At 33.9% G+C, this 70,913-nt stretch overlaps 9 protein-coding genes and 1 long non-coding RNA gene across 11 annotated transcripts; 3 read left to right on the top strand and 7 right to left on the bottom strand.

The window, feature by feature from the left end:
- The first annotated feature begins 7,907 nt into the window (after positions 1-7,907).
- Positions 7,908-12,443, top strand: LOC133030603 (uncharacterized). Its single transcript, XM_061103398.1, has 6 exons — positions 7,908-8,393; positions 8,965-9,864; positions 10,276-10,637; positions 10,733-11,240; positions 11,555-12,069; positions 12,175-12,443. Exons 2-6 carry the CDS (start codon positions 8,965-8,967, stop codon positions 12,314-12,316), a joined length of 2,427 nt encoding a protein of 808 aa, XP_060959381.1. The 5' UTR covers positions 7,908-8,393; the 3' UTR covers positions 12,317-12,443.
- Positions 12,444-12,666: 223 nt separating this feature from the next.
- On the bottom strand, positions 12,667-13,832 carry LOC133030602 (uncharacterized). The gene is made up of 3 exons (XM_061103397.1): positions 13,602-13,832; positions 13,172-13,510; positions 12,667-12,750 (listed from the first exon to the last, which is right to left on the bottom strand). The coding sequence occupies exons 1-3, from the start codon at positions 13,830-13,832 to the stop codon at positions 12,667-12,669; spliced, it is 654 nt and encodes a 217-aa protein (XP_060959380.1).
- Positions 13,833-14,612: 780 nt separating this feature from the next.
- LOC115723991 (uncharacterized) lies at positions 14,613-16,339 on the bottom strand. Its single transcript, XM_061103396.1, has 2 exons — positions 15,982-16,339; positions 14,613-15,478 (listed from the first exon to the last, which is right to left on the bottom strand). The coding sequence occupies exons 1-2, from the start codon at positions 15,983-15,985 to the stop codon at positions 14,613-14,615; spliced, it is 870 nt and encodes a 289-aa protein (XP_060959379.1). The 5' UTR covers positions 15,986-16,339.
- A 14-nt stretch (positions 16,340-16,353) lies between these two features.
- Positions 16,354-19,153, top strand: LOC115699585 (transcription factor VOZ1). Its single transcript, XM_030627072.2, has 5 exons — positions 16,354-16,609; positions 16,928-17,176; positions 17,294-17,464; positions 17,594-18,107; positions 18,349-19,153. The coding sequence occupies exons 2-5, from the start codon at positions 16,952-16,954 to the stop codon at positions 18,777-18,779; spliced, it is 1,341 nt and encodes a 446-aa protein (XP_030482932.1). The 5' UTR covers positions 16,354-16,609; positions 16,928-16,951; the 3' UTR covers positions 18,780-19,153.
- Positions 19,154-24,225: 5,072 nt separating this feature from the next.
- Positions 24,226-29,363, bottom strand: LOC115699150 (acyl-coenzyme A oxidase 3, peroxisomal). Its single transcript, XM_030626398.2, has 13 exons — positions 28,488-29,363; positions 28,033-28,150; positions 27,832-27,939; positions 27,535-27,707; positions 27,350-27,449; positions 27,164-27,238; positions 26,930-27,060; positions 26,326-26,461; positions 26,129-26,248; positions 25,276-25,422; positions 25,080-25,184; positions 24,900-25,001; positions 24,226-24,756 (listed from the first exon to the last, which is right to left on the bottom strand). Exons 1-13 carry the CDS (start codon positions 28,943-28,945, stop codon positions 24,508-24,510), a joined length of 2,022 nt encoding a protein of 673 aa, XP_030482258.2. The 5' UTR covers positions 28,946-29,363; the 3' UTR covers positions 24,226-24,507.
- A 6,663-nt stretch (positions 29,364-36,026) lies between these two features.
- Positions 36,027-38,140, bottom strand: LOC115698903 (cyanidin 3-O-galactoside 2''-O-xylosyltransferase FGGT1). The gene is made up of 2 exons (XM_061102900.1): positions 37,939-38,140; positions 36,027-37,783 (listed from the first exon to the last, which is right to left on the bottom strand). Exon 2 carries the CDS (start codon positions 37,755-37,757, stop codon positions 36,369-36,371), a length of 1,389 nt encoding a protein of 462 aa, XP_060958883.1. The 5' UTR covers positions 37,758-37,783; positions 37,939-38,140; the 3' UTR covers positions 36,027-36,368.
- Positions 38,141-40,809: 2,669 nt separating this feature from the next.
- LOC115701349 (uncharacterized) lies at positions 40,810-42,497 on the top strand. 2 transcript variants are annotated; one of them, XR_009684147.1, is made up of 3 exons: positions 40,810-41,180; positions 41,463-41,860; positions 42,245-42,497. It is a non-coding gene; the product is annotated as an uncharacterized LOC115701349 (long non-coding RNA). The 2 variants fall into 2 exon arrangements; XR_004008534.2 differs by having other exon boundaries at positions 40,820-41,180; positions 41,785-41,860.
- Positions 42,498-49,304: 6,807 nt separating this feature from the next.
- On the bottom strand, positions 49,305-50,912 carry LOC133030601 (uncharacterized). Its single transcript, XM_061103395.1, has one exon. The coding sequence runs from the start codon at positions 50,910-50,912 to the stop codon at positions 49,305-49,307; it is 1,608 nt and encodes a 535-aa protein (XP_060959378.1).
- Positions 50,913-53,687: 2,775 nt separating this feature from the next.
- Positions 53,688-55,858, bottom strand: LOC115700927 (ras-related protein RABA1f). Its single transcript, XM_030628605.2, has 2 exons — positions 55,393-55,858; positions 53,688-54,509 (listed from the first exon to the last, which is right to left on the bottom strand). The coding sequence occupies exons 1-2, from the start codon at positions 55,611-55,613 to the stop codon at positions 54,080-54,082; spliced, it is 651 nt and encodes a 216-aa protein (XP_030484465.1). The 5' UTR covers positions 55,614-55,858; the 3' UTR covers positions 53,688-54,079.
- Positions 55,859-67,196: 11,338 nt separating this feature from the next.
- On the bottom strand, positions 67,197-69,212 carry LOC115701168 (ras-related protein RABA1f). Its single transcript, XM_030628880.2, has 2 exons — positions 68,782-69,212; positions 67,197-68,084 (listed from the first exon to the last, which is right to left on the bottom strand). Exons 1-2 carry the CDS (start codon positions 69,000-69,002, stop codon positions 67,655-67,657), a joined length of 651 nt encoding a protein of 216 aa, XP_030484740.1. The 5' UTR covers positions 69,003-69,212; the 3' UTR covers positions 67,197-67,654.
- Between the last annotated feature and the right edge of the window lie 1,701 nt (positions 69,213-70,913).

The raw sequence follows: 70,913 nt of genomic DNA, 5'->3' as shown, positions 1-70,913 counted from the left end.
TCCATTTTCTTTAGCAATAACATGGCATCTGAGACTGGAGATTTAGTGTGTTCTTTATCAAGAATTCTTGAAGTTGGTGAGAATGCAATATATTTGGGTCTTCCTAGTACTATGGGTCATAATAAAGATGTTTTTCTTATTTTTTTCAAAGAGCAGATTTGTAAGCGTATCAAGAGTTGGGATGGCGATGTCTTTCAAAAGCTAGTAAAGAAATTCTTCTAAAGATAGTGGTACAAGCCTTGCCAAATTAGGCTATGAGTGTTTTTTTATTGCCTTTAGGAATGTGTGACGACTTACAAAAATTGATGAGTAAGTTTTGGTAGAAAACTTCTTATTCCTAAGGTAATGATATTTACTAGATGAGTTGGGAAATGATGTATTGCTATATTATTTATTAAATAATATAATATTTAAGATTAAAATTGTGACATATTATATATAATATGATTGAGAGTTATATATATGTAATAATCACAATATAATATGATTGGGAGTTATATATATGTAATAGTTGTAACATAAGAGGTGGAGTTAGTCATATTTTGTAACTTCCACACGATCACTAATTAAGTGTGTAAAGAGTGGTTACACAACTTAATTTTTTGAAATTCAAAACTATAATTTAAATATAGTTGCTGGGGATTGAATTTTGTCATTTATAATGTGTATAGTTGATATAAAATAAAGTGGGAATGGTTTAGAATAGGTTGGAGCGTTATTTGCAAAAACTAAAAAATTTGGTAACTAGTAACTAGTTACTATTTTTTTCAGCATTAATAATAAAACAATTTTTTACTATACGGATGGATTTTAACAACTCCCGTAACCTCTAAATCACTCATTTAATCCCATTTACACCCCATTAAGAAATAGTAACATCCATTGGGTGTAGGATGTTTGAATTTCAAAGTATGCGATCCTAGACACTATAAATAGAGACTTTGGTTCACCCTTTGAGACATACTCTTCTCTTCTATCTTTCAAACACAAAGCTAGAGAGTTCTAAGGCCTGATAATTTCTAGAAGTATTTCCACAAAGCCCTAAGCATTTCATAGAGGGAGAAATAATCTACTTGGACAAAGATGTAGAAATCTTGTTCAAGCTTTTTGGTGATCTCATCTCCACTTTGGGTGTTTGTTCTTCTTTTCTTATTTTGTTCCATTCTCTAGTTTTATATTATTCTCTTGTTCTCCTCTAAACACTCTTATATATGTTATCATATATATATATATATATATATCTTGACTATATAGTATTATATATATTATATATACATACTATATACACATTCTATATACACTCTTTATATCTCTACTATATATCATCTATTTTATATATATATATTCTATATCATATATATACACTATTATATTTATATGCTTTTATATAGTTACTTCTATCTTTGAGTTTTGAGTTGTAACTATTTTCTTTTATTTGTATTTTGTACTTTGGGGTTGTAACTTTTTATTTAATATATTGTCCTTGTAATATTTTGCTTAGAGTTGTAATTGTCTTAGTCTTTTATTCATCTTATTTTATTCTTCCATTGTAATCTCTCTATTATTTCTAACAATCAAGAAGATTATTCTTTGTTTTCAATGGAAGGAGAAACAATCAAGATGATGAACCAAGACTTGGTGAGATTGGACCGCTTTGATGACACCAATTTCACTAAGTGGCAAGACAAGGTGAGGTTCCTCCTAACCACACTCAAGATTGCCTATATTCTTGAGTTCACCTTGGAACCCTTACCTGCACCTACCGACAAGGATACCGATGAGGTCAAGGCACAAAGGAAAAGAGAGAAGATGACAATCTTCTATGTAGAGGACACATCCTCAACTCACTCTCGGATAGGCTTTACAACCTATACACCGACACTAAAGATGCCAAAGAAATTTAGGATCACCTTGAAAAGAAATTTAATGCCGAGGAGGAAGGTACCAAGAAATTTTTAATTTCTCAATATTTTAATTTAAAATTTCTTGATGGTAAACCTCCTTTACCTCAAATTCATGAGTTGTAAGTAATTGTTAATAAATTGAAAGTGCTCGAAATTGAACTTCTTGAGGCATTCCAAGTTGGTGCAATAGTGGCGAAATTGCCACTATCTTGGAAAAATTATAGGAAGAGAATCCTTCATAAAAATGAGAATTACTCTTTGGAAGAAATCCAAAAACATATTCGAATCGAGGAGAAATCGATATGTAGGGATAAGCTTGTAGAGGGGTCTAATGGAAATACTTCCAAAGTAAATGCAACTTCCAAAGTTCCTAATAAGAACAAGGGTATGACCAAAAGAGGTAATACCTTGGGTTCAAAGTCTAAACTAAACCAATTTAAAGGTGGAAAAGGTCCATGTTTTGTATGTGGTAAACTTGGACACTATGCTAAAGATTGTAAGCATAGAAAAGACTTTAAGGGACCCAAAGTAAATGCTATCGAGGAGGATATCATTGCTACTCTTAGTGAGGTAAATTCCGTGCAAGGGAAAGTGAAGGAATAGTGGTACGATACATGTGCTACCGTTCATGTCACATATGACAAATCATTGTTCAAGACCTTTGAAGAATCAAAGGGTAACCATGAGATCCAAATAGGCAATGAGGTCAAATCAAAGGTACTAGGAAAATGTACCATTGATGTGTTTTTTACCTCCGGTAAGAAAGTCACATTGGTGAATGTGTCTTATGTGCCCGACATGAATATAAATTTGATTAGTGGTGACTTACTTGGAAAATCCAACATTAAGGCCGTTTATGAATCTGGTAAGCTCATACTTACCAAGTCTAATGTATTTTTGGGCAAGGAGTACTCTTGTGACAGAATGGTGAAATTGTGCACCAATGATGTAACTTTTAATGTTAGCAATAATAAAGCATCTAGTTCCACTTATATGATTGAATATAATTCTTTATTTTTGTAACATCTTAGATTAGCTCATATTGGTTTTTATACTATGATTGATTGTGATATAAGAAATTATGGTAAATGTGAAACTTGTGTAAAAGCAAAGATGATTAGAAAATATTGTGAGAAATTCAAAAATTTTAGAATTAATTCATAGTGATTTATGTGAATTAAATAGAATTCTAACTAGAGGTGGTAAAAGGTATTTTATTACTTTTATTGATGACTATAGTAGATATATTTATGTATATTTGTTAAAGCAAAAATATTATTTATTAAGTTCAAAATAATTGAAAAATCAAGACTTTATAATATTAAATTATTTTCTGGTTTGTATTTCATATAATCATTTTTTTAAAACAAAAAATTATAAAAAAAAAAGTCAAAATTTGAAATTTAATGTAGTTTTATGATTTAATTATTGCTACCTGCATTTTTGTAAGCATGGGACGTAGATGTTAATTAAAAAAGGCCAAAGAGTCATTCACTGCCCTACTCCCTCAATTGACGCTTCGGAAAGACAAAGGCATTAACCTCGCGGGAAAGGTCTCCGTGAAAGGAAGGCTCCCTGACTGCTGGCCACGTGAACGAAACCCATGAACCAACGACTCATTCTATTCTAGGAGCTGAGGCCATTTGCTCCTGCAAGGGATATGGATCCTCTCAGAAAGGCCAAGGTGATTTGAGGATACACCAGTCCAGGGTATGCTTTCGGCCTGGGAAAACTCAACCCACGCGTGTCAGGCTACGGACCCAGTGACCAGGCTTTTCATGTACGATGTCAGAAGTTGTCCCTCACGACATGCTATCATACAGAGCATGTGTGTCCTTGTGTACTGAGCTAAATAATCCAATGGGTAGGAATAAGGAAAATTCAAATAGGAATGATCCTGAGGTGACCCGCGTCCTAGGCCCAGCCTGTTCAGCCGGTACGATCTAACACCCGTAAAATGCCACATGAGAAATATTCCACCTACCAGTCCAACGGTAGGATTTCATCCCTACAGTGATCCATCCAAGACAGCCCATACAAAAGAGTTGGCCTATAAATACCCTAGAGAAAGCACAAGAGAGGGACCTTCTCCTTCGGATCGAAGACTTATTCTTCATCACCCCGTGCACAAATATTTCTGTAACCATACTATTAACTTCAGAATATTCCTACTAAGATTCCTCTTCTTTAAGAGGAACACAGTGGAAAGAAGTAAAAGTCTATTGTATTTGTATTTGTATAAACAATCATCAACCGACGTGCCTAATAAAATAGACTCGTAGATTAAGGATAGTTAACGCTTGAACCACGTAAAAAAAATTTGTGTGTCATTTCATTATTTACACCATCATTACTTTCTTAAGCTCTAAAAATACCTTGAAAGCTGCTTTTTCAAGTGTCAGTAGCGGAACGTTCTGTCAATCGGGGAAGGTTTTTGGTGACAACACCTGGAGATATCAGAAGTGAGAATGCTGACATGAGTAACGATAAATCCTGTGAAAAACATGATCGCCTGCCAGTGGAAGGCTTTCTGCGTTCAGGTCTGTGATCCATGGATCTCCGATCGGGAAACCGTATCCAAGCTCCGTGGCTAGTCTGCGCTCTTTGGACTTTTAAAACTTAGCGAACTGAAACATCTGAGTAGCTAAAGGAAGGGAAATCAACCGAGACCCCGTTAGTAGCGGCGAGCGAGAGCGGATTGGGGGTTTGAAGAAAAACAAACACGTCTTGTCAGCAAAGTGTTCACAAGACTTCTTATTATTTGAACAACTACAATAAATAGTTCACTTTCTTTTATTTTTTTATTTAACCGATTACTAATCCAGTATACGTATAGTAGGCCTCCTTCACCACTCCACTAGTGGCTCGGCACGGTAGCTTCCGCGCCCCGCTTACTTTGCTGCTAATCTGCTAGCCATCTACCAGTATTTCCTCTTCTGCTTCTGTTTTTGGGTTTGTTTTTCCTGTGATGTGTACTTCTGTCTTTGAAGATACAGAGAAGGCTAGTTTAGGAGTCTAATTTGCCATTGGAAGTGCTAAGGTTAGGAAAGCGGGTAAGCTCTCCGTGCAAGTGAGTTGGCCAGGAGGAAAGAAAAAATAGCTATCAGTTCAAGCAGGAGAGTCCGTCTTTCTTTGTTAAATGGCCGAATTAGTCACACCCATAGAAAGGATCAATCCCACATTCGGCTCAAGAGAAGCAAAGGAAAGATCAGAGTCGGCATTAGCCCCGTTGTTGGAGCATTTGGACCCTACGAAAGCAAGCCCCGAGCTGGTCCGTACCAACCAAGAAGATTGGCTTCATTTGCCATGTTGAGGGCTCAGAAGAAGCTCATGTTGGAAAGCATGGCTACATCCGCCCCTACCCCCGCACAGGTTGAAGTCTCTATCTACGATCAGATCTTTTCTGAACCCCCCTATGACCGCTATCAAAGATAAGCTTTTTCCTATACAACCTATAGTATAAAGAAAGTCTATTGTTGTGTTTTGGAATTAGGGGCTTCAAAGCTTCAACAAGTAGAAGCTTCCTGGCAAAGCTTCCGACCTTACGATGTTTATGACCAATTGGATTTTGACGTACCAGTAGGTACCAGAGGAGATTGCTATGATCGTTACTGTATCCGTATTGAAGAGATGCGACAAAGTCTCTGCATACGATGGTGCTCCTCTCTCTGATGCAACAGAATATCGTAGTATTGTTGGCGCCCTTCAGTACCTCCCTCTCACCAGACCTGACATTTGCTATGCCGTCAATCAAGTTTGTCAGTTCATGCACGCTCTCACCACCGTACATCTCCAGGCTGTAGCCCATTCTCAGACTTAAAGCCTCTACGAGTTGCAAGTGAATGCTGGTAATCCAATCAATTGTCTGAAGCTCTTGAGTCTCAGGGCCCCTTATCTCCTTCTCCAAATCTCAGAAGATCCACACTCCTATTGATCTATTTTTCTCCATACATGTCCTACCGAGACAGAATTTGTAACTTGCTATCCTCTTGCCTAGCGGGCCTAGATTTACCTCCGTGGAAAGGAGGATTCATTCGGATCGACATGAGTCGCTACCTAAAGATGAAGTCATAATATTACTATAGCTTCCTTGTCTAAGGTGTTACATCAAATACTGGAAGGGCTCACAGTAATTCCAGGTATACGGGAATAGCAGTAATAGGACATAAACAATAAAGGCCTTGTCACGAGCCGGATTCGAACCAGCACTTCCGGAGGAATTATCTCCTACTTCATACCATAACGATCGTGATTTGGTGACCAAGACCAGGAACCAATTCTAATTTGGATCTTGACATGTCGGTGGTTTTTGTTCCTATTGTGACAATTCTTGTTCCCCCACCTTTTTAGCGTTCTGGGGCTAATAGGAGACCTTGTGGATTGTGATAAATCCGTTTCTGTGGAAGCCGCATGGGCTATCTTTCTGGTTTTCCGCCCTTTCACCTTTCCAACTCCTTAAAGGCTTTGATTCTTAACCTAATTTCTTCGATTCGTCTCCCGCAGGAGAGAAGAGGAACAAGCACTCGTGAAGTGATCCTTTTCAAGAACATGCGTGGAAACAACCCTATTTCGAGATTTTCCATTTCCGCGCGGTTAGACGCCCAGAAGGCCTATGATATAGTGGTCGGCCTTTCGAATGCCTCCTTCCTTTTCTGAGAAGCCCTTTACGACTATAAAGGACAGAGGGATGAAGGAATTTGAGCGCTGATGTAGCTAACAGCCGCCTTCATAGTCGATTCATTAGGGTCGTCACCTTCTACCCAACCTATCGTCCACTTCGGTGACTCCAACCCCGGAAACATGATCTCTTCCACTAACCTCTTCACATGAACTTTCAGAGTCCCTGCTGCCGCCCAAGCAATGGAATGGGACTGAATCTGCTCTAAGGTAAATGTGAGGCTGTCTTTGAAGATACAGAGAAGGCTAGTTTAGGAGTCTAATTTTGTTGATTCATTCATTCATTCAAAGAATAAGAGTGTATGATAAGAAACTGCTGTTACTTGTTGCAGAAATTAAAGTAGCATTTTACAACCACCCAGTCAAGTGCAAAAAACACAGTAGAATCACGCAACGCACGCTGCTGGTGTGCTTCCTGCCCGCGAGGAAAGAAAGAAGAGCGACAAGGTTTAGTTCAGATTTGACTGTTTGCAGCATGGGAGCGGATTACCCAATAAATCCCTAGGAACAATGAAAAAAAAAGATATCTCGGTAACGAAAACTATAGGGGGCTGTATTGGCGAGATCCAACGGTGAACAGCTGCTGACTGACAAGGAACTGACAGAAGGGGGAAAAGAGGAGTGAAACCATTCGACGGATTTGGTAGGGCGGTGTTTACGTTCAACCAAACCATTCTGCTGTGGTGTCTTTGGACAATAAAAACGAGGGGCTTGAGTTGCTCAACCTTAGCCCGGTGCTCATGGTAGGCACCGGAGTAGATCTACACTAAAAAAAGACAAAGAACACCAGACATGAAAACAAATGTCTCCAGACACTTATTTAATTAATAAACCTTCTAAAACTCAAAAGAGTCGACGGACTCATTAAGAGATAGGGGGCCATCCACCGAAGATGGCAGCGGCTTATTCTGTACTTTCCCCTTTCCTAGCCCCCGTCCTAGATTTGCTAGTAGGCCTGCTCTGTTAGTGTCGGCCTTTTGGTACAAAAAAGAGGACGGTTGCCAAAAAACTCGATAAACAATTATTAATAAGAAAATACAACTACACGCGAAGCACATTTTATTTCTTAATAACTAGTATAAACAAATGTGATTATTTTACAAATTTTACACTTTCATGATGTTAGTATAGTTAATTAACTAATATATATATAAATATATATTTTGATATTTTCTTTAATAGGTGACACAAAATTATGCTGAAAAAAAAATTGACAGATATTTAGATTATTTTTTATATATAATACAATACTAAGAATAAATATTTAATCCTTTTCAAAAAAAATATATATTTAATAAATATATATTGAATAAAATATTGGGAAATTTGATAATCTATGCTTAAAAATTAAACATGGTGTTTAATTATCCCAAATAATAACACATAAAAAAAATATACCTATGTTTCAATTGTCTTCCAAAAATACCCCCATCATTTCAATTCCCCCCAATCTCTCTAACTTCCCTCTCTCTCCTGTCTCTCTTCCTTTCTCGGTTCAAACTCAGCCAACCCAACCACCGCACCATTGTCTCCCTCTCTCACCTCACCACCGCACCATTATCACCACCTCTCGACCCAGACGACAGACGAACCCAGCCGACCCACACGACCCACGAACCCAGTCGACCCACACCACCCACGAACCCAGTGGACTCACGAACCGTCGAACCCAACGCACGCCGTCCACCCACACGACCCACACGAACGGCGAACCCAACGCACGCAGTCGACCCAACGGACGCAGTCGACCCACACGACCCACACGAGACCCACTCCGAGGAGAAATCGTCCCAAGCACAATCCACGAACCAGGTATGGGCTAAACTTAACTTTTTTTTTGCAATTTATCATATACATTGTGCATCTGTGATATAACTGAAATGTATTTGTTTAAATTTATCAATTTTAGAGTTTGGGGAAGAAACTGAGTTTAGGGAGATAGATTTTGGGGTTTTTTTTATTTTGTGCGATATTGGGCGACGTGTAAGCGATATTTGTGCGATTAAGGATACAAAATAAGCACTGCATTTGGATTGTTGAATTTGTGCGATTTTTGTGCGATTATGTGCGATTTTGTGCGATAGTTGACTGCTGCATTTGGGTTGTTGAATTTGTGCGATTTTTGTCGATTTCTTGTGCGACTTTGTGCGATTTTATAGCTATTGTGTTTGCAATTATTATATTTGTGCGATTTTTTAGCGATTCCTTGTGCGATGGTGTGCGATTTATATTCAAATATGTTGCCAACCAGGATTATTTCCGGTGTGCGATTAATGTGCGATTTATGTGCGAGTTTGTGCGATGTTGTATGTTATTCATTGGCTGTTATGCGATTTCTATGCGACGTACGTGCGATTAATAATCTTCCTGTTTGTATTTGCAGATGGCTCCAGAACTCATTCTCCCCTTGGCTGAGCATTTTCCTGGGCGTATCACTTACCGAGGAAATGGGTACTTTGCTTCTATTAAAGCAAAGTTTGAAGCCTTTAACCTGACCGAGAGGGTGAAGGAAACTCTTTTTGGAGTTTTTTGGAATGCGAATGAACTGAAATTCTCCGGGGTGATTGTGCATCAACTACTGTTGAGGAAAATGAAAGTGACTGAGGTAAAGAATGATGAAGTGTGGTTTTACGTGGGTAAAACCGAGGCCAGATTTGGAAGATCTGAGTTTGGATTGATTACGGGACTGAAGATGAGCGGTGGCCCCTCGACTGAAGAATTGAATACACTATGTGAGTCTGATCGGATATTGCGGGACTACCTCAATAATGCCAAACGGGTCACTTTCAAAACCCTTTGGCTAGCTTTTGAGGCGTGCGATGTGGCCGACGACGTGTACAAGCTGGGGCTGTGTGCATTTGTTGAAGGAGTGCTTCTATCTAGGGCTGAGGGTGTTTATATATGGTCGGATATGCTGAAGTTAGTAGAAAACGAGGAGAAGTTCTTCGAATATCCGTGGGGCCTTCTTTCATATCAGAAGTTGTTGTCATCCACAGCCAAAAGTATGACTGACCTGAGGAAGAACTACCTTGATAAATCTACTAAGGATAAGAAGAAAGGGAAGAAGGAGAAAAAAATTACTCAACCAGAGGCGAAGTACAATGTCTACGGATATGCACCGGCGCTACAATACTGGGCCTTTGAGGTGATGCAAGATTTGGGGAAGAAGTACGGGCAGTGCAGAGGGACTAGATTCCCTCGAATGTTGAATTGGAGCACCCCCAACACAGTTACGAAACATGATGTCAAGCAACCTGATGTCGCTACCCTATTCGAGAAAAGGGTATGTCAATCTGACTTTCTTTGTTGTTTTGGTATTTCTTTTGCTAAATTGTGCTTTACAACGATTTTATGCGATTTTAATGCGATTTTTGTGCGATTTGAACATGTCTTTCATTTGCCTCTGTTTCATTTTGCGAGTTTATGCGATGTCAATGCGATTTTTGTGCGAGTTAGACCTATTTCATTTGCAACTGTTTTATTTTGCGAGTTTATGCGATTTTCGTGCGATTATTGTGCGATTTCACTATGCTGAATAGGATTCTGCTATTTTCTGCGATGTTATGCGACTTTGTTGCGATTTTTGGGCGAGTTTAATATGCTTTTTGTGTTTTAAACAAACCTGATCTTTTCTGCGATTTTATGCGACGTGTGTGCGATTTTTGTGCGATAATTAATATATATTTTTTTCCAGATGGTTGTTCTTCAAATTCTGTATCCTAGGAATTGGGAGGTGGACTATTGGAAGAGCAATTGTGAGGGTGAGGTCCCCACGGTGGAAATGGGGTTGGATGAGGTCGAAGAAACGCAAGTCGGGGCGCAAGATTCGACCGCATTCCAGACCCAAGCCGAACGGGTGGCGGATTATGTGAAAAAGTCCAAAATTATTCCACCATCCCCACCCAAAGAAGCACCAGACGCCTCCACATCTGCCACCGTGCCCCCAACGCCTGCCACTGTGCCCCCAAGCTCTGCTCCAGCCAATGACTCCAACTACCTCTTGTTGGCTAAGAGGTTGGAGAAGGTAGAAGCGCAACAAGTTGCGATTCTGACTGCGTTGCATCGAGATGAAGGCTGACTTCAAGAGAAGTCAGAAAGAGATGAAGAATCTTATCATGGATCAAATTGCGACCGTGATAAGTTTGTTACAGAAGCAGCCTTCGGAGCCGACACAACCATCGTGGCGGCACGACAATCGGACCCCACACATCCATCGGACACGGCGAGCCATTACGGACGGTACATCCATCACCGCCGACATATGATGATGATGATGATGTCTACCCAGAAGATTGGCAACCTGACGCATGTGACGTTCCTTCTACTCCTGCAAACGCCATTGTCATTTCGCTGGGTGATACTGAATCTCAGGATGTGGAAGAGTTGCAGGGGCCACCAGATGGAGTGGAGTTCTGTAGGCTTAGGCGAAAGCGCAAGCCGGTTTTCTTGAATGACTACACTGCTGGGAAGAAGAAACAACGACATGGGCCCGTGGTAGTAGACACCCTGAAACCGGCGGACGCCCGGCTGTTAAAATTTTTCCGTAAGTGGATCACTTATGCTAGGGACAATGGCCGTCCTAGGGATGTTCACACTGGCGAAGCCACTAGATCGTGGTTCGTGAAGTTGATGGTGCTGAACGAATGGCTCGAAGATGCTGTAAGTTATTTCTTAACAGAATTAATTTATTGTGTTTTTTATTGTTTGTGCGACTTATATGCGACTTACATGCGATTTATATGCGATTTATACTTACTCTATATGTAATTTGGTTTATGCGACTTTATGCGATTTATGTGCGATGTGCTTGCGATTATAAACTGATTTATGTTGGTTCGCGATTACTGTGCGATTTTTGTGCGATTGTTGTGCGATTATTTGAAACAATTTTGGTAATTTGCTGTGCGATTTCCTGCGATTCGTTGTGCGACTTTTATGCGACTTCTTTCTAACTGTTTTCATTTGGAACACAGCAAATTGATGCCATGGCGCACTTATTGAGAAGAAGACGGACCCTGTACCCAGAAGTCTACACCCGAAAAGGTGTAGTTTTGGACACATCTGCTCCACAGTTCTTTTCCATGTTTTGGAATATGTGTGAGGGTGACAGGAGCAAGATGAAATGGGATGAGAGCGTCATGAGTTACGTGCAGGGGATACCGCACAGATACTTGCCATGTTGGGAGAAGCAGGAGTACATATACTTTGTGTTGCACCTTCCCAAAGAGCGCCACTGGGTGGCAGTTGAGGTGGATATCGAGAACTGGGAGATCATTGTATATGATTCTGATATCGGTGCCACCGTTGAGGCAGCCATGGAGTCATATTTGAAGCCTTACAGCGAGCTCTTTGCAAATCTAATTCGAGATAGCGGTTATTTCCAATACAATAATTATGTACATCCGGTGGAGTTGGGCGATCTCAGTCAGCTCCTACCCCTCCATTATAGACGAGCTACCTCGGAGGTTGTACCACAAACGAACAGCAGGTGAATCTCTTTTTCTTTTGTATATTTTGAGTAATTTATTTAATTTTGCACTCCATTATGAATTACTTAACTTAATTGTTGCTAATATTTAGTTTTTTTTTTTAGTGGCAATTGTGGAATGTATGCCATGGAGCACATTGAGCACTTGATGCTGGATCGGTCGTTGGAGCATGTGCATGATGATAACATGCTCACCTTTAGACATAGGTGGTGTGTGGACCTATTTTACCAGAACTTAACGTGGTAGTTTTTTGTAGGTTTTTGCAATGTTAATCTTGTACACATAAACTCCCCTTTTGTAATTGTATTATAATCTCACCAAATTTATATATAACAAGTAAATTTAAAGCTATTTAAATTGTTGCTTGTATCAATTTATTTCTTTTTTAAATTTTTCATAAATCCTGTGAGAAGATGACTTCTTGATAAATTATTTCACTAGGAATCGCATTAAAATCGCACATTCATCGCGCATAATATCGCCAAAATACACAAACTAACAAATCTAGATTAGTTCACATCGCAGAAAAATCGCACCATAATCGCACAATGTCGCCAAAAATACAGAACCAAAGCAAACTCAAAAACAGGATCCTGTCAGTTAACATCGCACAAAAATCGCACCATAATCGCAAAAATATCGCCAGACAATACAGAAACGAGCAACCAAAAAACAAGATCCTGTCAGTTAACATCGCACAAAAATCGCACAATAATCGCAGGATATCGCCAAAAAATACAAAACAAACTACAAACTAGCTCCTGTCAGTTACAAATCGCACGGAATCGCATAATGTCGCCTAAAATCGGTAAACAAACCAAAAAATTATTAATCTAGGAGAAAAAAGCACAATATCCAACAACCGGCAATACAACACATATTCATTTAAAAATTGGAGAAATGGTTCAAACTCGAGCTTTGCATGTAGCTCGTTGTGCCCCGAACCGTGACATAGCGAACAATGACGAGGTTCCACTACCACGACCACTAGACGGTCGACGCTTCGTCGGTCTTCTACCCGCATTGCTCTTCCTAGGCCGACCTGCGGTTTTTTCTCCTTTGGTACCCCGATTCTTATGTTCTTGATATGTTCCGTAGTACCCACTCATCCTCCTCGCCAACAATATTAATTGTGGCATCGTAGGTTTTCTTCCACGTTTCTTTAGTGTAATATGGAGAGCAAAGTGTGTACACGCTCACATTCTGACTAACTGCTGCGGCACATGCATGTGGACAAGGGATTTTCAGCATTTGGAAAAGTCCGCAAGTGCATGTTCTCTCCACTAAGTTCACATCACCACCTCTCTCACCTTGAGGACTCGTACCAACGTTGAACAATTGGGCACCATTACGAAGGACACTCCTGAACATACCATCTTTGTGTTGATCCTTTAAATCATTTTCAAAAGTAGTAGCCAAAGGAGTAGCGCACTTACTAGCCTTTTCGAGACGAGAAGCAAACCAATTTTGAAGTGTGAATCGATGAAGTCAACCAAAATAGTTACCGGATATTTTACGAATTCTTCGTCACCTTGTTGAAGCTTTCGGCGGCGTTGCTTGTCATTATGTTGTACCGATCGCCCGGACAATAAGGACGAGCCCACTTTTCAAACCCTATTTGCTCGACGTATGTAGCAATGGCGGGGTCCATCTGTTTCAAGACCTCAAAATGCCTATCACATTCCGTCTTGTTCCATGCGTAAGCCGCAAGCCATATTTGCTTGTTGCATACATCGATCTTAAACTTGTGATTGACATTCATAGTAATATGCTTGAAGCATGCACGGTGGCATGCTTCGGGAAAACAACATCAACGGCATGTTCAATGCTTTGATGCCTATCCGATATGAACATAAGATTTTCAACCGACCAATGGCTTCCTTCAACTTTCGCAAGAAATACTTCCAAGAGTCATGATTCTCACTGTCAACAATTGCAAAGGCTACCGAAACAATTGGTTGTTTGCATCGTACGCAACGGCAACTAACAGTGTTCCTCCATACTTCGTCTTCAAGAATGTTCCGTCGATACTAATCACAGGACGACAATACTTAATTCCCTTCCTACAAGCATCGAGTGACCGAAACGATACTTGAACCGGTTATCCTCGCCGACAATGTCGGTAATAGTGCACAGGATTATTCGTTCCGGCATGTAGAAGTAACCATATAATTTCGTATAAGATTCTGCTGGAGTACCCCTCTTGTACATAACTGCCTTCTCTCTACATCTCCAAGCTTTCTCGTAACTCATCTTGATGCCATATTCATCAAACATATCCCTCTGTATGTCTTTTGCCTTGTAGTTAGATCCATCTGATGTGTACTTGTTCTTAATAATGTGACCAATGACCCACGGTGCTGCTTGTCGGTGATCAGAATGTCTAGAATCCAAGTTACATGTGTGTTCGTTGTGAAACACAGTAACCTCAAACATGTCACAAAGTGCCTTCTTCTTCCCCCTTAATCTCCATTTACAATTTTCATCCTTACAAGTAACGTAAAACACATCAGTGCCGGACTTACTTACCATCCACTCAAAATTATTTTTCAAAGGCATACCTACCAACTACATTCTTCAATTCTTCCTTGTTTTTGTACAACTTGCCAAGATATATCTCCCCTGAAGGCGTACCACTAAGAGATGTTGTATACACATTATTTTCCTCTATGTCTTCCCTTGTCCACACAAGAGGTTTGAATTTAGTAGAAACTTCAAATTCAGATACAGGAGCACTATTAGAAGGACCTGGCCGACTGCTACTAGTTCCTGGTGTTTGGCGATTCTCACTACGGGGGGGTCTTCTTTGTCGCTCTACTTGGTTGCTTGGAGTTAGTTCCATCCTCAGGGGAGGTACATCAGCAGCCACATCATCATCCACACCCAAATCAACCACATGATCATTGTTGTAAAAGGGAGCATCGAACTCATCTGAATGATGAAATTCGATACCCACTCTCTCATCATCTACATTAGTGCCAACTTGCTCGTCCAAACCAACCCCCAGATCAGTTTCTGGGACAAAGGTCCCAACAACACTTCTAGGGGTTACATTTCGGGGAGTCTGCTCCAAATTCACATTCTTCTTCACCTTAGTCACAAATAGTGGCAACAAGTTGTCCACACTCATTTTTGCCTTCATGCTCAAGAACACTCGTAGTTGACTATCTTTCACTAAAACCTCAGGTGGAAACTTAGTGCCTTTCATGTACATGTAAAGAACTTCTAACTTCAATTCAAACACCAAGGGGTCCACCTCCAACTCCTCATGCAAAACTTCATGCAACTTTTTCAGTGTACAGTCAATGTCCAATATCAATGTCTTACTTTTTGAGGAATCAAATACCCAGTTGAAACCCTCCAAAGTCCAAACGCCATCATACAGTACAGGCACAAATACAGATGAATCTGTCCCAAAGAAAAACAAACAAACTTACATTTAAAAATACCATACTATATCGCACACACTATCGCACAGTATCGCACAACATCGCCTTAAGCTAGCATAAAATAAACCAGTTATGATGTCGCACAATAATCGCACAACAAAGGAAAGAAATCGCATAAAGTCGCACAATATCTGGAAATCAACAAAATCGCATAACGACGCAAATTAAATCGCACACAAATCGCCAAACATTAATATCGCATATACAATCGTACAATAATCGTACAAAGTCGCCAAAATTAATCATGTCATCCCTAACCTCAGATTTCTCATGGCATCGCACAACACATCGCATGATGTCGCATAAAATCGCCAAAACCAAAAAAACCCAGAAAAACACAGACTGTTAGCCACAAACTCTACCTCCATTTCAAGGACACAAAAGTCACATATTACAACTAACAACGTTCAGATCCATGCAATTCAACAAAAAACTACACTATTTACTAAGAAAAACACTTACCCATTGCTTTGTTGAGTGAGGTGGAGGTTGAGGGTGATAATGGTGGAGGTTGCAGTCGGCCGGGACAGGGAGAGTTCACGGTGGCCGTCGGCGGCAGTGATGGAGAGAGAGAGCAAATGAGAAACAGAGAGAAAGTGAAAGAGAGAGAGAGTGCGTGAAGAGAGAGAGAGTGCGTGAAGAGAGAGAGACAGAGAGAGAGAGAGCGTGAAGAGGGAAAGAGGGAGAAAGAGTAGGCTGCCTTTGGGGTTTGAAGAGGGGTATTTTGGGGTGTCCACTTAAAGATTAGGATAGTTACAAAATTTTTAGGAGGGTGGTATAATTAAACACCACTTCTAACTTTTAAGCATAAAATGTCAAATTTCCCTATAACATAAAATATATTTGTTTGGAAAATATTAATAAAGTAAGCCGTAATCCAAAGAAATCCCTAACATTTACTTTGGAAAAAAAAATTGATTCTTGAGTCGTAGTAAACTATTTGTACGACATTTCTCCTCTTTGTAGGTTTCAAAGAGGAAGAACCCACAAAAAAAAAGTGTTTATGGTGCTGCAATTTGGCAAATTTCCTTTGGGTTCCACCTACGTCTTCATACGATCTCTGCCCTAAATTGAATCACTCCCTTCTCCGGTAAGAGTCAGTGGAACACTTTTAAATCAAACTTCAATTTACAGTTGTTCCTGTTTTCGCTGTTGTCTAATTATCCTATTATTCGCCGATCCCAAGTTATGTAAATCTTTTTTTTTTTTTTTTTTTTTTTTTTTTTTTTTGTGTATATTTGTTTATTCACGTGCTTTTATGAATTCCATTTAGACTGATTGCTTGGATTTTGTTTTTTCTTTCTTTTTCCTGATGAATTATGGGTTTAGTGCTCAATGCATGTTTTGTTTTCTGATATTGAACTTTGGGCGGTTAAATTGAATGGATTATTGCTTACTGGTTTTGCAGAGGTTTCCAAGGGTATTGGGATCAATGTTGAATGATTCTAAGAGTAAGTGTGAGAGTGTGTCTCATCAGAATTTGAAGGAAAAGACCAAGCACCGTGTCGATGATCTTCAGAGAATTTTTTCAAATCTCGAGTCCGCTAGGAAAGACAGTCGACCTGGGGACATAGCTGTTTTTGAGGAGCAGGTCCATCAGATGCTACGAGAATGGAAAGTTGAGCTCAGTGAGCCAACCCCAGCATCTTCTTTACTTGTATGTTCTGATAACTTAGTTCAATTACAATGTCAATTTTCTAATGATTGTTCTTTTAGGCTCTAATTTTTATTGGGTATTCAAGTTTTAATGTGGGTAGTGTATTGTATTGAGTAGGGCGGTAGCCTTGGATCGTTTTCTGAAGAGTTAGCTCGACTTCTGCAACAATACGATGTTGAGGACGATGCAACTAGTCCATTAAAAGAACTCCCACATCCTAAGCCTGAGCCTGATCCTGAGCTTAATCTTGAAAACTTTGATGTTGGAAATTTTTCGGCGTTTGAACTGGTAAAAGAAATACATATTCCTATCTTGAGTAGATGTTGTGCTATATTTGAGCTTGCTTATTATGATTATTATGTTATAACACCGCCGCAGTATGTAAATGGTGATTGATGGGTGCTTTTCTTTTTTCAGGACTACTTTGATAATAAGGAACCACAAGATCATGGTTTTCAAGGATTTCCTGAACTTAAAGGATCTGGTTTAGATTTTCACGAGACAGTGCCAAATGATTCAAATTTGATTACTGGACTGGAGCATCAACAGTTTGATATGTATCAAGACTTCAGTCAAGGGCTTATTGTTGGAGCCAATAGCATAAATCAGTGTGGACAAGATCCTTTACCCAATGTTCTTCCTGATATTTCCCCTCCACCCTCTGCATTCATGGGGCCAAAATGCGCTCTTTGGGACTGTTCTAGGCCTGCACAGGGATCGAAATGGTGCCAGGACTATTGCAGTAGTTGTCATTCAGTTTTAGCCTTAAATGAAGGTGTTCCAGGCATAGCTCCAGTTTTACGGCCTACTGGCATCGGAATGAAGGATAGTCCGCTGTTTTCTGCTCTTAGTTTGAAGATACAGGGAAAGGAGGTGGGAATCCCAGAGTGTGAAGGAGCTGCTAATACAAAATGCCCGTGGAATGCTCCTGGTAAGTCGATAACGTAGAGCATATTTTCTTTTTAATCCCCTCTTGCTAAACAGCCATTTTGGTACTTTATTTCGTGACAATCTCATGTGCATATCTATTTAAACCATGCTGCTTGATGCTGTGATGCTGTGATGCAGTTCACTCTTTCTGTTTCCTTTATTGTTATTGCTCTGATATAGTTTGCAGTCACATGGCCTCTTTTTCATTTTCTTCAACTAATTGCTCTCCTTCCATGTTGCAGAACTGTTTGATCTTTCTCTCCTACAGGGTGAAAAACTTAGAGAATGGCTCTTTTTTGATAAGCCTAGAAAGGCATTTGAAAGTGGAAATAGAAAACAGAGGGGATTGCCAGATTACAACGGGCGTGGTTGGCATGAATCAAGGAAGCAAGTCATGAAGGAATTTGGGGGACTGAAGAGGTCATATTACATGGATCCACAGCCTTCAACCTCTCATGAATGGCATCTATATGAATATGAGATCAACAACTACACTACATGTGCATTATATAGATTGGAGCTCAAACTTGTTGAAGGAAAGAGAAGTCCGAAAGGAAAAGGGTTGAATGATTCACTTGCGGATCTGCAGAAAAAGATGGGAAGGCTCACTGCTGAGGCTCCTATAGATGATGGAAATTCTTCAATGACCAAAATTAATACTACTCAAAAGTAATTTAGTAATTTATTTATACTCCTTAAACGATAAACAGTTCAAGAGGAAAATTGAAATATTTGTGTTTCCTTTTGAAAAGTCTCAGTCCTATATCAATTCATCTGCAGATGAGTTCTCATCACTAGAGAATTCATGTTTGGCTACTACAGCTGGGCTGTGTTTGGTTAGAGAATGGAAGATTTTTTAATGCCAAGCAAATCAGGTTAGAGCTTTGTCATCTCATCGTTGTGTAGTTGACACTATGTTGGACTTAGCTCTAATAAGATACTAGGGAATCTAGATGAGAGATGGAGAGAAATAGTACAGTAAGATCATAAGCAAAACAGCAGTTTTAATTGTAAATTGATTCTAAGTATGAACGGTTTATTCTGCTCTCTCCATTGTCTTTTTTATCATGTATTGGCATTGAATTTTGTTCTCTCTCTCTCGTAAACAAACAATTTTCTTGAATTCTTCAAGGTAGTCGATACACGGTCAACCTCTCGCTTCGTAGTGATGGAGCTTGATTGATGAATTTGGGAAGCCAGGAGGGGTTGCCGATTCCATAGACAGTTCTCTTCCAAGATCCATCCAATTGTCTTTGTCTTGCTTTTGGCAAGTAGTATGCTCTAAATATCAGTCCGACTGTCATGAAAGTCACTGTTGTTTTGATTCCTAAAGGACGTAAAATCTTGTGAATCCATTGAACAAAATTGAAGATGACAAACTCGGGTTCGAGGTCTCATAGGAGATGTTCAACTTGGGATTCTGTTCTATCCATGACTATCATGATGAATGGGAATAAGGAAGAAGACATTTCAATAGTGATCTCAGCCTCGGCAGGTATGCCGACATGAGGAACAGTGATTTGGAAGAACTGGCCTTTTTGGCTAGTTGTAGAGTGCGAGCAATGGAGTTGTGGCCAAAAGCAAACCAAGGGAACATTATGAAGGTCCCTCCATATCATACTTTCTTGTTGAGGAAATCTGTCAAAAACACACCCAAAAAAAGAAAGGAAAAAGCAAAAAGAAAAAAAATCCAAACTAGATGTGAATGTGATCAATAGAAGAAAGTGGAGGTAAAACTATTACTCTTGTGATCTTTATATATCCATGAAAGTAAAATATGGAGTAAAATAGATGGGAATTGAGGTAAAGAGGAGAGGAAGTTTGACATTGATGTATTTGAACACGTTTCAGAATTAAAATAATAAAATGAGCGAAATAGAAATAAAAGGGAATAAAGTATGAAACAAATAAATTTAATATTTTATTATATTGTTTACTAAATTAATTTGAGAACGAATCAAAATTATTTTATTTTGTTTGTATAATTAGAAAAGGTAATCCAAATAGTTTAGATGGGCCAAATAATCTTTCGAAAATTTACATAATATACTTATTTTTGTCATTTTTTTACATATATACTGTCAGGTAGTAATTTTTACATTTTTACTGTGTATATTATTTAAATTTTATTCGGCAGACTTTTCTCTTTTGGCAGGATATGGCAGTGGCAGTTTTTTTTTAAAACCTTTATATATATATATATATATTTTATAGTGACAAAAGCTGTCACTTTTAATTGAGTTTCAATTTTTTTTTAATATTTTTTAATATTATTTATTTTTTTCTTTACTTTTTTACTTAAAATTTATAATGATAAAGATAAAATTATATATAAAGTGTTGATTTGATTGATATTGTCACTTGTGACAAGTTTTTTATTTATATTAAATTAAAATTAAAGATGATAAAGATGAGAGTCAAAATGTGTCTTCGTTTTACTTTTTGATTATATTTATTATTTTCTATTTTTTCTCTCTCTATGTTATTCTTCTTCTTCTTCATGGGTCTCTTTCTTTTGTGTTTTTTTTTTTCAAAATTCATACACTTATCATCTTTTTTCTCACTATCTTCCTCTTTAAGTTCTCTTACTCTCTCCATTAACATATAAATTTTTTATTTTATTTCTTGTTCAGTTCTTCTTCTTCATTTTCTTCTCATTTTTTTAGTTTTTCTAATTTTTAGTCACACTTTTGGGGGGAAATAAAAGAGTGATTTTTTTATTTTGATTTTCCAGATCTGTTCTTGCAAATATAGCTACTGTTGCATTTGGTGTTGAGGCTGTGCAGAAGATGGTTAGTTTTTTTTAATCATTTTTTCTTTTCTTTTCTTTTTTTTATTTGTTTTAGTGTTGTTTTATGGTTGTTTTGCCATGATTTATTTATTTGACGTCAGTTTCATTGTTCTTACTCTATCTCGCCAGAATTAATGGTTGTTTTACAAGTGTTCTTATGTTGATGTAATGGTATTATACGTGCGTGTAGTAGATGGAGACTATAAATATATTTCTTCTTCCTTCTCTATAACTATTGTTGTATTTTTTTATTCTGATTCTTCTATAAATACATTTGACAAGCTCATTGGCAAAAAAAATTTGAAGGGTGTGATTATTTTTTTTTTTAAGTGGTTACATCTGTTTCATTGTTTTACATTTGTTTTTGTGTTGTTTTAGTAGTTTTTTTATTCTAATTTTTTAGAACTGGGTTGGTAAATATAGCTGCTATTATATCTAGTATAGAGGTTGTACAGAAGATGGTTAGTTTTTTTTTAATCCTTTTTTTCTTTTGTTTTTTTAATTTGTTTTAGTGTTGTTTTACAGTTTTGCTATGGTTATTTATTTGATGTCGATTTCTCTATTTTTGTTCTATCTTGCTGGAATTAATAGTTGTTTTCAAGTGTTCTCGTATTGCTGGGGTAGTTATATATATGGGTGTAGAAGATAGAGTACAATAGGGATGGCTCCCTATGAGATGTTGTATGGTAGGAAATGTCATTCTCCAATTTATTGGGATGAGACTGGAGGAAGGAAATATTTAGGTCCTAGTTAGTTCAGCAGACCATTGAGGCAATAAAGAAAATCAAGGCTCGGATGCTATTCTGATTCTAAGCACAGAGACATAGAGTTTCAAGTGGGATAACATGTTTTCCTACGAGTCTCACCAATGAAGGGTGTAAAGCGCTTTGGAAAGAGGGGAAGTTAAGCCCTGGGTTCATAAGGTCATTCAAGATACTTGATAAGGTCGGGCATGTAGCGTATCGGTTAATCTTAGCACCAACATTATCAGTTGTACATAATTAATGTATTTCATATTTTTATGTTGAGAAAATATGTGTCAGACCCGACTCATGTCTTGAGTTACAAAGCCCTAGAACTATAGTTAGAATTATCCTATGAGGCACAACCAGTTCAAATCCTCGATAGGAAGGAAAAGGTTCTTCAGAACAAGACCATAGTGTTGGTCAAAATACTCTGGAGAAATAGTAAGGTGGAGGAAGCCACCTGAGAATTAGAGTCCAACATGAGAGTTCAATATCCAGAATTATTTAGGTTAGTCTTCAAAGATTAAATACTTTTAACGGGGGGATAATTGTAATGACCGCATATTTAGGATATGGATTAGTAGGGTAGTTAGCATTAATTATTCGCATTTTATGGTTATATGTTAAGATCTTGTGTTGTGGGTCAAATTTTAAGAAATATGCAATAGAATTATAATTTTCCAATTCTGAGAATTTTATTAAACTCTAGGTGTATTGTTTATGCTATATGTGAAAATTAATATTTTTATAATTTTTGGTCAGTAATGATGGAAAATGCGACAGATGGTCGGTAGAGTCACATGGGTTAGTTTGGAATATCAAGTTTTAGGTGGGGTTATGATTGTGGACCATTTTATCCCTAAGCCTTAAGATTACTTAACAGTGAAGTAAGAGCAAAATTAGAAATTTACCATTTATTTGGATGTTGTCTTTTAGTGGGATATTGTAGAATAATCTCACATATTTTTATTTGTGGAGCTAGAATAAAAAAAATGAAATTAGGAGTTTATTTTATGAATAATTAGCAATTTTGTTCCCTAAACATTCGACAATACTGATTTTGGCCCCTAAAATATACGACTTGTTAAGAATCCTCCTTGACCTTTTACATTTAGAGAAATTTAGTGCTTCAGTTAGGTTCTGTCCTATTATTTATTAGAATCTCAATAATTTTAGCTTGATTTTTTAAGATACGTGTTTATAAATAAAATAAAATTTAAAAATATTTTTTAGAAATAATTTAAGTTTTTTTAAATAAAATTAATATTTTTATCTGATCTTTTAATAATTTTTATTATTTTAATCTGAATTATTAGAATATTATAATTGCTTTTAAAAAATAGAATATTATAATTTTTAAAATTATTTTTTTTAATAAAAGGGGATAATCTTGTATTGGTTAAAGTTCATGGGATAAAAATACTAATTTTTAACGGTAAAATAAGCGAAACCTAATAGAATGAGCATAATTATGTAAATGTTGTATTTTAAGGAGAATTTTAACAAGCTGTATATTTTAGGAGACAAAACCTGGTAGTGCCGAAAATTCAAGAAGCAAAAATGCTAATTATTAAAAAAAATTGATAAAGATATCAAATTAATTACAAAATATAATTTTGCTTAAAAAAACTTAAAGTATTTTTTTAAAAAATATTTTCAAATTTAATTTTATTTATAAACACGTATCTTAAAAAATTAAACTAAAATTATTGAGAACCTAATAAATAATTTAAATAAATTAAGATTTTTGAAGTTTAAAATCTAACTTATTTATATTTATAAATTCATATCTTACCAAATAAAAAAAAATAATTAAAAATTCAATAAAAACATAAAATTATTTTGAAAAAAAAAAAAGTTAGAAATTAAACTAAAAAAATATTATGTTTACTTAAACAAATTTATATTTTTTTGAAAAAAATAAGGCTCAAGTTTGTTCCCGTAAATTTTTTTTTTTCTACAATTAAATTTTTAATATATCTTTTTAATATCTAAATGAAATTTTTAATGAAAAATAAATATTTTTTAAATCGCTTAATTAATTTTAAAATTTTAATTTCTTTTTTTAATTTTCTTAATCATTTTACCTAAATTAATTTTTTAAAATTTACTAGAAAAATGTTGAATCTTTCTTATTTTTATTTTGAGAGTGTACAATTTGATAATTATTAAAGTTTAAGGGACAAAATTACTAATTTACAAAGATACGTCAATATTTAAACAGAATTGCTAATTATTCTCTTCATAATTAATAAAATACTGTAAATTTTAAAATTTATTTATTTTTATAAAAGGAAGCAAAGTTTTGTATTGGTCAATGTTCAAAAGATAAAAATACTAATTTTTGATGGTAAAAGAATAAAACTTAACAGAAAAGACATAATTATGTAACTGTTATATTTTAAAAAGAATTCTTAACAAGCCATATATTTTAAGAAGCAAAATTAAGTAGTGCCGAAAGGACAAAGATATTAATTAAATGTGTAATAAAAAGTGGTAGTTCAAAACATATCCCATACACATTCTGAATAATTTAGTAAAACTTCTTTAATATAAAGCCCTATCCATATGACCCAAATGTATGTAATAACTTGTAACTATTTTATTTTGCTGATGGAGAAAAAAGAAAATACAGAATTTATATTCTTATAATTAAATGAATTACATCCATTATACATTAGCTTAATTTTCCTGCTGGTAAACATTATTATCATTATTATCATTATTATTTGTTTTGAAGGGCTGACAAGCATTATTACAATACAAGTAAAGATATTCTAGCTTTCTTATGAAGCTAGATTAAAGTTATGCACGATTAGAACATATGTTCTTCAAATACAATGGAGAATTAATCTCCCTGAGCTTTATTGCTGAGTAGACGGCCATGAATTTGAATCAATCCAATCAAAAGCAATGGGGCTCAAAAATGCATCAGGGATACCGAAGGAACTCACCAAGTTGAGTGCATGGGGTCGCAATTCACTGCATAATTTTGTCACTTCCTTCCTCACCGCGGCAGCATTCTCAGTTGATAAGTATCCATATCGGAGGAAAGCTGCATCTTCTTCCAGGCAAATCAATGCATACATAGACCTTAACAGCCCCAAGACTTCCTGCATTGGATAAATTGAAGTTGACATGTTAAAATCATAATATCTCTTTCTTTTAATCAACAATATCTCAAGAAGCCCATATGATCTCCAATAGAGTAGCTTCCGACTCTATTGGAGGAAAATAAGCTAAACGACAGAGTTACCTTCAAGGAACCAACTGGTAAAGTAGCCTCAGCATCAAGAAAAGTTTGCAATATTGCACGATCTGAGAAGCCTCTACCAAGATCCTCTGCAAGCTGATAACTCTGTTCCAGGAAAGGGTAAGATCAGAAAGAGAGGCAGATCAAGATGTAGGGTAATTTTGGTGAATAGAAATGTCTTACCAGAATAAACGAATACTCTTTGCTTTGCCCCTGTTTCAGATGCTGCGACACCTCTAAAGCAAAACGATTCAGTAGACCTCGCTCTCTTAAGCAGAAGACATCCATCTGGTGTAGACAATAGTCGAAAAATATGTATTACAAGCCTCCATTAGGAATCTGACATCTAAATACAATGGTTACATAAACTATTTAGTACCTGGAATTGGCTACTCCTCAGAGTAGAGCTTGTGAGCTGAGATGGAATTACAGGGCAGGCCTTGTTCATGTGTTCTAATCCTAAACCTTTAAATGGTTTATTTTTTTTCTGTACAGCTAGATATTCTGCAAAGAGTGCCTTGCTGACCTGAATAAGAAACCAAAAAATGCTATATTAAGATTTAGGATAATAGAATAGTAACTTAATTATAGTTTATGAAGCAGTAGCATGGACATAGCAAAGTGAACAAAAACAGGTTACACGCTATGAGAATTTTCTGTACAAACTATTAATGTTCCTTTAAATAAATCCTTCTCTGTTGCTCTAAAATGTCTACATTATTCAGAAAAACATGAAAATTTTCATAATTTTCTAGCCGACTGGAATTTCATCTGCGTGCAGTTGTTTAAATACATTTATTTAATGGACATGATTCTTAAAATTGCATGCATAATTAATATAAGCATAATTTGAAAAGTAAATATTTAAATAAATAAATAAATATATATATATATATATATATATATATATATATATTAGAGAAAGTGGGGGGCATGGCCCCTGTGGTTGCATAACGTGCATCCGCCCCTGCATATGCCTATCTTAAATAAGAATGACAATTGAAATCTTAAAAGCATAGAAAAAAAAAATGAAGGATTTATATTAACTTCAAAAGAAACTTAAGAATAATTCATAATTGACCAGACCACAGATCTCTTTCCATTGGACGGACACATTTTCTGTTCTAAACTAAATTTAATTTTCATGTCAGACAAACTTCTTGTGATTCAACCAAGATATTCCAGTCCCTATTCAACAATAATCTAAAGAGAGCAAGAAACATTGATACTACCTGCTGCATGAGAACATTGTTGTCTCCCTCAAAGGTAGACTGCACATCGTATTCACTTTTCATGTGACCAACACGATTTTCAGTCTTCAGGCCTTGTCCTCCACAGGCTTCCCGACACTCCTAAACAAACATCAAATAGATTAAATATACATTAAACACAAATTATATAAAAATATTGACTTAAATTCCATTATGACCTGAAGAGTTCGCATATTATGCCAGGTAAGTGTAGCCTTGAATGCACTTGACACAACATGGATGGTTTTGTTTGACTCAGGAGTCCTCTTCACATAAATTAATTTCAGGTAATTTGCAGCAAAACTCATAGCGTATCTGCAGTGTACACAAACCCAAAAAATAAACTTACATTATGAAGAAAAAAGAAAGGACAAATACCACTTTGTTGGCTTATTCAATAAATTTATATATATAAATATATAAATATTGTGTTACTGACTAAAATTCAAAATTCTATAGGCGTCAATATTTAGCAATCACAGATGAGAGCATGAAATTTACTCAAGTAGGAAGGCACAAATATTTTAGTCACAATCTAGGCCTACGTGCTTAAGGAAAAAAGAAAGATCAGCGCCTAGATAGTCCCAATAATTGGGACTGGGAAGAAATAAATTTTAGGTTATCAAAGAAACTAGTACATTACTGGTTAATTTTTTTATTATCTTACTTCTAGTATGAATTGTTTGATCCTGAGTAAATTATCAGCTAATTTGAGCTTTTCAACTTATTCCCCACCACAGATGAGTCCATGAAACGTATATACAAGTATAAAGGAATACATACGTCTTTGCAAGGAGAGGCAAGAGCCGGCGCTGATGACTAGGGTAATCAAGCAACAGAACTTCAGGTCCATTTGGTGTAACAGAAAATGCCCGCCTCGTCAAGGAGTATCTTATGGCAATTGCTAAACTAATCTAATAGGTCAAAACATTATGTCAAATTATAAACAATGTGTTTTAAGAAAGTTAATAAAGATAAAATCAAAGTTTGAGGAATCATGCCTAAACATAATATTACCTTTGCTGAGTAAATTGCACTGATTGCTATTGTAACGCGACCAGATGTCAAAGGAGCCAAGAATGCTGCAAACCTCTGAATGCGATAAATGTTTTATACTCAAAACAAATATTGATGCAGCTAAATTGGAAAGAAGATATAAAAAATAATTCATATTTCAATATGGAAAACTGGCAACATAAGTACCTGATCTGGATCTTTTATTGCACTCAAATACTGACCATCCGGAGAAACATCAGCAACTGAATTCAACAAATTTTCTCTGGGGATCCGCACATTGTCAAACCTATGAATAAAATGCCCTTGTTATCCACGTTATTATTTTTATTTTTTAAACTTGGACTGTGTCTCAAAAGTACGCAATTTATTACCAGATTCTGCCATTATCAACGCCATTCAAACCAATTTTATGACCACAATCAGCAATTCTAATGTTGGGACAGACATTGCCATCATCATCTCTAATCTGTGCAATGAATGCATGGACCCCTTGATTGTTCCCATTTATATTCAGCTGCGAAAAGACTATCGTGTGTGTTGCATGCTGAACGAATAAACGTTCAACATATCAGAAATCAATTATATGAAGAGCAGAAAGAAGACAGAAAACAAGAATTAACTTTTTTTTTTGGTTAAATAAGAAGCAGAGGTCTAAAATTAATCCTTACATTAGCAGCGCCTCCAATCCAGTACTTCTGTGCCGATTCACAGGGAGTACTAATGACAAATTCTCCTGTATTTTTATCAAACTTGGTTACTGTTTCAATTCCTCGAACCTGAAAGTATAATAAAGAATCCATCAGTTAAAAGATACTCATCTTCAAAGCATGTTCTTTACTAAATCAAACGATTGAACAATCTTCACATACATTACTTCCATGCCCCAACTCAGACATTGCAAAGCAACCCTTAACAATGTAACTCTCAGTGTCCCTAAGCCACTTGTCATGATGGCGCTTCGTGCCAAAAAACTTGATAGCACCACCCCTGAAATCGATAAGATCAAAATATCATGATTAGTCAACGCTAACCTTTGATATTGCAAACATCTTAACTTTCAAGTCATTTTAACAAGCCTTTTCTTCTTGGCTCCAACCAAAACAGTAGAACATGGAATATTGCATTACATAAACAGTTTCTTCTCCAATAACAACCACGAGTATCTTATGGAAATTGCTAAGCTAATCTAATAAGTCAATATACTGTGCCCAAATCACAATTTTAATTCAGAAGAAAACATTTGCATGCACGGGCTTGCGGAAAAAAGTATTTAAGGAAACGACAAAGCCGAAATTATAAAGTAGAAATAGAAATTAAAGTTTACCATAAGAAGAAATGAACACCGAGCTTGACAGCGATAGAGTGATCATAAATCCCAATAACTTCGAAAAATGCGAACTTCCTCATTTCAGCGTCGACCCCATCCTCCGTAAGCCAGCCCCGAAAAACCCCGCAATCAGAAAGATAAGCAATTCGCTTCATCGTCATCTCTCTCTGCTGTTGCATTGACTGGTTATAGTCCGGCGCGATGAAGACTCGGCCAGCGGCGTTCCGGGGGTTGAAGAGGTTGCTCTGCCTCATCAACCCAAAGAGCCAGTCCCGGTCCTCAAGATTGTGAGCATCCAAGAGAGATCGCATCTCTTTGGCATCGAAATAATCGGAACGTTCTGATAGCTCCGGTGGCGAATAATTGAGACATGGATTGGCCTCGATAACATTACCGGAGGGTGGCTGAATAAGGTGCTTTGAAAGAACATGGGTTCGCCATGAAGCGCGGTCCATGGATTGTCGTTTTAGGGCTTTCGGAGGTCTGTGATTCGATTGGATAAGTAAGAAATGAGAAAATAGAATAGAAATGATGAAGAGAACGAGCTTTTTAAGTCGGCGCCAACAACCGTTCCGTGAGGAAAAATATTAAATTTACGCGCGCGAGTGAGGAAAGGCTGAAGGAGAGGAGAGCCGATACCACGTCACCCGAGCCAGCCATTAGCTTTGCTTTTATATTACATCTCAAAGGAAAACGCGCCAACTGACGCAAGTGTAGACTACTCGCTTTAATTATTTGCATTAATATATTATTGATTTTTATCCTTTTTCTTGCACGGAATGTTTTGCATACTAGACTTAGCCGCAAGTTTATTTTATGTAAAACCTCACTAATATTTTGAGGTATTCAACACTTCAAATGATATGAGCTTTTGGATTTATGAAAAAAAAAGTAACTTTTTGAAATTCAATGGTTGAAATTCAATGGTAGATCTATATTTATAAAAAAAAAATAAGGGTATATAACTTAACCCATTGAAATTTCTTTCTATTACTCTATGCTTCTTAATCTTATTTTAGTAAAGGTATTTTTCTTTCATGTGTACCCATTTTTTTTTTTTTTTTTGAGAAATTTCAATGTTATTATAACTGGCAATCGTTTACAATAATAGAGAAAATAGGATTTGGGATTTCAACCATCCAACAGACATCTTCATCCACCTCGAGAGCATACTTAGCTAAACCACGCAATTAGCTTGTCTCTTAACATGAGAGACAGTTACTCTTGAGAAAAAGGACAAAAGACAGCTAATATCAACTATTAAATCAGTAAAATTAGAGAGGTCCCGGGAAACTGAATTAATGGCCGAAGAAACACGCAATGCATCGGTCTCTATATGTGTAATCGGAAGTTGTAGTTGTAACACCCAATTGAGACTATGAAAGAGCGATTTAGCTTCCATTTCATCAAATTGGAAGTATCCTTGGACTGGTTTGGATAGAGCAGCTATAACATTACCATGATGGTCCCTTACTATCGCTCCACACCCCATGATTTTTAAGTCTGTGGTTACAGCAACATCAACATTTAATTTGAGACCACAACCTGGTGGTGGTGTCCATGGAAAAGCTTTGAAAATACGGTCTGAATGTTGATGATCTACATATACAGCAGTAGAAGTGCTAGCTCTTTGATCTGCAGGGGGCATCCTCGGATTAACATTAAGAACATGTATAGATTGTTGCTGAATTGGTGTAGCAGCAGTGGCTGTACTGGTGCAGGAAGAGTGAGGCCAGATTTTGGATCTGCTCCGAGCATATTTCTCCAAGTGCGTGCTGGCAAAAGTGGCAATGGTGAGACTTGATCTTGGGACACCCCCATGAGTTACCTTGTTGCGCTCATGCCAAATAGCCCACATGGTACATATAATCAATTCAAAGTCATGTTTTGAGTGAATTGAAGACAAGTGAATGAGATAATCACCATTGTGCATATTGTGAGCATGATTATGGTCTATTTTGAACTTAGTTTCCCTCCATACTTTCTTTGCCTTTGTGCAATTGAACATGGCATGACCAATTGACTCCCATGCATTACTACACAATGAACAAGTGGCACAATTTATTACTTTCCTTCGGCAAAGAGCAGTAGCCACAGGGAGAGCATTTTGCATTACTCTCCAAGAAAAGATCTTCACTTTTGATGGTAGACTTAGACCCCAAAAAGTTTTCCACCAATCTCTATGTGTGTTGGATCCACTTGATTCTCAGTTTTCTGCTAAGTTTTCAGCCAAGTGGAAACCAGAATTTACAGTATATAATCCAGTTGTGGTATGATGCCAAATATACCGATCATGACTAGGGAAAAAGCTTAGTGGAATTGCAACAATTTTATCCACATCAATTGGTTGAAAATATTGATTAAGCATAGGGAGATTCCATTCACGGTGGTCTGTAATGAATGATGAGACTGGGACATTGTTTGGACCTATATAACTGACAGGTTTAAAATTAAAATAACTTGGAATCCATTTATCCACACCAGCCAACACATTGTGTCCATTACCAATCTTAAAACGCAATCCTTCTTCTAATAATTGGCGGCCCCAATGGATACCTTGCCAAGTAAGTGAAGGAGAGTGGCCAAGACGAGCTTCCAAGAAGGTGTTGTTGGAGAAGTATCGATGCTTTAAGAGTCGGCTGAGCAAAGAATTAGGCATTTGAAAAATTCTCCAAGCCTGTTTGGCTAGTAGTGCTTGATTGAAGTGTACAAAAGATCGGAAACCCATTCCCCCTTCAAATTTCGACTTATAAAGCAATTTCCAACTTCTCCAATGGATTTTTGAACCATCTTTATTGGAGCCCCACCAAAAGTTAGCCATCATGGATTCCAATTGATTGCAAAAAGTAGCTGGTAAACGAAAATAACTCATTGCATATGTTGGAATGGACTGAACCACAGCTTTCAAAAGCACCTCCTTTCCACCTACTGAAAATAGTTTTTCATTCCATGCATGTAATCTTTGCCATATGCGTTCCTTGATATCACTAAACATTTCCTTTTTGTCTCGCTCCGAGAAAGTAGGGAGACCAAGGTAACGTTCATGACATTCACTTATTGGCATTCCAAGAATTTGATGGAAGAAATTTTTTGCTGCTTGAGTAGTGTTGGGGGAGAAAGACATGACTGACTTGGATGTGTTTAGCAGTTGGCCAGATGCTTTATGATAGATATCCAAGACCCTATTAATGGCGATTGCTGAATTGTTGGTAGCTTCACAAAAAAGGAGACTGTTATCTGCAAATAATAAATGGGAGACGGAAGGAGCATGGCGAGTTAACCTTAACCCCCTGAGATTTTGATTTGCTTCTTCATGTTGTAGTAGACGTGAGAGCCCTTCAGAACAAATCAAGAACAAATAAGGTGACAACGGGTCACCTTGGCGAAGACCTCTAGTAGGTTGCACATGCCCAACCTCTTCTCCATTTAGCATAAATGAGAAACAAGTAGTGCTCAGACAACTCATAATCAAAGAAATCCATTTCTGATGGAAGCCCATTTTTCGCATAACCTCTTGAATATAGAGCCACTCCACTCTATCGAACGCTTTGCTCATATCCAATTTGAGGGTCGAGTAGCTTCTGCTTTCCCTTATTTTATGCTTCAAATGATGTATCAACTCAAAAGCAACAAGGATATTATCGGTGATGAGTCGATTAGAGAGAAAAGCACTTTGTGTTTCAGAGATAACCACTGGAAGAACCTCTTTGAATCTGATAGCAAGGGTCTTGGAAATTATTTTGTAAATGACATTACATAGGCTTATTGGTCTGAAATCACTCATACCTCGAGTAACCTTAATCTTTGGGATTAATGTGATGAGTGATTGATTAAAAGATGCCATACTGTGTCCGTCATTTAGAACTCCCAAAGCAACCTTTGTGACTACATCTCCAACAATAGGCCAATATTGGTGATAGATCATAGCAGACATGCCATCACTCCCTGGGCTCTTATCCGGATTAATCGTTTTAAGAGCATTGAACACTTCACTACTTGTGAATGGCTGTGTAAGAGAATCATTCATAGCTGAAGTGCTTGTTGTTGGAATGGTGTCCAAAACATGAGAAATTTTTCTAATTAGATTATTAAAATTTAACGTAAAAATTTAAATTTTCTTAATACTATCCATAGATAAGTAATACCAATTAAAAGATATATATTATATTAATTTAAAAATAGCCTCATTCAAATTTTCTGAGTAAACCCAATAGGATGTACTAGTATATGGCCTCATTGCACTATAATTTTAGGATGTAGTATATATAGTGCGGTTTGTGGTTGTGATCACATATCTAATGTGATCCAATAAATTAACAAAAATCTACATTTTCTGCAAACACCCATAGGAAAAAATGTCAATAAAGATTTCATTGTTAAAATGAGTTAGGAATGAGAACAAAACTAGCTGAGGATCTAAAACATTAAAAGAAAATATTGTAGATAAATAGAAAATAATTATTCCAGCATGGGCATATAGAGGGAAGGTTCGTCACGCATGGGCTCTATAGAAGAAGAAGAATACAATGTTTTTACTTATGCATTATGGTCACACCTCGAAATTAGAAATAAAAGAATAATCAATAAAACTCACTTTGGATAGGATAGGATAGGGTAGGGATGGAGTAAAGACAACTTGTTCTCTTTTTCGATATAATCTAGTGTGTAAACTGTAAAAGTTAATGTTGTTTGCAAATTGTAGATAGATAATATTTTGTTATTTTTCTGTTAATTTATATTTATTTTTTTTTTGTTATTTTATAGTTATTTTTATGTTTTTGTTGTTAAGTTATTTTAAGGTTGTTTTAAGTTATTTTTTTTATTTTATTGAAACACAGTATTTTTGTAATTTTAAAATTTTAACACAATATTTTTATAAACTTAGTATAGTAAAAATGTAAAAATCTTCTTTTTTTTCTGTAAAATTTTCCCAATTTTCTAGTATAATTTTGTAAGTTTCCTTAAAGACAATTTTTCCATGTAATATATGTAACATTTAATTTTTAAGGAGAAGATTAAACAAACAACTTGTGTAATAAAATTCAAATAAGAAAAAGTAATAATGTTATACAAATAAGGTAAAAAGAAAACTATTGTTTGTCTGTATTTTTTTTATTTTTTCCGTTTCATAATAAATATTTGAAAATGTGAAATGCAAATAAGGTAAAGAGAAAACTGTTATAATATTATCTAATTCCATACATAAACTACATTTTAAGACACTTAATATGAAGTGGTTGATTTTATTTTTGGATACTTCATTGTCATTGGTTAAGTTTGAAAAATGTAGATAAAGATTGAGTTTATTGTTTTAAAAAAAAAGGCTTTTTTTTTTAGAGCACCATGGTAAAAGAAAGAAAATTGGAGTGAGGTGGTTGGATTTGTCAAAGTCCGACAGCTCAAGGAAGGTGATGAAGAACTAAATGCAGCCAAAGTCTCACTTGGAGTTCTTGGGGTTTTCTCACAGCATATGTCCTCGTTCTCTATGACGGCAATGCCGATCGGATCAAGATTCGGCTAAGGAATTCGGGTTGGCTCAGATCGGCAGTCATGGGATTTCTGTAGATGAGTTACGGTCGATGTTGTTTCGTGGTGGCGAGTGGAATGGGAATGGGAATCAGAATCAGGAAGAGGAGATGTTGTTGTGGGTTTCTTATTCTCCGTCTGAATGGACGGAATGGTTTGGGTGCCGATGGTGTCGGTGAATCCCGAAGCTCCCATCGCTGGTTGCCATCGCTGAAGCCCAAGCTCTGTGCAGTTGTCGGCAGTTTCATGGTGGTTTAGGTTTGTCGTCGATTGCCATCGCTGGTTGCGCACATGATTAGTGGCTGAAGTGGTAGTCCGTTTTTCTTGAGTGATGGCGACTTAGCTTATCAATTATTTTGTAACTTATTATTATTATTATTATTATTATTATTATTATTATTATTATTATTATTACTTAAATAAATATTTTTATATGATTTTATTTTAAATAAGCGTAATATAATTATTTTTTAATTTTTATTTTCCTCAAATTTTTTAAATTTATTTTTTTTTCCAAAATAAAATATTATTTATATACATTATTTTTGTAATGACTTCTTATAAAATTCTATTATTTCAGTAGTATAAGAATTATTGTAGTAATATTTTACTCATTTTTGAACTTTTTTATTTTTCTTATAATATTATTTCTTAACAATTTTATTTTTTCAAAACTATATTTTTTTCCATATTTTATTTTATTTTATTTTGTATATAAAGAAGAGTTATATTATGTTCTCATATTTTCTCAGTTTGTTAGTGTATTTTTGTTGTGTTATGTTTTTGTGTGTTATATATTTTTGGCTAATTATGATTTTTACCCCTGAACTTTGACATGTACCAAATCATGCCCCTGAACTTTTAAGGTCGTTAAAAATGCCCCCTGAACTATTGACATTGTTGGATTTAAGGACTTTTGTCTAATTTCATTCAATTTTATTATTTCAGTGATTGTTTATGTACTAAACCATGCTCCCCAGACTTAGCTACCAAATTATGTCCCTCGAACTTTGACATGTATTAAACTATGCCCCCTGAACTTTCATCCATGTTAGACTTTTTTACTAAAATTGGAAAAAAGTCCTTAAATCCAACAATCTCAATAGTTCAAGGGGCATTTTTAATGACCTTAAAAGTTCAGGGGGCATGATTTAGTACATGTCAAAGTTCAGGGGGCAAAAATCCTAATTAGTCTATATTTTTTAAGTGTATAAATTTTTGGAGACATTAAAGATTATTGGAGGATCAGTGAAGATCATTAGATAAGTTTTCTTCATATTTTAATTGCTATATAAGTATTTATATATTGAAATTTTTGTTTTTAAATTTGGTTTTTTTTTTAATAAGTTAATTTCTTACTTCATTTATCTTTTTTGGTTTTTTTGTAGGTTGTTAATTTGTCTATACTTCAAAACACGAAAAGTTCACATATTGCAGAAGATCTGAACTCACTGGTTACTTCTTAGTCATTCAAGCAGAAGCTTCAGTCTTAATGATAGTGCTGGGATTGGCTTTACACATTGTTCTTTCTTCTTGTTATGTGGAGTCTAATTATTTAGCTTTCGTTTCTGTTGTTCAAAAGTGCTCTTTCTTTTGACATGAGCTAGGTTTTTTTTAGATTTTTCTGCTACTTTGTTTTCCAATTTTCTTAAGGCATCCCTAGCAGGGCCGGCCTTAAGTTTTAGTGGGCCATAAAAAAAAAAAAAACATATTTTGGGCCCTTATTTAGAACAAAATATGGTATTTTTGAAAATCAGTAAAAAAAATTGTATAATTTTAAAAGGGAAATATTTTTTTTTGGGTCCCTGGGATAGGTGGGCCCTAGGCACAGGCCTAGCCCGCCTATGCCCAGGGCCGGGCCTGATTCCTAGTTTATGTTCGTTCCTCATGAATTAGTTGTGCATGCACTTAGGGTGGATGGTGAATTAGCTTAGATTGAGGATTATATATATTTTCTTATTGATTTGTATTAAATTGTTGGTTGTTGTTAATAAGAGTTTAATTTCAAAAAAAAAAAAAAAAAAAAAAAAAAACTTGTGCCATAAAATCAGAGCATGCAAGAACTTTCTCAATCTAAACATATACAAATACAAGAATTATATGATAAAACGCTTTAAAGAATATTAACTAAATTCTAATTTCTTACCAAAAAAAAAAAAAACTAAATTCTAATTAATATAAGAGAACTATAACCTTTATAATAATATATATATATATAGATTCTTTTTAAAGAACATCCATGGACTGCAATTTCAGCTGTAGAAAAATATAATAATACATATTAATATGATTATTCATAAAACTAAAGCGCATAGAGCACTACCATGCATGTGAAATAAACATATTCAAAAACTAATACATAGTCTTTAGCTTGTTATTAAAATCATCAATATAAGAAGACTCGAAACCTTTCCTATTAATCTTCTGTCGCAACTTGGCAAGGTTGGCCCTAATCCCTTTACCAATTTCATTGTCTTCTTCCATGACAGTAGTAATCGCTTTGCAGACACTCTCTCTAGTAAACAACCCTTCTTCTTCACTTTTCTCCACTTCAACACCAACCTTCAATGTGTTTCCCATTAGCCTCGCACTATGAAAATGATCAAATCTTTTGGGCAACAACACAAGCTCACACTTATTAACCAGTGCCTCCATTAGTGAAGCCCATCCACAATGAGTAACGAAGCACCCAATAGATGGGTGCTTCAAGATTTGTGGTTGCTGAATCCAACCCCCATGAACCACCCCTCTCCCTTCAATTCTCTCTTGAAAACCATACGGTAAAGCCTCTTGAATGGAGTCAATTTCTAAAGGGGCTCTCATTGCAACCAAAAATGGCAACCCAGAAAGCTCCAAACCTAGCAACAACTCTTGAAATTCATCTTTGGTTAATATTACCTCACTTCCAAAACCACAGTATATTACAGAGTTGGGCTTGAAATGACTTAAAAATCCAACCCATTTTTTATCTAAAGGATCGCTTGGTGGGTCAGGTATAAGTGGACCTGAAAGTAAAAGAGTCTTCTTAAACTCTTTTTCAAGGTAATCGCTAAACGGGCCTTCTATCTCCCTACAGGACCTGAACCCCAAAACATCACATTCCATTAGGCTTTTAAACAATCGATCGCAAAAGAGAATGTTGCCATCAGGCTTAACATTACTCACGAAAAGAGAGTCCCGTGCCTCATGAAAGTGGAGGTAAATCGATGAATCAGGGTACCCCGGTGGAGGTTTCATCAAGTCAGACTCAGTAACTTGTTTTCCCTTGAGCTTGTTGTAAGTAGTAGGGGATAAACCGTAACCAATTTGGGCAGCACCCACCACTGAATAATACATTGATTTGATGCCCAGGCGGCGACCCAACTTGGGAATCCAATAAGAAAAATCGAAAAGGATGAAGTGGGGCTTGAGTTTTCGTAGAAGAAGTTCGATGTCGTTTTCTGTTCTATCCATGGCGGTCATGAGGAGATGTACTGAAGAAAAAGGGACGTCGTTAGTGGTCTCTGCCCCAGAAGGAAGACCGTCCACGCGCGGAATGGTGATTGGATAAATGGTTATGAGATCTGGGTATCGATTCAACTGCGCCTCTACTTTGATTTTGGTTTTTGGTGGGATTATGAGAGAGATTGTGTGGCCTTTTTGAGCTAGTTTGTTCGAGAGGTATATGTATGGGGTAATGTGTCCGAAAGCAAACCAAGGGTACATTGCTATGTGCATAGAGGAAACTGACTTACTTTCCATTTTTGAAATTTGATATATATTTTCTCCTATGAAATGAACAACATTAATCAGCAAAACTCAGTGCTGAATCAAGTTGTAATTTGAAGTAACTAGAGAGAACCAAAGTAATCCAACATGATTTTCAATGGTACAATTATTTAGCAGCTGAAAGCACCGACAAAGAATACTAAACAATATTTACCTTTATGGGAGCTAATTCTGATCTAACGAAAGAGCAAGCTTTTGTAGGAAATTAGAGAAACGCAACCGCCGGAGTTTTACGGTGTCTTTACTGTTTTAATGGAGAAATTGTTTGGAAAATCACCGGCGGTGTGGTTTGAAGTTATGTAAATTATTGGTAGACGTATTTGTGTATTTTTAATATATATTGTATCAACATTTGTGTTGTTACTAGGATGCACACGTAGGGAGAAATGGACAGGGAGTGTTCCTCTCATTCTCATCCATTGTTAGAGAGTTTCACATTGTCATTGTGTGGAAAGATAATAGTTTATATAAGAGTAATAGACTACTCCTCCCATAGCCAATTGGTTTTAGGATGGAACATCATTCATCTTATCCCCACCAATTGGTTTTGGGATGGAACCTCATTCATCTTATTCCCAAATTCTAACATCCATCCGATTTATTGGAGCTGGAAATCCGTAATAAAAAATAAAATTTACAATAAAAATTTAAATATATAAAAATATTAAACTGCATAAAAATTAAAATACTACACATTAATTATTATTCAATAAATTAATTATTATCCAAAATAATACTTTAAATTCACAAAAGGAATACTAATATACTAAAAAAATACAAACATACATTATAAATTATAAAATATTATTAAAAATATAAAATAAAATACTAAACGGGTCATCGTCGGGACAGGAAGTGTGATCCCCGTCCCCGCCCGTTTAACATTCGAGAACAAAAAGTAATCATGTCCCCTTCCTGTTCCTTATTTAGACAGAGAATCTCCGTCCAATTAAAGGCAGGTCCTCGCGGGGCCCATCCCCATAGAGGAAATGTGCATCCCTAGTTGTCACATAAGCAAATTACATGCATAATCACTTAACTTTATTTGTTTCAATTTTTATTTCTATTTTTATATTCTTTAAGATATACTCACTTTTATAAATGATATTTTATTATACTCGTTAAGTTAATGTAAATTATATGTTAGACTTAAGTAGAGAGTGAGAGTATATTGGATAGCCCACTCAAAAAAAAATGAGTATATTTTAATAAAATATAATATAAAAGTATTTTTGATTAATAAATACAAAAAAAAAAAAAAGAGATATATTTTTCAACTTATTCCTAAAAAATAAGAAGCATTTTAAATTTGGTGTCAAATAACAAGAAAAAAAAAAAGTATTTTAGTGATATGTTTTAAGAGATACAGTGGATATCTAAGGTGCCTAATATTAAAGAAAAATGTTAAAGGGTACAAGTGGTGTCTAACACTTTCCTATGTGTCAATATAGCTATTGGTCCAACTAAGTATCGGGTCACATATAGTTTAATATAATAGTTTTTAGAGAGTATAGCTAACCAATCGCAATGCGACATGTCGAGAAAGTATTAGGCACCACTACTAGTGGCTAATAGCAATGCTCAATATTAAACATCAATTGACTAGGTGGTTCTTATTTTGGTTGCCACCTATTTTAAGGAAAATGGTTTTTTCCTCTTAAGGGCTTTGTTTTACTTCATAGAAAACAGGTATGAGTTGCTATTTTGGACATTAACATTTTGTCTCAAAATGCTTAATATCATTACTATTTGTCACATTTCAGGCTCTTTCTTTGATAGATCGGTCTTACTTTGTCTGCCTGTGCCGCCACCTCCTAACTTAGAACAAGTTTCTTAGGAAAAGAAAACAGAACAATTTCTTTTTGACATATAGAAAGGATCAGAGTTTTTTTTTTTTTTTTGAGAAAAAGGATCAGAATTTAATGAGAGAGATGTATACATGTATGAAAATTCAGCATCTTATATATCCAAAGTGGCATCTATGTTAATAAAACAAGGGTTATATAAATAGTATAATTTTAAAATGATAAATTTACCCTTTATTAAAAATTGGATAAAATAGTATTTTGAATTCAATTTTTTTATATTTTTTTAATACTACTAACTTGAATATAATTTCTAGTACGAATAAATGCATAATTTGTAACATTTATACTATTTGATAATATAATATGTATAGATTAAAATATAATATACAGTAAAGCATCTATCCAAGAATACACTTTTTTGATTTAAGCATTTATATATCACATTAGCATAACTTGGGACTTGAACCCAGGACTTCCAATACACACGCACCCCCTATGGCCACTTGAGCTAGCCTCAAGTGGTTATCCAAGAATACACTTAGGACTAAGCAAATTATATTCTAATTAAGAGGTTATAACTAAATAGAATTACACTAAGAAAAAAAAAATCAAAACACCAAAAAATATCAATGTAACAACGATAACATTAAACAATCCTTAATACTATATTATAATAAAATTATTTTTGAGTAAATATATTATTGATACATGTATTATAATTTGGAATAAAATTATTAATTCTACGTAAATAAATTTATAAAATATATGTATATATTTTATTAATATGTAATTATTCTTTTATAGAGGTATACGGGACATAGAAAATATATAACTAATTACAATTTAGAGGTTATACTTATTTATAATTGGTCTAAATTGGGACTTGATTTTTTTTTATAACAAATTAGAGGTTATTCTTGAATAAGGTATTCTTAAATAGAGGTTGCAATACCCTAAGATTAAGAAATTGGATTAGCATCCCTAATTATGTATTAATGAGAAATTATATTATTATATAATTAAATGTGTGAAACTATACTGATAAATTGTATTTTAAGACCCTGTTGGTGTACTAGGGGCATTTTCGTAGTTTTGACCAAAAAGGGTAAAATCATAATTTCTATGATATATCGTGCTTGTGGACTATATTAATATATAGTACATTTGTTCTGTCTATCTGTAGGTATTTTTTGATAAGTCGGTGCGATATAATCACAACCAAGTATTTTGGGCCAAACCGAGTTCGGGGCCCGAAATACATTTTTGGGGTTTAATTTGGCATTAATATGATAATTTTGAAATCTGAAATTATGTTTTATATATGGGTGTGATGAAATGATTAGTTTGCCCTTGGTTGCATAGATATGTTTATTATTGGCTATAGGGGTATTTTAGTAATTTGACACTATGATGTAATATTCAACAAAATCAATTTTTGTGTAAAATGAAATGTAATTTTCTGGTTTTGGATGCCCTAGCCGACCCTCTCCTTCTCCTTCTCATCTCTTTTAAAATTTTCTCATTTAATTGGAAGAAAATTGGTGAGGAAATTGAGTGGTTTTGCATAATTGGAGCTTGAGTAATTGTGGTAAGCTTCCAATTCATCCTTTGTGTATGCTTAATTTTTTATATTTAAGCTTTAAAAAAATGTTCGTGTGTTCTTGAGATGTTGGTGATGCATGTTGAGAATTTAAAGTTATATTTTGGTGAGTTTTGTGTGTTTGTGTTTTGTGTGATGAGTATGAATTGGTATTTTTGAGCTTTGATTACCGTTGTGATGGATGTTAACATTAGTATAGGTTGTCTTTATATTGAATTTGAGAATTATGCATGATTTGGATGGCAGGAATAGTTTTGGTTTGATTTTTAGGTAAAAACTCGAAGTGGGAAATAAGGCAGATCTTTGGGTTACAGGGCTCCTCGCTGCGGCCATGGTTGGGCTCGCCGTGGCAAAAGCAACCTGTTGTTGCTCCCCGCGACGAGGCCCTATTTTCTCCAAGAAATTTTTTGGGTTTTTATTTTCATTATAACTTTTGACTCGAAACTCCATTTGGGATGCTCTTTATATCGTTAGAAAGCTCGTTCCGAGATCTATATGCCTATCTATCTATCTATCTATCTATGAATGAAATGACAATTAAGTGATTATGTGAAGTTGATTTTTGGGATTAACCCTATTTGTGAAATCTTAGGAATTGTGACTAGGATTACCAGCGCTTGTTCAGGAATACCCGGGGGTTTAGAATCTCCACATACTTGAGATGTCAGGTAAGACAGTAGTTAGCACGTAGATATTACGATTGCGATTAAATGAAAAACTAAGATTATATTACCCTAAAGTGAGCGGTTATATGCCCTAGGGTTACTACTCTAGTGATTAAGCGATTTGAATGCAATGTTATGTTATATATGTTGAAATAAAGAATTATGCGGGTAAGGCATAATTAGGTTAGACGCGGTAATCAGAACCGAGATAAACCAATCTAAGGCCTTATTGTAAATAGACGTGTGAGAGCAACACGTAGGTTTTTGCTATATAGACAGTAGATGTGGTGGCATCAATATTAATCTGAATTGTAAATATGTATATTGCATATTATTATTATTGTTACTGTCTTGCTGGGCTTGGCTCACAGGTGCTCTACTGTTCAGGAAAGGGTAAAGTTGTTTGTGATCAGCCATGAGTTCGAGGGCTTGGCGGTGGATTGTACATGTTCGGGCCATACTAGACCATGCGGGTCGGGTCTACCAGCTACTGCATTTTGTATTCTCGGTTTTGTCGCTTAGGACGACATGTAAAACGACTTGTAAAATTTTGTAAAAAATTTTATGGGATCCCAAAACGTAAGAAATCTTTTTGGAATGATTTGGAAATTTTAAATAATTACAAGTTTAATTTTTATTCCGTAAGTATTTTAAAATTAAAATTTTTTCCCTCTTATTTCTTGTAATTCCAGTTTAGCGGGATTAGGTTTTGATTATTGGAAATCATAGCGTGCCTAATTGTTAAGATGTTACAGAGGTTCTACTGTATATATATATATTGTTATATGAATAATATATGTTAAGTGTATAGTACATAAAATGTGTAACCTATGTATTTAATTTACACTTTGTAACTTACATATTGTAATTTGAGAGGAGTTACAATTTATTGTCACTTGTAAATCTTTTTTTGATTACACAATTAGTGTAATAAAAGAATTGTTATACAAAATTGATGATGAGATTAAAAAGTATGAAATATAGTTGTTATAAAATGGATTAATACTCATTTATATAAGTAAAATGAAGTACAAAACGATTGGGTTTAATTTGGTTCAAAGGAGGTTACAAAACACAATTTTTATTGTGTTGAAACTGGAACAAACCACATGTCACCTTGAGGTGTAAAAATTAAAAAATGTTCTTTGAGCGAGGATTCGTTTCAGCTTTCATGTAACCACTAAATTTTCTTTAATCTATTTTACACCAATTTATGTGCCTATAACAACCATGAGGTATGATGTGTGTGAATTCTAAGTGTGATCACCTAAATACTATAAAAATGAGTCCAATATGTTCATTTGGGTAACTAAGTTTTCTATCAACAAGTATTTGTTAAAAACACAAGTCTTGTAATAATTCCCAAAACTATTTTCATGGAGTTCTCTTAGTGCTTAAAAATAGGAAAAATAAATTTTTAGGCAAAGGTGATAATATCTTGTTCAAATCTTAGTGATCCCAACTAATCTACACTAAAAGTTGTGAGTGAGTGTTTCTCTACTTATTCATATTATATATATATGTTTGTGTGTGTAAGAGAGACAGAGTGTGTGTTATATTACATGTGTTCAGGTTTTCTTTTTCTACCTTTATTATATATGTAGTGTAGAGAAACGCTAAAAGGTACCCGTGTGTAACGTCCTCGCTTCAAGCCTCCATTGGGCCCTTACACCCACGGAATGAATGGCTCTTATACACGAGTACGCCACTCTAGCTGCTTCCTGGATTGATGACTGGCCCTACAGACCAACACGAGTGTTTCTAGCGTGCTTTGTCCTCACTCGCACGCTTCCTGGGAAAACTTCCCAGGAGGTCACCCATCCTTGAAATTGCTCCAGGCCAAGCACGCTTAACTGTGGAGTTCTTTCGAGATGGGCTACCGAAAAACAAGATGCACCTTGTTGATATAGGTAGTACCAATCAATCCATTTAAGCTCTATTCAACTGTGTAGTCCCATACCTACACAGTCTCAGAATCATCCCACTTGACCTTCCCCAGGCGGTGTGGGATTGCACAGCTTACCCGGTGTTTCTCCTTACAGATCACGGGACTACTGACTGTCACAATCACCCCCCCTTACGGGGTCCGACGTCCTCGTCGACCACACTTCCGGCTGGGTCAAGGCTCTGATACCATTTTGTAACGCCCTTACTTACGTAAAATAAGATGCCATAAATAAACTGGCGTTAAGATACTAATGTTGCCTTTATTTAAAAAAAAAAAACACTTTTCAAAACATGGGTACCCAGTTGAAAATAAAGTATTACCACTTAGGGAAAAGTAATAGAAAATTTAAACGACAACATCCTCGATAAGTTTAATAAATTAAAAAAAAAAAAACTTTCAGCGGAAGATGGCCAAGACCACACGCAGTTACATGATCACACGAGATACACCCCATGCTGCCCAGACTCAACTTGTCACCGAAAGCTTACAGGCTTACTTATCTGCACATAGGGGGTAAATAAGGGGTGAGCTGCAAAGCCCAGTAAGGAAAAACACAATACTATGTACCAGCATTCACACATCATAGCACAAACATATACATTAAACATACAACAACCTAATCATAAGTATAAATAGAGGCAGCCACACAAATACTGAAATACCACACACTCACACTCACAATCACACTCCAGCTTCCATACAAATCTGGAGTGTCTTACGTTCTTAACCAGAACGCAGTACCAATAACCAGTGCACCCTTACGTACACTGCCTCACTTACCACATCACCATACATGTGTGGTTTCCAACCACTTCCAAGTACCTGGAACATGATTAAACAGCCATATACAATTCATCGATAAAGCACTATTTCACCGAAACTATCACATTCCACAGTTTCAATACAATTTATTCAAGCAGTCATACTAGATACTCAAACCATATAAAAAGCAAGTATAAAGTATAATTATTTTTCCTTACCTCAACTCCGCTGTAATTAACTCTTACGATACCTTCTAGGCCCTATAACAATTAGTGAAACCCTTAGTCCACCGATAAACTCAATGTATTTATTACTTACTGTACAGCAAGTTTAACCTAGAATTTGACATATAAAACGTTTGAATTAGAAGTCCTACTGTTCACAAAGTTTTTAGTTAATTGAAAGACCTTTCTAACGGTATAAAGATCATCAAAATCGGAGCTATAATCTAGGAGTTATGCATGTTTTCTCAAAACAGTTTCTTTAAAATTCTGGATCACGCCGATTTCTGAATACAGCCTAAAAATAAATGTTTTAAAAATAGTTACAATCTAGACAATACTTTCTTCATAAAAAATGTAGCTATTTTCCTAAGCTTTAAAACGAGATAAAGATTTTTTAAAATGGATCAAAATTGAGAGAGATATTGAATTTTTACTGAAGATACTTTTTCTGAAACAAAACTTAAAACGAAATACCATAACCGAGTAAAGATCCTAACTTTTGACTGGTAAGAACTCCGAACTAGGGAAAGGTTTCTTCAAAGAAAATATAAATTATTGAATTATCTTTCTAACAGTACAAGAATCGCTGTAAAATAATAGATATCGAGAGAGATATCACACTTTTACTAAGGTAATATCGGAAAGAAATTTAAAAAAAAAACTGTAAATCGACAGTCTGTAAAACATGAATTTTTGACATCGAAATACTCAGAATTAGGAAAGAGTTTCTTCATAAAAAATATAGATCATTAAATTATCTTTAAAACGGTACCTAGATCACTGAAAACGGACCTATGGGGAGAGAGATATGATAGTTTTATGAAAGTCTATTTCTCTGAAAACGAAAATAAAAACAAGTACGAATTTTACCTGAAGATTTCGAAGACACGGAACGATGATCGGTTGATTGCTAACCCCGAAGCTCTTAAGATTAAAACAATTGATTTGGTTCAATAGAGAGAATAAAAAAAAAAGAAATTGAGAGATGGTGAGAATAAAGGAATACGATACTATCTGGCTGCTAGGGTTCTAGAGTATATACGTATATAACATATCGTATAATAGGTTTAAATTTAAAAATAAATATCTAACTAATCAGATAAAATTATGCTGATTTAAATTTAAATTTTAAATTTTAAACTAACTAACTAATCTAATGCTTCACTATTTAATATATATATATATATATTTCATTTTTTTTTCTAGTCACACACGCACAACAACAACAACAACAACAACAACAACAACACCAATAATAATAATAATAATAAGTCACACAGGCACAACAACAACAACAACAACAATAATAATAATAATAATAATAATAATAATAATAATAATAATAATAATAATAACAATATAATTGTATCACACTTAATATACCAAATACCAATATATGTAGATAAACTGGATATTACATTCTACCCTCCTTAAAGGAAATTTCGTCCTCGAAATTAGAGTTACCAAAAAGTTCGGGGTACTGTTCTTTCATGTCTCCCTCCATTTCCCACGTTGCCTCCCTTTCTGAACGGTTGCTCCACAGAACTTTTACTAGAGGAATACTTTTGGACCTTAACTCCTTCGTTCCTCTCTCTATAATGCGAACTGGTCGCACTTCATAACTCAAGTCCTGCTTTAGCTCCATTCTTTCATAGTTCAGCACGTGTGATGGATCTGACACGTATTTTCGTAGCATAGAAATATGGAACACATTATGCGTCTCAGCTAATACTGGTGGCAATGCCAGTCGATAAGCTACCTCTCCCACTCTGTCCAATATCTCAAAAGGACCTATAAATCTTGGACTTAGCTTTCCTCGCTTTCCAAAACGCATAACCCCTTTCATAGGTGACACTCGAAGGAACACTTTATCACCCACTGCAAATTCCACATTCCGTCTCTTTGCGTCGGCATAACTTTTCTGGCGGCTTTGTGCAGTTACCATTCTATTTCGAATCTTTTCTACCGCTTCAGTGGCCTCTCTTACTAGGTCTGGGCCTAAGTATCGCTTTTCGCCAACCTCATCCCAGTGTAGTGGTGATCGACACTTCCTCCCATACAACATTTCATAGGGTGCCATCCCTATTGTAGATTGATAGCTATTGTTGTACGAGAACTCCATTAGTGGCAAATAGTTGCTCCAGTTACTTGGGAAATCCAACGCACAAGCTCGTAGCATGTCTTCTAGTATTTGAATAGTTCGTTCCGATTGTCCATCAGTTTGAGGATGGAATGCTGTACTCAACTTCAGTTTTGTGCCCAAAGCACTTTGCACACTTTCCCAAAACTTAGAAGTAAAAACTGAACCTCTATCAGATACAATGGTCTTTGGGACTCCGTGTAGCCTTACAATTTCTTTTACATACAGTTCAGCATATTGCTCAGCATTGTAATTAGTGCGCACAGGCAGAAAATGTGCTGATTTAGTGAGTCTGTCGATAATCACCCAGATGGAATCCTGTTGTTTGCTGTTCTTCGGTAACCCTGTCACAAAATCCATAGCAATATCTTCCCATTTCCACTCAGGAATATCAAGAGATTGCAACGGCCCCCGCAGGTCTCGGGTGTTCGGCCTTAACTTGCTGGCAGGTAAGACATTTTGCTACAAATTCTGCTATATCATTTTTCATACCCGGCCACCAATACCTACCTTTCAGATCGTTGTACATTTTGGTTGATCCTGGGTGTAAAGAATAGGGTGTAGTGTGCGCCTCTTGTAAGATTTTTGATTGCAACTCCGCTTTCTTAGGTACACACACCCTTGCCTTGTATAGTAGAATACCCTCTTCATTAACTGAGAAGTCCCCGGCTTTCCCATTTTGTAGTTCGACCCACTTCTTGATTAAAAACTCATCTTGGGCTTGTTCTTCTTTGATATTCTCTAATAAATTTGATTCAATTGTGAGGTTAGCTAGCTTTCCTGTTACTAACTCTATTCCAGATCTCTCGATTTCCTGTTGCAACGGCACTTTTAATGCCCTTAACATTGATAAGCTTGCATAGTTGCGTCTGCTAAGTGCATCCGCCACTACATTAGCCTTTCCAGGATGGTACAGTATCTCACAATCGTAATCTTTTACCAGTTCCAACCACCGCCTCTGTCTCATGTTGAGCTCTTCGCGTAAAGAAGTATTTTAGGCTTTTGTGATGCGTGTATATTTCACACTTCTCTCCATAGAGGTAGTGCCTCCGCATTTTCAATGCAAAGACCACCGTCGCCAACTCTAAGTCATGAGTTGGGTACCTTGTCTCATACTCCTTTAGCCGCCTAGAGGCATAGGCTACCACCTTCTCATTCGCATCAACACACACTCGAGCCCTTGCTTTGATGCGTCGCAATATACTACAAATTTGTCTTTGTTAGTTGGAACACACGGGACAGAGTCTTTGTTATGAGTTTATCTTTCAATGTCTGAAAGCTTTCCTCACATTTATCTGTCCATGCAAATTTTTGTTGCTTTCGAGTCAAATTCGTCAATGGTGTGGCTATTTTGAGAACCCTTCAACGAATCTCCTATAATATCCAGCTAGTCCGAGGAAACTCCGAACCTCACTTGCGGTTTTTGGTTTTGGCCGCCTCTTCTTTGCTTCAATTTTCGCAGGTCCACCTCTACCCCATCTTTGGACACTATATGGCCTAGAAACGCCACTTTCTCCAACCGTAACTCACACTTTTTGAATTTGGCGTACAATTGGTGCTCTTTGAGTCTACTTAGAGTTAGCCTTAAGTGCTCCTCATGCTCTTCCATTGTCCTTGAATAAATGAGTATGTCATCAATGAATACCACCACAAACTTGTCAAGATATTCCTTGAATACTCTATTCATTAAATCCATGAAGGCTGCTGGGGCATTGGTTAACCCAAATGACATCACTAGAAATTCATAATGCCCATACCGTGTTCGAAATGCCGTCTTTGCTATATCTTCCTCTCGGACTTTCAATTGGTGGTACCCAGATCTCAAGTCGATCTTTGAAAAGACGATCGCCCCTTGTAACTGATCAAACAAATCATCGATGCGAGGCAAGGGATACTTGTTCTTTATAGTCACTTTGTTCAGCTCTCGATAGTCTATACACATCCGCATACTACCGTCCTTCTTCTTGACGAACAACACTGGCGCACCCCAAGGTGAGTAACTTGGTCTAATGAACCCCTTGTCTAAAAGATCTTGTAGTTGAGCCTTCAATTCCTTCAATTCATTGGGAGCCATGCGGTATGGAGCCCTCGAGATGGGTGCTGTGACTGGCGCTAACTCAATCACAAATTCTATCTCTCTATCTGGGGGTAGCCCTGGTAGGTCTTCCGGAAAAACTTCTTGGAATTCACATACTATGTGGACATTCTCTGGCTTGAGGGTGGTTTCTCTTGACTTGTCTACTATGCTGGCCAAGTATGCTTGACATCCCGCACGTATCATCTTTTGTGCCTTCAGGGCTGTAACTAGCGGTAAGCTTGACTTGACTTTGATTCCTTCAAATATGAATGCCTCTCCGTATTCGGGGGTGAAAGTCACCGTCCTCTTCTGCGGTCTATTGTTGCTCCATGCCGTGATAGCCAATCCATACCCAAGATAAGATTGTAATCCCTCATCTCCAGCTCTATCAGATCTCCACTAAGTTCCTTGTCTGCAATCCTTATTGGCGCATCCCGCACTCCTCTAGATGATATCATAACCTCGCCCGAGGGCAACTCCGTCATGAACTTATAACTAAAGTTTACATACGGTAGTTCTAACTTATCTATCATCTTTAAAGCAATAAATGACTGCGTAGCTCCAGAATCAAATAAAACAGTACATAGTTTTCCAGAGATAGAAATCTGACCTGCAACCACAATGTTACTAGTCTCAGCCTCCCCTCTGGTTAGTGCAAATACTCGAGCTGGGACAAGTTTGTCATCCTTGAGTTGATCACCCTTTTGTGGACAGTCCTTCTTATAGTGGCCTGGTTGCCCACACTTGTAACAAGTCTTGCCTTTCAGTCGACATTCTCCCGGATGCTTACGACCACATGTTGGGCATAGGGGGTACTCCACATATGGCTTCTTCCCTTTGTAGTTATTGGACCCTATCTTGTTTCTCTTGTCGGCTTCGTTGTGTTGGTTACTTGGCAGTTTTCTTTTGTTATCACCACCTCCATTACTGGCCTTTCTGGCCTCCCACCTTGCTGTATTGTCTTTCTGTATACGACTTTCACACAACTCAGCTTCTAGGGCTTTTTCTAGTACCTCAGCATACGTGGTTGCCCTTACTCCTGACATCGCTATGTCTCGACTTATTCGGGAGTCGAGCCCTTCAGTAAAACGATGAATCCTCAGAAACTCAGTAGGAACCAGATCTGTGGCAAACTTTGCTAATCTGTCAAATTGGCGAGCATACTCTGTAACTGTAGACTTACCCTGCCTCAGGTTTGTGAACTCATTAACTCTAGCTGAGCGTATTGCTTCACTGTAGTATTTTTTGTTAAAAACTTGTACAAAGTCAGCCCAGGTCATTGCGGCCACATCCCGTGTTTGTTTAATAACATCCCACCAGATGCGGGCATCCTTTTTCAATAAACTAGCAGCACAAGCTACACTATCTCCGTTACCGAGCCGCATGTACTCAACAATACCTTCCACTGTTCTTAACCATTCCTCAGCTTCCATTGGATCTGAGCCCCCTTCAAAATTTGGTGGGTGTTGCTTGCGGAACCTTTCATATATTGGTTCCCATCGACCCTCCGGCACAGGCATGTATTGCACCGGCAAAAATTGATGTTGTCCTTGATTGGGTTGTTCCTGACGGTTGTGAGCCTCTTCATCTCGCTTCCTAATTTCTTCCTTGAGACGAGCAACTTCTTGCGCCAAATCTTCTTGTTGTGGTGGCACCACTACAGGGGCGTTTTGGTGTTCTTGACCAACTACCCTAGCAGGGACTTCGTGGTTACCCCCACCTTGACCTGGTTGTTGTCCATTTACAGGGGCATTTTGATTCTCCTGGATCACCGCCTCGGCAGGGACATGCTGGTTTCCTCTGCCTCGACCGCGAGCACATCCTCGCCCTCGACCTCTAGCTCGGTCTCTTACAGCCGCTCTTTCATTCAAGCGAGTTGATCTTCTGGGTTCACCGTTTTCCATCAAATCCCTTAACTTGTTCTTCAAAAGAAAGGAGATGGTATCGATAAGAAAAATAACAAAAGATGTATCTCGCTCAAAAAGGAAATATCTATACACTAAATTATATAAACTAAAAAAAAAAACGTAAATCATCAGGCAACAATTCACCATGTAAAATAAATAAATAAATAAATAAATAATCTTCACTCATAAAAAAAAAATTACACTAATAAGAAAATTGTTTGAGTTATACTAAAATTCTAACTCCGAAGAATCAGTTAATTGTTTCGATTAACCATACCCTAAACTTCTAGCTAACTAAAGGAAAATCAAAAGATAAAGACTAAACTAAATTTAACATATAAGACATAACATATATAAAGCATACATACTAGATGACAAGTTGATCCTTTGCAGCGATGGTGTGTATGTCGCGTGAATTTAAGATCAATGTAACTGTGGCTCTGGTACCATTTTGTAACGTCCTCGCTTCAAGCCTCCATTGGGCCCTTACACCCACGGAATGAATGGCTCTTATACACGAGTACGCCACTCTAGCTGCTTCCTGGATTGATGACTGGCCCTACAGACCAACACGAGTGTTTCTAGCGTGCTTTGTCCTCACTCGCACGCTTCCTGGGAAAACTTCCCAGGAGGTCACCCATCCTTGAAATTGCTCCAGGCCAAGCACGCTTAACTGTGGAGTTCTTTCGAGATGGGCTACCGAAAAACAAGATGCACCTTGTTGATATAGGTAGTACCAATCAATCCATTTAAGCTCTATTCAACTGTGTAGTCCCATACCTACACAGTCTCAGAATCATCCCACTTGACCTTCCCCAGGCGGTGTGGGATTGCACAGCTTACCCGGTGTTTCTCCTTACAGATCACGGGACTACTGACTGTCACACAGTGGTACTAAGCACCCTCCTACGTGTCAATATCGATGTTGGTCTAATTTAGTATTGGGTCCCATATAGTTTAATATAATAGCTTTTAGGGAGTATCGTTAGCCAATCGCAAGGCGACACGTCTTAAGGGTGTTAGGCACCACTGGTGCCCAATAGCAATGCTCATGTAGTGTAGTGTAGTGTTGTTGTAACATTTTTTTAATCAATCTTTTAGTCCTTGTATTATATTGCAATAGAATTTTAATGTCATAATTTTGTTCCATTGTAATAAAATCTCTAAGATCAACTTATTATTAAATTTTATTTTTACAAAAAATCATCTCAGAGTATTATTTTATACTATTTTAAAAAATAGAGGGTTCAATTAATAATTTTACAAAACACAAGATTTAAACTAGTATTTATCCATAAAATAATAATGATAGTTTCAAAGTCTAGAATAATTCCTTGCAAAAAAAGAGTCTACAATAATTTACAAAAATAACCTAATCAAACTTATATATTATATATAGTAGCATCAAGCAAAGATATTAAGCACTTCACTGTATTTTTCTTTTCTGCTCCTTTATATTTTAACTAATAAACATGCCGCGCTTCGCGGCAGATATGTAAAATATTTTAAATTATATATAAAAAATAAATTGTGTGTTTTAATTAATAATAATTACTTAATAAAATTATATTAAAATTTTAACTTTACTATTAAAAAATTTGTGACATATATACTTAAAATATTAAATTTGTTGCTAATAAATACCAGAATTTGAGAAATAGTAACATAAATCCTCATTTATGGTTTAATTTTTATTCTGATGTGTGTCTTAAGTTCTGAGTTCAAATTTTATTGTGTGTGTTTTTGATGTTTGAGTTTTAGTGTTTTACTGGGGTTCTAATGTTTGAGTTTGTGTTTATGAGATCTATTTTTATTTATTTATTTATTTATTTTTATAGATTTTGAGAACTTGAAATTTGATGTTGTTTCTATTGATTATTGAGATTGAAAGTTTAATTTTTCAAACGGGAAGTAAAGTTTACCTTTTCGTTTCATTGATCGAAAAACATTAGTAGAAAGTTTATAGAATGAGAATTTTAAATATATGAAAATAGAACTGAAAAATAGCATTTGAATTGAGAATTAAAGATTATTGTTAATCTCCTTAAAAAGAAAGTTTATTGTTAATCTGTAAAAGATAATATGGCTGGAAGAAGATGGAAAAATTAATTTTTATTTCATGTAATATGTATATAGTGTTTTTATTTTTAATAATATGAATTTATTTTAATTATTTTTTATTTTTAAAAATTATTTTTTCTAAAAGAATTATTAGTTTGGTCAATACAATATTTACATGTGACACTTTATTGATCAATAAACAGAACGATAAATTGAGTGTTTTATTAAGCGGTCAGCTAATAGAGTCGTTCATGAGTTTGCAAGAGCGTCTTTATTTTACCCTGACTGTACTTTCAAACTGAGTTGTTGCCTATATTAGTGACTGAATTTGAAGGTTAATAAATTTTGATTTTCCTTTTAAAAAAATATAATTTAGATAACTATTAAATTATAAATTAATTATTATTTATTTTTATCTAATTTTCAAAATAATCACAATCATTCAATGGTAACTTGATGACTAAATATATGTAACCATTAATGGTTACATATACCTCATATATATATATAATATATATAAATATAATATATATTTATATATGTATATATAAATTGGGTTGGACAACACCTTGTGAAGCACAAATTAATTCAGTTTAAGATATAATATTTTCAAATTTGTAAAAGAAAATATAGAAAATTCCAGGTATATAAAATTGTACATTTTTTATAAGGTATTTTGATGAATAAAATAAAAAGTAGTAGAGAAGTTGATGGCAGTGCTTAAGATGTAAGATTTAGAAGAAAACTAAAAGGTCAATAAGTCAATTAATAAAGCCCCCACAACAAATGACTACAGTGATCAATAAATACAAATAGAAATATAACCTAACAAAAACTGACTAATGAAGTACATTCAAAAAAAAAAGAACAATTTAGTTCCAAAAAAAAATGCTCACCAAAGACATAAATGAATCTCTTTCGTCCAAAGCAGTGTTTCCAGTAAACTTTCTAGCGTCTCTTCCCAGATAGAGCATGGTACTAGAAAGCACATTCAATTCAATCTGATTTCTCATATTTTTTCCATTAAGTTGTGGTACTAAACCACATTCCAGAAAATAGAGATCAAGTACTGATCATGACACCAGGACTTTTCATTCCACAAACTATGCAGAGCAACATCCAACCTTTTTCACAGCAGAAACATCATCTTTGCCAACACTAATGGTTTGACCCTTGGGCAAGGCTGCTGGATCATCACCAATGTCGAGAGCTTTCTTGCTAACCACACGATATATCTGAGTGAGCACCTCAGTGAAGGAGTTCTCAACATTCAAGGACTCTAAGGCAGAGGTTTCCATGAAAAAGGTATTCTCTCTTTCCGCAAATGCTGTGGCATCCTCTGTAGAAATGGCGCGCAAGTGCCTCAAGTCTGCCTTGTTCCCAACAAGCATAACCACAATATTGGCATCAGTATGATCACGGAGCTCCTTCAACCATCTCTCAACGTTCTCAAATGTAACATGCCTGGTAACATCGTAGACGAGCAATGCACCGACAGCTCCTCGATAGTATGCACTTGTTATTGCACGGTACCTATAGAGAAGGTAAATAATGACACAGACATAAGTAATGTGAAGGAAAAATCAATCTTGCTATTTGTAGTTGATTGATCATTTTACAGCAAGTAAGAAAAAAGGATATCAAAAGTATATGCACAGAAAAAAGTAACTAATTGAATTTGTTACACAGTTTAACAAAAGTGCATAATGTTTATAACGTATGTCAACTAAATTAGAGCTTCTTTGTGTCTGTTATAAATCTATCCCAACAATTTCCACCAACAGAAGAAAATTAATTCAACAAATCTAATAACGTTGGTCCAATCAATGTCTTCATCATACGGTTTCTCCGTTTAAAAAAAATAACTACAACATATTAATTGTATGACCACTCAACCTACCTAACCTTCATGAGTAAACAAACCTGACATTTCAAGCTAGAGTACAAACTAGCTAGTCTTTTTTTCAGCCATCTTAAGCATAAATACGAGAAAGTTCAAAGATTTCCTCACGTTAATACCCCAATACAAAGCAACTTTATCAATATTAATTGAATAGTAGCATATCAGGTGCCAAGATCTAGCTGATGGAAAAACATTAGTCTAGAATTAAAAATCACAAATAAACAATCAAAAATCCAGAATCCTTAAACAAAATGGTAACGTGAATATATATATATATATATATATATAACTACAAACCACTATGCGATTAAAATTCAAAATCAGACTTCATACGGTATAAAGACAAATCTCTACTCTAACGACCCAGTTCGTAAAATGGAAAGCCTGCGATTTCTCAACCATCAAATTCTTCAAGAATACAACGAAACAGACATACCGTTTTGATCGCGCACACACAGGGATATATATGTATTAAATATATATATAGAGAGATAATTAGGAATAGGATGATACCTTTCCTGACCAGCGGTGTCCCAAATCTGGGCCTTGACGACCTTATCGTCGACCTGAATACTGCGAGTAGCGAACTCGACACCAATGGTGGACTTGGATTCGAGGCTGAACTCGTTTCGGGTGAAGCGAGACAACAGATTCGATTTTCCGACGCCGGAGTCTCCTATCAAAACCACCTTGAAAAGATAGTCATAGTCGTCGTCTGTTCTGTAAGCCCCCATTTTATTCAATTCTCTTCTCTTCTCTCTCTCTTTCTTAGATTCCAAATTATTTTTAGGCAAATTTTATGGAAGAATAATAATTCAAAAAAAAAAGCAGATCTTGGTAAGGTTTTTTTTTTTTTTTTTTTTTTTTGTGAGAGAGAAAAATGGAAAATGTGTGTGTGCCGTTTGAGGAGAGAAAAAGAGAGTTGGGTATAGCGCACAGGAAGGAGAGACAATCAGGTGTCTTTTGTTTGATGAGGGTAATGGTAAATTGGTAATAGTAATGGAATAGTAAATACTCATAATAATAATAATAATAATAATAATAATAATAATAATAATAATAATAATAATAATAATAATAATAATAATAAGGGGAGCTCTATTTACACCCCATAGAATGATAAATACACCCCATTATTAAAAAAATATAAACTTAAATAATTTTTAAAAATTATTCTTAATATATTTTTTAAAATTTTTTCTTCAAATTATTTTATGTTAATTTCAATACTTATTTTAAGTTCATTTTCATAATTTTTTCTAACTCATGTATATATATTTTTATTTTTTTAAAAAAAAAAATTCATATAATTTTTTATTTTTAATTTTTTTGTCATAATATTTAAAATATATTTTATTTTTGTTTGATAGGTATATTTTTTAAGAATATGAATTAGAAGAAAAAAGTTAAAAAAACTTAGTAAAATTAGAGATATAAATTTTATATAAAAAAAAAATTATAAAAATGGGGTGTGTTTAAAAATTTTGGGGGTGCAAATAAAATTTCCCTAATAATAATAATAATAAGGTTTTTAATTAGCACACTTATTATTATTATTATTATTATTATTATTATTGAACATATTTAATGACTTTATTATTATTATTATTATTATTATTATTATTATTATTATTTATTTATTTATTTGAAAAAGTCTTTTTTTTTGTTGGTCAAGTATATTATGTTATTTGTTTTGTTTATGTTTGGTTATTGTTTATGAAGGAGTTCTCCATCACATTTTGAGACACTTGAATAGATAAGTTTTCTTCTTTTAATATTTTTTTTTTTTTTTAATTAATACTCTCATGGTGAATATTTATTTTTATGAAGACTCATTATTGGATTTATTGTTTTTGTAGGGAGTTTTGAAGTCATTCAAGTGGATGCAATGGACTTTGAGATAGGGACTTTTGCAGCCATGGAAGCAGAAGTTGTAGCTTTAATGGTAGCTTTGGATTGGACTCTTACTATCGGGTTACCTATTAGTTCGTTTGAATTTGATTGCTTAGTTTTGATTTCAGCTTTTGCTAGAAGATCTTCCTTCTGTAATGCATTTGGCTCTATTTTAGATGATTTTGCTAGTTTACTCTTCAATTTTCCTGAGGCATCTCTAATTCATGTTCGTCGCTCGGCCAATATGGCTGCACATGAGTTAGCAGTTCGTGCACTCAGGGTGGATGGTGAATTAGTTTGGATGGATGTTTTTCCTCCATTTCTCTATGATGTACTAAATTCTGATTATATTTAATGAAAGTTCATTGTCAAAAAAAAATAATAATAATAATAATAATTTTATTTACACCCTAAATTTTTTTAAAAACACATCATTTTAATAATTTTTATTTTATATAAAATTTATATTTTTATTGTACTAATTTTTTTTTTTAATTTTTTTTCTTTTAATTGATATTCTTAAAAAATATATTTATCAAATAAAAATAAATTACATTTTAAATATTATGACAAAAAAATTAAAATAAAATATTGTATAAAATTTTCTTAGAAAAAAATAAAAGATATATATATATACATGAGTTAAAAAAAATTATAAAAATAAACTCAAAATGACTATTGAAATTAACATAAAATAATGTGAAAAAAAAATTAAAAAAATATTAAAAAAAATTTTTAAAAATTATTTAAGTATATATTTTTTTTAATAATATAGTATATATATCATTTTATGGGGTGCAAATAACACTCCCATAATAATAATAATAATGAAACTTCCAAAAATACTTTAAAATGAGAGAAAGTTTACAAAAATATTAGTACACAAAGTTTTTTTTTACATTTTATCTCAATTTTTTTTTTTTTTATATTTTTACTATACCCTTTATAAAAATACTGTGTGTAAAGTTTCAAATTACTAAAATACTGTATTTGAGTAAAATAAAAAAAATAATTCAAAAATATTAAAAAAAAAATCCTAGAACTACCTAACAAACAATTATAAAAGAAAATTTTGAATTTATATGCATACATTTGAGGTACATTAAATTTTTGAACACAAGCTTACTAAAATTTTTTAAAAAAAATAAGCACCTTTTATTTTCAGACCCATAATACCCTTCTCTCTTCTCCTCTCTTCTAACTTCACTATCCATACTCCCTATTCCTATCTATACTGATAGTAGTCCGATGGGGATCTGATGGTGGCCCGATACTATCATTTTTTTTTTATGTTTTTGTACATAAAAATAGAGTAGCATCAGGTGACTATCGGACCGCCATTGGACTACTATCGGACCACCATCATACCATATTTACATTTATAGATGTTAAGCTACATTCATTAAGCTTGTCAGGAAGGCATCGGACCATATCATCGAGCTACCATCGGACCACCATCGGACATTCGTCTTCAATCTTTACTCATGTTAACAAACAGGAAGGCAACTGTGATGAAACTGTAATCTAACAGTTATATCTGTTGCGAGCCAACTAACATAAAACTACAAAACAACTAATAATTTCACATATTTAATACAAACGAATATTATAACAATCGTGTTTTATCTGTTCAGGTCCTGTATTTGATAATTTTTACTATGATATTGTAGTAGCAAAACCACTATTCAACTAACGTGCAACTTAATTACAACTAAAAATGTTAAATGTGAATGTGCATATGTAAGAAACTATTTGTCTGTATTTTCTTTGTCACTGGTCTATAATTACTTGTACCTTAATAATAATAATATATGGAGAAATAACTATTAGCAAAATATTTATGCAACTGTTATGAAACATTAAAAATCAGAACAATGTTTCCACGTATGTAACTCTATCTACATGTCTCTTCGTGATTTAATATGAACACCATTAAAAATTTGGAAAACAATGAAAATACACCAGGATAAACATTTTACTATAGTATTGATGTAGTTTTTTTTTTTTTTTTATACTTGAGTTGGATTGTTTTGGAATTCCAGTTCAACATTTTGAGATATGCATTTCAATGATCTAAAAATTGAAGTCAGGACAATAGTTTTATGCGAATTAAACTAGATTTCTGGTTGAATTTTAATTTTGTAGTAGTTTTTCTGCACTTTTTTTCATGACTACGAAACAACTCCTATTTTGATTGATTCTGGTTGTCTTCTCAGGTGAAGTATGGTGGTTCTCTTTTTGGTTGGGTTTCATTTCGATTGTGTTGGATTGTTGGGTGGTTGACTGAAGATTGCATCACACGAAGGTTTCAATCACAAGAAGTGTGGACCGTGAGTTGATAGTGTGTGTAAGAGGCATTTGTGTATTTTTTTTTATCTGAACTGTATATTTATTTATTTGGCCGGCTGAAAACTTTTTTGTAATATTGTTATATTTTTTTTTTTGTTAAAACTGAATAAAGCTCTAAAAAAATAACAATAATAATGATAAAGTTATTATTTTATTTTATACTTTTAATAAAAACGTTAAATTTTACATCAAGTTTTGCAATTGTGTATTAGAGCACAATGCTAAAAATTGATGCCAATATAGCACAAAGTTTTTTTTTTTTTGTGAAATATTGGGAATATTTATTTGATCCAATCCGTACTATTTTGTTCATAGTGTATCCGATCTGCACTAAGTACGGATTTCATATTTTGAATTCAATCCAATTCGCACAAGAGCTCAAATCCAATCCAATCTGCAATAGTGCGGATTGGATCGATTATTTTAAATTAGTTACTTTTTTTAATATTAAATTATTTAATATTTATTAAATTATAAATTATTTTTACATAACTAAAAACAAAATAGAGCAATTATTTCCAACAACCAATTAAAATAAACAAATAACAAATTCCAAGAATGACAAAAAAAAATGTATGTAAAAAGAAATTTTTTATTTATTTTAAATTATTTTATTTTATATATATATATATGATATATTAAATTTGGTAACCCATATGTACACATGTATTAATTTTTTAAATTATTAGTTTTTTTTTTTAAATATGAATTATACGTTTATAAAATTTTTAAAAATATATAAATAAGCGTGGATCAATTACTTTTGCATGTAAATCAACATTTGATCCGCACAAGTACAAATTTTAGATTGGATATTTTCTATGAATTGAATTGAACCGTACGGATTAAATTAAATTAGAAATTTTATGAATATCCCTATCAAATATAGCACAATTTTTACATCTCCAAAGTCTTACAACTAAAAGTTTTTAAAAAATTGTACTAAAATACAATTATTAAATATGAAAGTATTTAAAATAAATTATTATAATAAAATAAATAAATTTTTATTTTTTTAATTTTTATTCTTTAAAGATATATTTTATATTTATTAGATAATTTTTATTTTATACTTTTATATTAACAAACCACATCATCTTGTCTCTTATAGGGGTGTGCATAAATCATTCAATCCAATGACAATCGACTGATCTAATTATAAACAATCGACCGCCAAGCATCGGATATCCAATTGTGATCGGATTGGATTGGATGTTATTTTTGAATATCCAATTGGATCGGATCGGATGTTTGATGGGGTGTCTAAAAATCCAATACATCCAACATCCAATCGAACTTATTAGTATTTTCATTTAGTTTGGATTAGTAATTAGATTTTATATAGTTTTACGTAAAATATATATGTATATTTAAAAATTAACATTAAAATTTTACTTTTTTTTAGATTGGATGGATCCAATCCAATCCAATACATACTGGACCTAAAATATTGGATGGATCCAATCCAATCCAAAAAATACTAGGTCTAAAATATTAAATAAATCTAAATTAAACCAATAAATATATATGAAATACATCCAACGGATAGAACCAATCCAATCCAATATCCAATGGATGTTGGATCGATTGGATGACTGAAATTAATTGGATCAGATCGGATAGCAAAATCTAACATCCAATATATAATTGGATCGGATCTGGATAGGCCTAAAAATATTAAATGTGATCCAATGAACACCCCTATATATACAATAATATTTTATAATATCAAATTCACTTTAGTGAAGAAAAAACATAAGAGTATCTATACATTTAGTACCTTATGTTTTATCTAAATACAAGTTTAATATTCTGTATTTTTAATAATACTTATTTGATACATGTATTTTAAAATCATACCTATTTGATACTTTAAATTCAAATTTTTTGATAAAATTTTATCAATACAATCGGCACTCTAAAATTTTATGAATTTTTAATACAAATTTAATTATTTAATTGCATATAATATAATTGAGAACTATTTAGTTAAATTGATAAAACTGTATTGATTCAATTTTATTTTAAAGTACTAAATATGTACAATTTAAAAATATAAAGTACCAATTAAGTATTATTAAGAACATAGGGTACCAAAGGGTAAATACTATTTTGGACCATGTGTTTTGCAAAAGTTACCAATTGAACTATCTGTTTTGTTAAATAACAAAATAGACTATATTTTTAAAAATTATACAAATAAGACCCTAAATTAATTTTTTGTCAAAATAAAACTTGATAATAATATAATCTAAAAATATTATGATAAAACTGGTTACATTTTCTATATTTGTTCGATTAAAAATTATCTTAAAATTGATTATAATAAAAAAAAATAAAATAGTTAAAAATTGAATTCAGGTTCTATTTTTACCATTTTAAAAAATATAAGATTTATTGTGTCATTTAATAAAACAAAAGGTACAACTAGCAACTCTTACAAAATAGAGACCAGAATAATATTTACCCGTACCAAATATGTGTTTCATTTCATGAAAACACTATATTCCAAAAAAAAAAAAAGCAAAAAGATAAAAACTGTTATAAATATTAATAATTATGTGGATGTCCAAATCTTTTATTTATTACCATTAATTGTAATCAACATTCCTCTTTTTCTTAGTTTCTTACTATCTCACTCTTGTATTTGTATAAATAGGGGTTCACCCCATTAGAATAAACAACTCAGAAATTCTCATTCACTTTCTCTTTCTCTCTTCATCTTCTTTCCTCTCATCTACTTTATATTATTTTATAACACGTTATCAGCACGAGTCTTTGCCCAAGCTTCAAGCATGAGTCTCTGCCCAAGCTTCAAGCATGAGTCTCTGCCCAAGTCCCAATGTAAGTATCTTGTTAAAGTTCTTGAATTATTTCAAAATCAAAATACACTAAATATATATTTTTATATATACTCCTCTGACTGAAACAATTTCAAGAATCATTTGGTTTCTTTTTTCTTTTTATCTATATATCTATATATTATATATGTATGTATATGTTTTTATATATTTATTATTGATTTCATATATATATATATATTATGTTCTTATCATTCATAATATTTACAATATATGTGTGCCTATGATATGATAGAGAAAATCTATATAAATTATACATATATCCAGAAGATTATGTATCATCGATAAAATATTGCATATATCCTAAAGATTATGCATCATCGATAAAATATTACATATATCCTGAAGATTATGCATCATCGATAAAATATTGCATATATCCTAAAGATTATGCATCCTCGATAAAATATTGCATATATCCTGATGATTATGCGTCCTCAATAAAATCTTGCATATATCCTGAAGATTATGCAAACGTAATATTCATTATATAGTTGATGGATATATAATGAAGGAGATGAATACATATTTATGTATGTGTTCTTGTATTCTTTGAGGACAATGAAAAGTAATCTAATATCGATATAGATTTTGACAAACATTTCCTGAAGTAAATGTTTTATATTTATCGAAGAAAAAAAATGATTGTATTTACGTGAATTCAACTAAACAATCATTAAAAATGATTATTATTAATGCAATTTTATAGTGGGTTTTGAATACCCAAAAAGAATGTTAAGAAAATTGCATTGAAACATCAAAGTATAAGAATAACAATGAGCATAACTAATGTTATTTAAATACATGAGGCAGTATTTATTGTTCATCATTCACTGCAGAGAATGATACGAATTGAAGTCAATCACTTTTAAAGATTCCTCGTATTAGTCATGTTATTATACATTGTTATTACTTGCAATGTTGGAAATTATTGAATCGGACCTATGTTAAAGATTAAATTTTGCATACATCTTGGAGACTATGCAAAAATTACATTCATATATTCTTTGAAATATCGTAAAAGAAATTGTTGAATAATTTCTTATATTTTTTATGGATGAACAAGTAATAAATTTTTAAGAAATTTATAATAATGTTCTACTTGTTCAACGTCATTCCCCGAAGTGAATGTAATGATTTTAAATAATCAATGACATTATTTACTACTCAAATATTTCCAGAAAAAGTGGAAACAACCAAAAGATGAGATACCACACATAATCAAAGTGCATGAAATTTATATATCATGTGTGGAATTGAATAATAGTGGTCGCGTACGGACATACTTATAATCAAGATAAAAGTATACTTGATTATTTAATAGAATGTGAATTGTACAAACTTATTGTACATTTAGAATATTTAAATATCATTACCTAAAGAGAATGAATAGACATGAAATTCTATTTCAAAGAATATAGATTTCACATATATTGGTAATGCCAGAAGCAAATTAATATATACATATTTTATTATTTCTTGAAATCAATAGTTTCAAACTATTGTTAGTACATGTATATATATAGTTACTATATAATTCAGTTTGCATATTCCCAAAAGTGGATATATAATTTACTAATATTTGTTAATGATCCAATATAATCAAAGTGATAAAAAATCACAAAATGATTATTTGAAAAGCTTCCTGAAGAAGTCTTACATACAATTGCTACTTGGAGTAGTAAAATATATTTGTATGTACCTAGATGTATAACTTTTATCTAGTTATGAAAGTAATAAGAAATAGCTTATTGTATGTACTGGTTGTACATTTAAATATATAATATATCAAGTCATGATAATTAGACTAATTAATAGTCTATTAATAAATTAGACGACTTGTTAAAAAGATACCAGGAAAAATAAATGATATATTATGGTTATATCTATTTGACCATTACAATAACATGATGAAGTTGTCATGTATCTTTATATTATACACATCATTAAATTGATGATAGTGATTCCTGAAGAAATATAAAGTTTGATAAACATAATAGTGACTCCTAAAGAGTGTATATGTTTTGGAGAATAATATAATTATATTATTCGTGTATATAAAAATGAAACTTTTTATGATTACTTATATGTTGTAGTGATTTTACATTACCTTGTGAAAGTTTCATTGAAATACAAATTATAGTGAACCTGAAGTTCATGAATTGAGTTATTTTGACATGATCAATCATATGCAATAAATTGTCAAAGGATTTGACTAAATTTTGTTGAAGAACCAGAAGATTCTTCTCATTATTAATTTATAAGGCTCAAAATAAGAATATGCATATATTTGCACATAAAAAATATTTAAATTATATTTCTTTAACAATCTTGAGCCATTGTTAGATTTTTATTGTATAGTTTCTTATCGATGTGATAAGATTTTATGATCATGCATTTACAAAATGTGTAAATTTATGTATTTTTTATTATACACGTGTGACTCATTCTTAGAAATGAATTAAGTTCATAAGTATTGAACTTGAACCTGAAGTTTATTGAACCTGAAGTTCAATGTCATATAGTATATATGGGTTTAAATAAATATTGATTCATTGTGATATATTGAAATCCCTACAGGTGTATTAATATTATTAGATATCACAATTTTTAAAAATTCTCTCGATCAGGGGGAGAGAAGCAGTTGGGATCGATGATAATTTTTGAAAAATGATCATTGCACAAAGTATATAAGAATGATATAGTTCAAAATGATATATACCAACTGCAAATCAATATTACTCAAAGATGAGATAGAATGAGTTGAAAACGCCTGAAGCGTAAATGAACAATATATAAATTATTAGTAAATGTTCATTTGATTTGCCCTGAAGTTGTTAAATCTAGAGGTACTCATGGAGATACTTTAATGTTATAAAGTATTAAAATGATAACCGTGATGAAAACGGTACTCGAAGAGACTCCCAAGAGAAGTTAGACATAACACATTTCATCATAATTGAATCCCTGAAGTGATTCGTTATAGGTACCTATAAATGATAAACATATTTGAAAATATGTAATTTAAAGAGATCTCTATAAGTTATGTCAATATGGGAGAAAATTATCATTTATTGAAATTTTTGTCGACAATAAATATTGAATGTGTGCATATGCAATAAACTAACATGAGATAGCAAGGATCATTGTATTAGATTTGTCGAGAATGATCGACATACATTTTGATTTTTGGCCAAAATATTATGATGCAGTTTAGGCAAATTTACTCACATAAAGTGAAGTAAGACCTGTAGGGTGTGCAAATAAATATTTCTAATGAGAAATTTGCATATATGTATTTGTACATAATGAATTGTTGTACAAAGTTTGCATAGACATGAGATTGATTGAAGTAAGGCTTAAATATTGAGAAAATATAATCATGATTTGATTATAGTCTGGAATATATTTTATGAGGATTTATAAGCGTCACATAAATGTTGCAACAAAAGATTATTTATTTGGAGCTCCTAATATAGTGAGAATTTGAAATAAGCCTTATCTAAAAATTCTAGAAGAATTTAATTCATGTCTTAAGTGATATAAATTCTAAGTCGCGCGCACTATATGACAAAGATCTTTGTATGAAATAAAGACATGTAAGTAAATTATTGTTAGAAAAATACGTATGGTTGTCTGTGCAGTATAAATACGTAAATTATACGTTGTGATAGACTCTTGAAGAGTTTTTGATTAATTGCAAAACAAACTTTTATTTCTTTTGTATATCGAGATATATTAAATGTATAAAGTTTGTTCATTAGTATTGAAGTCCTGAAGTACTTCATATGCATTAAGAATTATAGATATATGATCATTTGATATGGAAATTAAGATCATACAACAAGATGGAACAAATATATGGTCTTGGAGTACCATCATTGTCACAAACGAAAATTTATATTATCATTAATGTGTTATGTTCATATCTACTTGAAATGTTAAATTTTAGTATGAACAAGATTGTATATATACATGAATGATACAATTAGTTGGATAAAGATTAATGTTCCACGAACCCCTCATCTATAATTTAGATGTCCATACATACTCTGAAAGAGTTATAGAAAATATATGATCAAAGATTATATATGGTGATATTTTAAAAGTGATAACAATAATCTTATGAGATCTATTATCACCAAAAGAATTATGGATTATATGTGCATGAGGGGGAGACATATTCATGTTGCACTCTTTTTCCCTTAGCTCAGGTTTTATCCCACTGGGTTTTCCTGGGAAGGTTTTTAACGAGGCAACTTCAAATAGTTATGAATATGAAATATATATTGTACTCTTTTTTTCCTTAGCTCAGATTTTGTCCCACTGGATTTTTCTGACAAGATTTTTAAAGAGGCAACTTTAAATCATGTTAACATACTTGCATTTTATGAAGCAAGTAGAGAATGTGTGTGAGTGAGATCATTGACATAGCATATTCGGGAAACATATGGATTGCACCCAATAAAGAAGTATCAACCCAAGCAATTCTCTATGGATAATACTGCTTGCATCGCTCAACTAAAAGGATGGTACATTGAAGGAGATAGAGTTAGAACACATTTCACGAAATTCTTCTTTATACGCTTCAAGAAAATACATATTGGTGTTCAACATATTTAATCAAGTGTCAATCTTGTAAACTTATTCACAAAGTTATTACCAACATCAACATTTGAGAAGACGACAGATAAGATCGAAATTCGTCGATTAGAAGATCTCCACAAATGCTTAAATGAGGGGGGCGTTAGTTTACACTATACTCTTTTTCCTTTGATCAAGTTTTCAGCAAGATTTTTAATAAGGCAGTTATTATGGACATCCAAGGGGAAGTGTTATAAATATTAATAATTATGTAGATGTCAAAATCTTTTATTTATTACCATTAATTGTAATCAACATTCCTCTTTTTCTTAGTTTCCCTTTTTCTTAGTTTCTTAATATCTCACTCTTGTATTTGTATAAATAAGGGTTCACTCCATTAGAATAAACAACTCAGAAATTCTCATTCACTTTCTCTTTCTCTCTTCTTCTTCTTTCCTCTCATCTACTTTATATTATTTTATAATAAAAACATAATATATAAAAATTGTATAGAACACAAGTTCTCTATATTTGTGATCGTAAGCAACAAGATTATAATATCACTTTAAAATTTATAATTTTAATAATTTACAACACTTTAAAATTTAATACATCAGTAATGTACCAAACTGACCATATAACCACATAATTTTATATAGTTTTAAAAGTAAAATAAACTTCATATGCCAAGACTGGCATCTAATATTTAGAAGAGAACTAAAATGTCAATAAGTCAGTTATAAAGCTCCCACAACAAATGACTACATTGATCAATAAATACAAATAGATATATAACCTAACAAAAACTGACTAATGAATGACATTCAAAAAATGAATAGTTAAGTTCCCCACAAAAAGAAAAAAAAAAAAAAGAAACTCACCAAAGACATAAATGAATCTCTTTAGTCCAAAGCAGAGTTTCCAGTGAACTTTCTAGCGTCTCTTCCCAGATAGAGCATGGTACTAGAAAGCACATTCAATTCAATCTGATTTCTCATATTTTTTCCATTAAGTTGTGGTACTAAACCACATTCCAGAAAATAGAGATCAAGTACTGATCATGACACCAGGACTTTTCATTCCACAAACTATGCAGAGCAACATCCAACCTTTTTCACAGCAGAAACATCATCTTTGCCAACACTAATGGTTTGACCCTTGGGCAAGGCTGCTGGATCATCACCAATGTCGAGAGCTTTCTTGCTAACCACACGATATATCTGAGTGAGCACCTCAGTGAAGGAGTTCTCAACATTCAAGGACTCTAAGGCAGAGGTTTCCATGAAAAAGGTATTCTCTCTTTCCGCAAATGCTGTGGCATCCTCTGTAGAAATGGCGCGCAAGTGCCTCAAGTCTGCCTTGTTCCCAACAAGCATAACCACAATATTGGCATCAGTATGATCACGGAGCTCCTTCAACCATCTCTCAACGTTCTCAAATGTAACATGCCTGGTAACATCGTAGACGAGCAATGCACCGACAGCTCCTCGATAGTATGCACTTGTTATTGCACGGTACCTATAGAGAAGGTAAATAATGACACAGACATAAGTAATGTGAAGGAAAAATCAATCTTGCTGTTTGTAGTTTATTCATGATTTTACAGCAAGTGCATAATGTTTATAACGTATGTCAACTAAATTAGAGCTTCTTTGTGTCTGTTATAAATCTATCCCAACAATTTTCACCAAAAGAAGGAAATTAATTCAACAAATCTAACACAATCTAATAACCTTGGTCCAATCAATCTTCATGAGTAAACAAACCTGACATTTCAAGCTAGAATACAAACTAGCTAGTCTTTTTTTTAGCCAAATTAAGCATAAATTCTCCAATACAAAGCAGCTTTATCAATAGCATATCAGGTGCCTAGATCTAGCTGATGGAAAAACATCAATTCTAGAATTAAAAATCACAAATAAACAATCAAAAATCCAGAATCCTTAAACAAAACGGTAACATGAATATATATATATATATATTTATATATATATACAAACAAACCACTATGCGGTTAAAATTCAAAATCAGACTTCATACGGTATAAAGACAAGCATCTCTACTCTAACGACCCAGTTCATAAAATGGAAAGCCTGCGATTTTTCAACAATCAAATTCTTACGGAATACAACGAAACAGACATGCCGTTTTGATCGCGCATACACAGAGATATATATAAATATATGCATAAAGATAATTAGAAATAGGAGGATACCTTTCCTGACCAGCGGTGTCCCAAATCTGGGCCTTGACGACCTTATCGTCGACCTGAATACTGCGAGTAGCGAACTCGACACCAATGGTGGACTTGGATTCGAGGCTGAACTCGTTTCGGGTGAAGCGAGACAACAGATTCGATTTTCCGACGCCGGAGTCTCCTATCAAAACCACCTTGAAAAGATAGTCATAGTCGTCGTCCGTTCTGTAAGCCCCCATTTTATTGAATTCTCTATTCTTCTCTTTCTTAGATTCCAAATTATTTTTAGGGAAGAAAGCAGATCTTGGGAAGGTGAAGAGAGAGAAATTGAGAATGTGTGTGTGTGGTTTGAGAAAGAAAGAGTTGGGTACAGCGCAGGGGAGGGAGAGACATTCAAACCTGGTATGTTATTTAATAATAATAATAATAATAATTAATTATTACAAATATGTACTTTTTTAACTAAATCCCTTTCCTTTTCTTTTCAATTACTATTTTATTTTCCTCCTATAAAATAAAAGATCCCTGATGTGGTCATTGGCACTGCCTGAGCGGTAAATGTTAGGACAGCAAAAAAAAATTGTAAAGTTGATCATTCAATACAAAAAATTAAGTGTTTTTGGTAATATAGTTTTTTATTTTTTAAAATTATAATAATTTTAGAAAATATTTTTTACTTTTTAATTTTTTCCTTAAGAATTTAAATTTTAAAAATAAAAAAAAATTATTTTCAAAAAAAAATTAAACGTTTTTTTAATCAATATTTTAGATTCCGACTCTAACTTAGATCCGGTCCCGAACTTGGACTTGCCCCCGATGTTGACCTCGAACCCGACTTAAATAAAATCAACAAATGAAAATAAAAATAAAATTTACAGAATATATTTTTATTTTTTATTTTTTAAAAACAAAAATTTTATTTTTATTTTTGTGATTAAAAAATTTAAAAATAAAAGTATTACTAATTGCCACCTAAATATGTGAGAATAAAAATAAAAATAATTTTTTTTACAGAATAAACAGAAAATATATGAAATAAAAATGAAAATCACAAATTTACAATGATAGAAATATAAATATATGATTGCAAAAAAAAAAAAAAAAACTATATATTGATTGAGCAAATATGAAAATAAATATAAAAAAAATTATGCAAAAAACTAATTTAAAATATTTCATAAAAAAAAAATAGTTATGTGTATTTTGGCAACTTTAGGAGTTATTTATCTTTGGAGTATTTTTGTGAAAAAATTGTCAAATTTTATAAAAATACATCATTAGAGATGCTTTACACATTGATTTAAACGACCCACTAGTTGTTATTATTATTATTTGTCTTTTAATAAAATCTAGTAAAACTAATACAATTTCAACCTTTAATAAGTCAAGGTATAAAAGTTGTGTTAAACTAAGAATTTGGCGGAATATTATAATATATTTGCACTTTCGCGGTAGAAGGCTTAAAAAGAAACTCAAGTAAAGTTTCTGGAAAATACAATATAAAAAGAAATTCTCAAGTTAAGCAAAGCGCAAATTTTTTCCATTCCATGTTCTGATTACCAAGTCCTACAATTGTCTTAGTTGGGACTTGGGAATGTGGTTTATTTAAATTAAGTCCTTTATTTATTTTATTTATAACGTGCTATGCACATATTAGGACCAATGTACTTTATAATTCAAATCAATTAAATTTGGTCATTTTTTTTTTCAAAAAAAGAAAAATATAAATGCAAAGAGAGGAGCTGAAAAAGAAAGGGAAAAAAATAGAAAAATACAAAAAAGGAAAAAAAATTACAAAAATACTTTGGGCCGGCCCATTAAACATTTATACAGTCCACATACAAATATTTACAAAAATACCACATGCACTAAGCCTTTAGCTGTACAGAGCGAACCATGAAGATGAAAATACGCGCTCGTTTCAAAACTGCAAAACAACCAAAACGAGAAAAATACAACTATTAATTCAATTGATCTGATTCAAATAAAACTGATGAAAAAGCACAATGATCACAACTATATTAAATTGAATTAAGTGTTGTGGTTTTTCAAGTTGATTTACAGTTGCATCATTATTTTATATTAGTTTAATTCAATTGTTTGCAAGAATTTATTTTGGAAATAAGAAAAGGAGAAAACACTTTGAGAAA

The sequence above is a fragment of the Cannabis sativa genome, chromosome 8 (genome assembly GCF_029168945.1).
Source record: "Cannabis sativa cultivar Pink pepper isolate KNU-18-1 chromosome 8, ASM2916894v1, whole genome shotgun sequence".
NCBI lineage: Eukaryota > Viridiplantae > Streptophyta > Magnoliopsida > Rosales > Cannabaceae > Cannabis > Cannabis sativa.
Note: the sequence above shows the minus strand (reverse complement) of the source record. Positions and strands in the feature narration are given on the sequence as shown.

What these genes read in the sequence shown, in the direction of transcription:
- LOC133030603 (XM_061103398.1), top strand. Translation starts at nt 8,965, where the DNA reads ATGGCTCCAGAACTCATTCTCCCCTTGGCTGAGCATTTTCCTGGGCGT. An exon ending in CAAGTTGCGATTCTGACTGC is followed by an intron (nt 10,638 to 10,732) that starts GTTGCATCGAGA and finishes AGTTTGTTACAG; the next exon opens with AAGCAGCCTTCGGAGCCGAC. An exon ending in GTACCACAAACGAACAGCAG is followed by an intron (nt 12,070 to 12,174) that starts GTGAATCTCTTT and finishes TTTTTTTTTTAG; the next exon opens with TGGCAATTGTGGAATGTATG.
- LOC133030602 (XM_061103397.1), bottom strand. Translation starts at nt 13,832, where the DNA reads ATGAATGTCAATCACAAGTTTAAGATCGATGTATGCAACAAGCAAATA. An exon ending in CCGCCGAAAGCTTCAACAAG is followed by an intron (nt 13,511 to 13,601) that starts GTGACGAAGAAT and finishes CGTCTCGAAAAG; the next exon opens with GCTAGTAAGTGCGCTACTCC. An exon ending in TTGGCGAGGAGGATGAGTGG is followed by an intron (nt 12,751 to 13,171) that starts GTACTACGGAAC and finishes GTTAACTGACAG; the next exon opens with GATCTTGTTTTTTGGTTGCT.
- LOC115699585 (XM_030627072.2), top strand. Translation starts at nt 16,952, where the DNA reads ATGTTGAATGATTCTAAGAGTAAGTGTGAGAGTGTGTCTCATCAGAAT. An exon ending in CCCCAGCATCTTCTTTACTT is followed by an intron (nt 17,177 to 17,293) that starts GTATGTTCTGAT and finishes TGTATTGAGTAG; the next exon opens with GGCGGTAGCCTTGGATCGTT. An exon ending in ATGCCCGTGGAATGCTCCTG is followed by an intron (nt 18,108 to 18,348) that starts GTAAGTCGATAA and finishes TCCATGTTGCAG; the next exon opens with AACTGTTTGATCTTTCTCTC.
- LOC115699150 (XM_030626398.2), bottom strand. Translation starts at nt 28,945, where the DNA reads ATGGACCGCGCTTCATGGCGAACCCATGTTCTTTCAAAGCACCTTATT. An exon ending in CAATAAAAGATCCAGATCAG is followed by an intron (nt 27,239 to 27,349) that starts GTACTTATGTTG and finishes TATCGCATTCAG; the next exon opens with AGGTTTGCAGCATTCTTGGC. An exon ending in GTGCAATTTACTCAGCAAAG is followed by an intron (nt 27,061 to 27,163) that starts GTAATATTATGT and finishes TTGACCTATTAG; the next exon opens with ATTAGTTTAGCAATTGCCAT.
- LOC115698903 (XM_061102900.1), bottom strand. Translation starts at nt 37,757, where the DNA reads ATGGAAAGTAAGTCAGTTTCCTCTATGCACATAGCAATGTACCCTTGG.
- LOC133030601 (XM_061103395.1), bottom strand. Translation starts at nt 50,912, where the DNA reads ATGGAAAACGGTGAACCCAGAAGATCAACTCGCTTGAATGAAAGAGCG.
- LOC115700927 (XM_030628605.2), bottom strand. Translation starts at nt 55,613, where the DNA reads ATGGGGGCTTACAGAACAGACGACGACTATGACTATCTTTTCAAGGTG. An exon ending in GACACCGCTGGTCAGGAAAG is followed by an intron (nt 54,510 to 55,392) that starts GTATCATCCTAT and finishes CCTTCTCTATAG; the next exon opens with GTACCGTGCAATAACAAGTG.
- LOC115701168 (XM_030628880.2), bottom strand. Translation starts at nt 69,002, where the DNA reads ATGGGGGCTTACAGAACGGACGACGACTATGACTATCTTTTCAAGGTG. An exon ending in GACACCGCTGGTCAGGAAAG is followed by an intron (nt 68,085 to 68,781) that starts GTATCCTCCTAT and finishes CCTTCTCTATAG; the next exon opens with GTACCGTGCAATAACAAGTG.